The sequence below is a fragment of the Dryas octopetala genome, chromosome 8, assembly GCF_963921425.1.
Source record: "Dryas octopetala chromosome 8, drDryOcto1.1, whole genome shotgun sequence".
Lineage (NCBI taxonomy): Eukaryota > Viridiplantae > Streptophyta > Magnoliopsida > Rosales > Rosaceae > Dryas > Dryas octopetala.
In genome coordinates this window covers 15,994,320-16,066,408 of record NC_141373.1, presented here as the reverse complement: position 1 = coordinate 16,066,408, position 72,089 = coordinate 15,994,320, and the positions used below count along the sequence as shown (strand labels likewise).

General features: G+C 35.0%; 4 protein-coding genes, 1 long non-coding RNA gene and 1 other non-coding gene across 6 annotated transcripts in view; 4 read left to right on the top strand and 2 right to left on the bottom strand.

Moving 5' to 3' along the window:
* The window catches only part of LOC147277619 (uncharacterized), a 10,923-nt gene extending 9,149 nt beyond the window's left edge, over nucleotides 1-1,774 (top strand). Inside the window, exons 4-5 of the mRNA XM_086255673.1 lie at nucleotides 1-1,671; nucleotides 1,745-1,774. The exon at nucleotides 1-1,671 is cut by the window's left edge and continues 1,217 nt beyond it. Coding sequence (XP_086111799.1) covers nucleotides 1-1,671; nucleotides 1,745-1,774 — 1,701 coding nt within the window. The remainder of the gene's footprint in view (nucleotides 1,672-1,744) is intronic.
* Nucleotides 1,775-18,032: 16,258 nt separating this feature from the next.
* Nucleotides 18,033-23,659, top strand: LOC147277618 (WAT1-related protein At1g44800-like). Its single transcript, XM_086255672.1, has 6 exons — nucleotides 18,033-18,147; nucleotides 20,527-20,824; nucleotides 21,316-21,556; nucleotides 22,493-22,644; nucleotides 23,447-23,537; nucleotides 23,654-23,659. The coding sequence occupies exons 1-6, from the start codon at nucleotides 18,033-18,035 to the stop codon at nucleotides 23,657-23,659; spliced, it is 903 nt and encodes a 300-aa protein (XP_086111798.1).
* A 4,834-nt stretch (nucleotides 23,660-28,493) lies between these two features.
* On the top strand, nucleotides 28,494-28,565 carry TRNAH-GUG (transfer RNA histidin (anticodon GUG)). Its single transcript has one exon. It is a non-coding gene; the product is annotated as a tRNA-His (tRNA).
* Nucleotides 28,566-40,582: 12,017 nt separating this feature from the next.
* Nucleotides 40,583-47,955, top strand: LOC147277616 (cellulose synthase A catalytic subunit 2 [UDP-forming]-like). Its single transcript, XM_086252996.1, has 14 exons — nucleotides 40,583-41,205; nucleotides 41,963-42,158; nucleotides 42,256-42,491; nucleotides 42,577-42,679; nucleotides 42,778-42,955; nucleotides 43,733-43,999; nucleotides 44,124-44,469; nucleotides 44,712-44,849; nucleotides 44,966-45,091; nucleotides 45,197-45,409; nucleotides 45,523-45,787; nucleotides 45,989-46,185; nucleotides 46,289-46,639; nucleotides 46,806-47,955. The coding sequence occupies exons 1-14, from the start codon at nucleotides 41,125-41,127 to the stop codon at nucleotides 47,385-47,387; spliced, it is 3,279 nt and encodes a 1,092-aa protein (XP_086109122.1). The 5' UTR covers nucleotides 40,583-41,124; the 3' UTR covers nucleotides 47,388-47,955.
* A 1,566-nt stretch (nucleotides 47,956-49,521) lies between these two features.
* On the bottom strand, nucleotides 49,522-60,424 carry LOC147277615 (uncharacterized). The gene is made up of 13 exons (XM_086255671.1): nucleotides 60,311-60,424; nucleotides 57,702-60,036; nucleotides 57,329-57,622; nucleotides 56,838-57,248; nucleotides 55,159-56,604; nucleotides 54,230-54,538; nucleotides 53,676-53,819; nucleotides 52,353-53,297; nucleotides 51,915-52,031; nucleotides 51,463-51,786; nucleotides 50,926-51,231; nucleotides 49,991-50,425; nucleotides 49,522-49,860 (listed from the first exon to the last, which is right to left on the bottom strand). Exons 1-13 carry the CDS (start codon nucleotides 60,422-60,424, stop codon nucleotides 49,619-49,621), a joined length of 7,422 nt encoding a protein of 2,473 aa, XP_086111797.1. The 3' UTR covers nucleotides 49,522-49,618.
* A 947-nt stretch (nucleotides 60,425-61,371) lies between these two features.
* On the bottom strand, nucleotides 61,372-63,589 carry LOC147277614 (uncharacterized). The gene is made up of 2 exons (XR_015124004.1): nucleotides 62,978-63,589; nucleotides 61,372-61,558 (listed from the first exon to the last, which is right to left on the bottom strand). It is a non-coding gene; the product is annotated as an uncharacterized LOC147277614 (long non-coding RNA).
* Between the last annotated feature and the right edge of the window lie 8,500 nt (nucleotides 63,590-72,089).

Below are 72,089 nucleotides of genomic sequence, written 5' to 3'. Positions count from 1 at the left end.
CCTTCTAAGTTGACTTCTATACATGCTCCTTTTCCTAGCAGGTTGCAGAAGGCTAAGAAAGAGGACCCTCTGAAGGGTGTTATGGAGATATTCAGGAAGGTGGAGATCAATATTCCCCTTCTAGATGCGATTAAGCAAGTGCCCAGGTATGCAAAGTTCCTCAAGGACTTGTGCACGAACAAGAGGAGGTTCAAGGAGTTCGAGACAGTGAAGGTCTCGGAGGAGGTTTCAGCAGTGCTTCAAAGAAAGCTACCTCCCAAGCTCAAGGACCCAGGCAGTTTCACTATCCCTTGTATCATTGGGGATCGTAGGTTTGAGAAAGCTCTCCTTGATTTAGGTGCTTCTGTGAATTTAATGCCATTTTCTGTGTATGAGACTCTGAATTTAGGTGAGCTGAAGGCGACCTCTGTGAGTATCCAGTTAGCTGATAGATCAGTTAAGTACCCCAGAGGAATTTTGGAAGATGTACTTGTGAGAGTAGATGGATTGATATTGCCGGCTGATTTCCTAGTTTTGGAAATGGAGGCCGTACCTATGTATGAGGCACAATTACCCTTGATACTTGGTCGTCCCTTTATGGCCACTGCAGGTACAAAAATTGATGTGCAACAGGGTACACTAACTATGAATGTGCAGGGACAGACCATTGAGTTCAGAGTGTTTGAGGCACTCAAACTACCCAGTGATGAGCACGAGTGCTTTAGGGTGGATGTTATGGATTTGGTTTGTCAACAGGTGTTTAATGTGACTTGTAGCAGTGATCCGTTGGATAGAGCTTTGATTCATAGCCCTAAGGCTGTGCATGAGGATGAGCAGGTTGAGAACATTTTGGCTCACTTAGAGGCCGTACCCCGCTGTTCAGGTATGTATATTTCTGCTTTTGAGCCTTTACCTGTTTCTGATACAAAACTTGTACCCTCTGTGTTGCAGGCACCTAAGCTAGAGTTGAAGGATTTGCCTGAGCATTTGAAGTATGCTTATCTGGGTGAGGGAAGCACATTACCGGTGATCATTGCTTCCAACCTCAATGCAGAGGAAGAAGAGAAATTGTTGAGAGTGCTAAGAGAGCACAAAACAGCAATTGGGTGGAGTATTGCAGATATCAAGGGAATCAGTCCCTCAAGGTGTATGCACAGGATATTGTTGGAGGATGGAGCCAAGCCGACTAGAGAGGCTCAGCGTAGACTCAACCCAGTGATGAAGGAAGTTGTGCTGAAAGAGGTGCTGAAGTTGCTAGATGTGGGTATTATTTATCCCATATCAGATAGCAAATGGGTGAGTCCAGTACAGGTGGTTCCTAAGAAGTCTGGTGTTACAGTGGTCAGAAATGATGCAAATGAGCTGGTGCCAACTCGAGTACAGACAGGGTGGCGTGTCTGCATAGACTACAGGAAACTTAACTCAGGTACTCGGAAGGACCATTTCCCATTACCTTTTATTGATCAGATGTTGGAACGTCTTGCAGGTCATAGCCATTATTGCTTTCTAGATGGGTATTCAGGCTACAACCAGATAGCTATAGCTCCAGAGGACCAGGAGAAGACGACATTTACCTGTCCCTATGGCACTTTTGCCTACAGGCGCATGCCCTTTGGCTTGTGCAATGCTCCAGGTACTTTTCAGCGATGCATGATGAGCATTTTTTCGGATATGGTGGAGCATATAATAGAGGTATTTATGGATGACTTCAGTGTATTTGGTTCTTCTTATGATAAATGCCTACATAATCTTGCTTTGGTTTTAGAAAGATGCCAGGAATGCAATTTGGTTTTGAATTGGGAGAAGTGCCATTTTATGGTACAACAGGGTATTGTTCTTGGCCATGTCATATCCAGTAGAGGGATAGAGGTGGATAAGGCCAAGGTTGATCTGGTAAGTAATCTTCCACCACCTTTGACAGTTAAAGATGTGAGATCGTTTCTTGGTCATGCAGGTTTTTACAGGCGGTTCATTAAGGATTTTTCCCAGATAGCTCGGCCTTTGAGTAGCTTGTTGGCCAAGGAGGTGCCGTTTGAATTCAATGAGGAATGTCTAGCCGCATTTAATAGATTGAAGACTCTTCTCACATCAGCTCCAGTCATTATGCCTCCTGATTGGAGTTTGCCATTTGAGCTGATGTGCGATGCTTCTGATTATGCTGTGGGAGCTGTGTTAGGGCAGAGAGTGAACAAGATACCACATGTTATCTACTACGCCAGTCGGACTCTCAACGATGCCCAGCTGAATTATTCCACCACAGAGAAGGAGCTTTTGGCTGTCATTTTTGCTTTAGAAAAATTTAGGTCATATCTGATTGGAACTAAAGTGATTGTGTTTTCTGATCATGCAGCGCTTAGGTACCTTCTACAGAAGAAAGATGCGAAGCCCAGGCTGATTAGATGGATTTTGTTGCTCCAGGAGTTTGACCTAGAGATCAAAGATAAGAAGGGCTCAGAGAATGTGGTGGCGGATCACCTTAGTCGATTGGTGCACAGTTCTACTGCACAGGAGGACGTCCTCCCTCTGAATGAGCGATTCCCAGATGAGCAGTTGTTCTCATTGTCTGTTTATGTTCCTTGGTACTCTGATATTGTTAATTATATTGTTACAGGAGAACTTCCAGGTGACATACAGAGAGCTCAAAAGGAGAAGCTCATCAGCACGGCTAAGTATTATATATGGGATGATCCATATCTATTTAAGTGGTGCCCCGACCAGATCATCAGAAGGTGTGTGCCAGAATCTGAGTTTCAGTCTATACTAACTTTTTGCCATTCTGATGCATGTGGAGGACATGGTGGAGCAAAGAAGACGGCTCTAAAAGTGTTGCAGTGTGGTTTTTACTGGCCTAGTTTGTTCAAGGATGCTTATACATTCTGTACCACTTGTGATAGGTGCCAAAAGTTGGGTAACATTTCTTCACGAAATCAAATGCCTCTTAACCCCATTCTTATTGTTGAGATTTTTGATGTCTGGGGCATTGATTTCATGGGCCCATTTCCGTCTTCCAAGGGTTATTTGTATATCTTGCTTGCGGTTGATTATGTGTCGAAATGGGTGGAAGCAATTCCATCCAAGACTAATGATTCTAGAGTTGTCCTCAAATTTCTTAAGGATCATATTTTTGCAAGATTTGGCGCTCCCAGGGCTATTATTAGTGATGGAGGATCTCACTTCAACAACAGGTTATTTGCGGCCTTGCTGAGCAAATATGGTATCAAGCATAAAGTTTCTACACCTTATCACCCCCAGACAAGTGGACAGGCTGAGATCTGTAATAGGGAAATTAAGCAAATTTTGGAGAAGACTGTGAGCCCCTCCCTGAAAGATTGGTCAGATCGCCTCTTAGATGCTTTATGGGCTTATCGTACAGCGTATAAGACTCCCATTGGTATGTCCCCGTACAGGTTGGTTTTTGGTAAGCCATGTCATTTACCTGTCGAATTAGAGCATAAAGCATATTGGGCTATTAAACATTTCAATTTTAAGATGAATGAGGCAGGTGAACATAGGAAGCTACAATTGAGTGAGTTGGAAGAACTCAGGAATGAGGCTTATGAGAGTTCTAGGATTTACAAAGACAAGACTAAGGCCTACCATGACAAGGCCATTTTGAGGAAACATTTCGAAGTGGGTCAGAAAGTCTTGCTTTACAATTCTCGCCTCAGACTCTTTCCAGGTAAACTTCGTTCTCGATGGTATGGTCCATTTACTGTTACTAATGTTTACCCTTATGGTGCAGTGGAGGTCTGCAATCCAAAGACAAAGAATACATTCAAGGTGAATGGCCATCGACTTAAGCATTACTTGGAGGCTAATATGGAGCGTTCGGAGGAGAACATGCTCTTGGAGGATCCTGTTCCATTAGCATGATGTCCTGCCATGTCTGGCTGAAGACTCTAAACTTAGCGCTGATTGGGAGGCAACCCAACATTTGGAGAGAAGAAACATTGCCCTATGGCTGTTTGCATGGATATCAGGGAGTTCTTAACCTTGTGCTTTCCTTTAGTTGTGGTCTGTTTTTAGGTCATTAGAGTATTTGTCTTCCTAACTTGAATGATTCATTGCATGCTTAGTTCGAAACATTGAGGACAATGTTTCATTTAAGTTTGGGGGAAGAGTTTTAGGTTTAGGTTTTGAGATTTTCGTTCAAATTTTTGAAAAATACCAAAAATATTTTTGTTTTTATGGCCTTTAGGTTCCTGTCCGCCACTATGATGAATTGCAAATGCTTTGATCTTGCATACTTTGGTCGAATTGATGAAACTGGTTCATTTGATTGTTCTTTTGACATGTAACTCATTTTGAGCATATTTAAGCTATCTTTGTGTGGATTACAATGCTGGTATAGTTTAGACTGAAAATGATTGCATGCTTGTATGATCTAGGCTTCTAGTGAAACTTATATACCCCTTGTGAGATTCGAGCCTTAATGCTTCTGTTTTGAGGGTTATATACTAATACTCCATGCGTTCATTGAATATCTAGAGTTTGCATGATCTCATTATCTTTCACTTGATCAAATGCTTGAAATGTGCATCATTTTAAATCAAATGATAGAACTTCCATCTCAATTTAATTGAAGCATGTTGTAACTACATGGAACCTAGGAAATGATTTAGGCCTTCTTTGTCTCGTTTGTGCCATTCTAGCCATCCTTTTTGTGTTCATTTATACCCCTAGTTGCCTTGTTGAGCCTTGTCAGCCTTTTTTGTTTCTTAACCATGTTACCCGTGCCAACCCCTAGTTTGGGGGAAGTACCCTTCCATTGTGCGTATCTACCCAAACTTAAGGGATTGTAGAGAACTGGTTTATGATAATTGTTCATTTGTGCGCAAGGCTTGAGAACAATGTGAAAAAGAAAAGAAAAGGAATTGAATATGTTGCTGTGCCCAAAAGAAAATAGAATAGAAAGAAAAAAAAAGAAAAAGAAAAAAAAAAAAGAAAAGAAAAGAAAGTGAAAAGGGTAGGCATGTGTATCACAAGTGTGCAAATTCAAGAATGCAAGCCTTGTTGCCAAAGTGTATAAGAATGAAATGACAACGTAAAACCTGATTCTCTATGGTTCCCTTAAGTCTTTGTGTTTTCCATACCTTTCTTGTTAAAACCCTTCACCGTTAGCCCCATTACAACCCTTATGTAAAAGTCCTATATGATCTTAGGTGAAGTGTAGTCTTAATGTGGAGATTAGATGGGATGGAAGCATATTGTATTTTGATTTGATTTCGGGTATTTGGTATCTTTCATGAGATCATTATTCTTTCACTTGTGCTTTCGTTCTTACATATATGTGAGTAATTTGAATTTGTATGCATAAACTCGCTCACATATGCCTTTTGAGGGAATCACTATTTAACCAATATCTCAGTGCTTTATTTGAGAGTGACTATCTTTGTGAGAATTGAAGTGACACTAGTTGCTTGTGATTACTCAAGTTGCTTGAAAGTTCAGATTGAGAACTATGTTGATATTGTCTTACGCACATGATGCTTTAACTTGTTGATTGTGAGTTAATGTTGGCATTTGGTAATCTCTGGAACTAGTATGTAATCTATTTGACTGAGTTATGCATGATCAAGCATACCTGAGATTTTTGGTGGACGGTTAGGTTGTTTTTGGAGTCTTAGTGTAGTTTTGTTTTGTTTTGCTAGGGACTAGCAAATGTTAAGTTTGGGGGAATTTGTTAGGTCCTTAAATGTTTGCATTTTAGGCCCTCTATCTTCATGTATTTAGTACTTAGTCCCTATATTTTATGTTATTTATTTGTGTTTTTCTCTTTTGTAGGTGGAAAGCCCATAGGAATTAAATGGATGCAAATCAGCCCATTTTGAGCTTAAATGAATATTTGCTGTTTAAATGGAAGCCCAAGATCAAGAGAGGGTCCAAGAGCATGAAGAAATGAAAGCCCAACCCAAACCACATAGGAAGTGGCGTGTGTGCTAAGAGAAAAGGGCTGGCCGCACCTTGCAAGGCTTTCCTTCCTAATTGGGCTCTAAAAATCAGATTTGGGATTACCCTAGTTATTTCATTTTAATTCCTGATTTATTGGAGGCCTACTAGGGGAGGAAATCAGCTACATGGAAGAAAAGGGCCAGCTGCACCTTGCGCAAGAGAGAGGGAAGCCTTTGGGCCTTGCGCATACCACTTAAGCCCAAAACCCTAGCTGCCGCATATTCTCTTTGCTCCAAACCCTAGCAGCCGCACCTCCCTAGCTTGGAAAAACCCTAGCTGCTGCACACCCTTATATATACATCTCTTTCTATCATTTTGAGGGGTTCACACACTTGGAAAAAATCAGAAAATAGAGAGAGGGGCTGCTGGAGGCGTGAGCTCTCCTTGGGGTGTTTTCTCTTCTTCTTTTCTTTTCTTGTAATTGTTAGATGATAAACATGATTTCGTGGCTGTTCTTGTTCTCTAGCATGAACTAATCACGTTTTCTAGGGCCTAGGATTCAGCCCTAGGCCGAATATTCATTGGATTGGTGATGTAGTTGCTGTTTGTTAATTCCATGGATTTGATGATTTTGATTTCACTTTTATCATTGTTCTCTATGTGTTTTTAATCCTTGATTGATCACCTAGGGTTATTGCATCTAGAATTTAATCAATTTAGGGTGAGGACAACCAATCAGCCCCTAATACAAGTGATAAACAACTTAGGATTTAGTAATTGGCTGAATTCTAATTGTGTGAAATCAATACTAAAGCATCTAAGGTAGACGCCATGCCTTAGGGTTTTATTTGCATTCATAATCTCATTTGTGTGTTAATGGACCTTGCTGCATTCTTAGGTAGACGCCATGCCTAGGTTGCATTTAGGGTACCAAACTAGGGTAAATGCCATGCACTAGTCTGTACATTTGGGGAATTATGCATTTCATGCTATGCCATAGGTGAATATGCGAATGCATTCATCAATAGGAATTAAAGGTTTCAGAATTTGCACCATGACATTGAATAGGAGGTCTAGTGGTAAAGTCCTAGAGACCTAGTTTCATCATCTATCTATTTTCACAAGATAATTTGCTGTTTTCATACTCTTTGCTAGTCGCACATCTTAGTTTTTGTTTAGATTTAATTTGCTGTTTTCAAGTCATACAAACTCTCTCTCATTCGTGTGTGTGTGTGTGTTTCATTTCAAGTGAGCAGCTGCCCTAGGCGTGACAACTTGGGCAGCCACTCGTGTCTTGTTTTCTTGTTTCTTTTTAGCATTCGGATTATCATTTAAAGATCAACAATAGTCCTCGTGGGATCGACCTTGCTTGCCATCTATATTATATATAGATTCGTGCACTGCGAGTATTTAAATTTAAAACGAACATTAACTCGAGTTAAAAAGGCTACAAAACTAAACTAGTCACACTTATTATACACACCAAAACTCTACCATTTGACGCGAACACTCACTGCTGATTAGGCAAGAGGCCCAGTTACTAAGTGAAAGCTCAATCACAATACAATTACTATTTTTTCTTCTTTTTCAGATTTTTTTTTCATGCCCAAAAATAATAAAAATACAAAGTCATCTAACTCTTCCTAACATAATAAAGTTAAATATGATTAGTCTCTAGCTTCCTCCCCACAAATAGTATAAGTGTGCTTGTGAAAAGTTTCAAAGTATAACTAATCAAAGAGTAAAATTTCCGTTTTGAAGAAATTTTCTCGGAAATTTCAATTTCGACAAAATTAGATAAAAACGATGAAAATTGCTATCAAAATACGAAAACTTTAAATGAAACTTAATCATATGTTTATTTAACATATTAACTATTATATTGATAAAAAAACATAGAATAAACTAAATTATATAGTAGGTTTCATGTGATATAAAATGAATATAATGCGCGCTGGAGACAAATACTGTTAAATAAAATTAGTATAATGAATAAATGAAATTAGTATATGTTTTATACTTAATAATCTATAGACTAAATCCTAATATTAAACCCTATATACTCTATATATTTTAATACTCTTTATACTCTATAATTTATACACTAAACCCTATATACTCTATAATCTATACTCTAAATTGTTTAGGATTTGGTATAAGATATTAGTGTTTAGGCCCGTTAGGGTATTTTTAATTATTTTTTACATAAAAATATTTTAGGGTTTAAAAACAACTAAACGAAACACCAAAACGGCCAAACGAAACCCCAAACCTTTTTTTTCTTTCCAATTGCCCAAAGGCTCCAAACCCCAATCAACCCTAAACCTTCTTTTTTTTTTTTCTCCTTTTTCTTTTTTTTTTTCTTTTTTTTTTCTTTCCTTTTCTTTTCTTTTCTTTTTCTTTTTTTTCTTTTCTTTTTTTTTCTTTTCTTTTCTTTTCCCTTCTTTTTTTTTTTCTTTCCTTCCTTTTCAGTTTTCCCCCATGACCGTTCCCTCAATTAAGTAAGGTGCTTTGACCAATGGATATGGATTCATTCCTCAAGGCAATGGATAAAGCATGAGCCCAGCCTTACTGTTCTATCCTACAACGCAAGGAGAAAGAAGCCACCCACGGATTTCGCATTTTCACAGTTAGATTCAATTTCGTCTTCCCTCAGTTCTCACCTTCTCTTTCTCAGTCCCTCAGTCCCTCCTCCCTCCTTGATCTCTTCTCTTTCCTCCCTCTCCCTCCCCGATCTCTCCCTCTCCGATCTCTTCCCTTCCTCCGGTGACCCGCGGCTCTGCCTCTTCCTCCCCTCTCTCCCTCCGATCTCTCTCCCTCCTGTCTTTGCTTCCCTGGTCTTTTCCTCTGATATTTTCGCTGAAATTTCAGAAATTTCGGCGAAATTATGGAAATTTTGACTAAATTTTTGAAATCTTGACGAAAATGTCTTAGTATCGTGATAAAATCTCCCCCTCCCCAAAAATGAAATTTTCCTCCTTGTAACTAATGAATCATCCATTAACTAGAAATAAATAAAATTGACTAAAAGTTGGGATCATTATCAGTACAAGTGTTCTCAATATTAAATTCATGCATGAATATCAAATCTCAATCTAAGTTCAATGCAATCAAGCTAATGACAATAGTCATATAGAATAATAAAAAGTCAAGATATCACAAAAATATATCCTCATAAAAAATTTTTATTTTTTGGAAACACAAAAAAAAAAAATTGTGAAGTCTAACATATTGCCAAAACTAATTAAAGAGACATTCCTACTCCCCCCAACCTAAATTAAACATTGTCCTCAATCTGTCAATGCATAGCAAAACAATAAAGACAAGCTAAAATAGAGGGGAAAGAAAAAGGATAGAAAGCACCTGATTGTCAAAAGGGTCTCCAACTATTCTCTGCAACTTGTTAGTTTCCACAAAAAAAAAAAAAAAACAAACGAGAGAAAAAGGGAAAAAAAAAAAAAAAACAAACAAACAAACAAAATTAACATTAAAATCCTAGACTAAAGAAAGTTCAAGAAATCAACATGGATCTTTTATAGAGATGGTCTCATTCTCCAAAATATTATTCTTAGAGAATGGATCACCTAAGTAATCAGAATTCACAAAAAATGACTCTAAAGGATCAGAAACGTGATTCCGCTCAAATTGCTCCTGCACAAGACTGTCAATCAAGTTCACATCTTCACATTCATCATCTTCTTCAGATGGTTTCCTGGACACATTAAAAATATTAGGGTGCATTTGGTAACATTTTACAAATTTAAAAAATGACAAAAATGCGTTTGGTTGCCGTATTGAGAAAACAGTTTTTTAAAAACACAAAATAGAATTTCCAGTTTACAGTGTAAATTCAGAAAACGACTAAATGATGTATTCAGTGAATTTAGAAAACATAGAGAACACGGATATAAATAAAAAAAAATTTACAACTGAAAAAAAAAAAAAGAAAAAACATGTGATCTGCACCTCCTCCCCACCTAGCCAGACCCACCTCTGGCAGCAGTCCTACCCCCCGCCACTGCCCACCTCACCCATCTCTCTTCATCTCTCCTTTATTCCTCTATTTCTTTCTCTCTCTCTCTACCCATCTCTCAAAATATATACTTTGTAACCCCTCTATAGTTTCCAATTCTCGCTTCAATCAACGGATCAAGACTCCCCGTAACATCCATGGCAGGAAGCTCACGAGCCTTAACAATCCTTACGTAGAGAAAATACATCCGTTCAACTTGATCATAGGTACTTGCAGTCTTGTCTGCATTAATAATACGGTCACCAGCAACTCTTCCACCTCCAAGGTAGTCGCGCTGGCCGAGGTGGGTTGGGTTTTATGAAACTTCTTTCTTTTTTTATTACATATTTTTTGAAGTTGGTTAATAATAATTTATAATTCATATCTTTTGTGAATATAATTATTTGGTTGTAATAATTGGTTAATATCAAATGTGTTTTCATTATTTTTGTTTTATATAATTGTTTTTCAATTACGCTACCAGACGCCTTCTCATATTTTGAGAATGAAAAATTTAATTTGTCTTTTCATTTTACAATACAGTTTTTAGAAAATTGTTCTATAAAACGTTATCAGACGGACCCTTAGTTTCCAAAGTCATATTCCCAAAATTGAGTTGCATCACTCCACTTCTACAACTAATATGAGCATCACATGTTGCCAAGAAAGGGCAACCTAAAATAATAGGTATTTTCTTGTCAAAGTGCAAAATAGGTTGTGTATCCAGAACAATAAGATCAACAGACTAGGAAAATAAATTTGTCCACTTGAACTAACACATCCTCAATCATTCCTCTTGGTATTTTTACAAAAAGATCAACAAGTTGTAGCTTAACTGAAGTAGGCTTAAGCTCTCCAAGACTTAACTGCAAATATACTTAATAAGGCAATAAATTCACACTGGCACCCAAATCAAGTAAAGCACGCTCAATGAAATTATTTCCAATCACATATGAAATAGTAGGATTACTAGGATCGTTATATTTTGGAGGGACCTTATATTGCAACAAAGCACTCACATGTTCAGTAAAAAATGCAGTTTTTTTCACACTATGCTTTCTTTTAAAAGTACAAAAATCCTTCAAAAATTTAGCATAAGATGGAACTTGTTTAATAGCATCTAATTAACAAAGGAATATTTATTTTTACCAGCTTAAAAATATCTAAAAGTTCAGCATTTTGATTAACTTTTTTGGAAGAAACCAAAGCTTGAGGGAAAGGTGCAGGTAAAGAATATTTTTCAACATCACTCAAATTGGACTTGTCAAGTTCATCACTACTCTTCTTTTCAACTTCCTTAGTTGGAATTGATTTGTCAATAATTTTTCCACTTCGAAGAGTAGTCACATACTTGACATGTTCAATTGAGGTTTCACAAGAATTAACACTTTTTGGATTGGCATGGGAACAGTTTGAGAAGGAAACTTCCCTTTTTCAATAACAGCAAGAGAATTAGTTATCATAAAAATTTGACTCTTAATTTCTTTATTTTCTCAAATAATTGCTCAAAATAAGAATCATACCTTTGATTTTGCTTTTGTTGCTGCTAAATGAATGTCTGGAGAGTGTCCTCCAGATATTTGAGCTATTATCATTCATGAACATGATTTTTCGCCCTTACTTGGATCGATTTGTCATTGTGTTCATTGATGACATATTGGTGCATTCTCGTAGTGACAAGGATCATGTGGACGACTTGTAGACTGCTTTGCAGACTTTGTGAGAGAATCAGTTGTATGCAAGTTCAGTAAATGCCAGTTCTGGTTGGATAGAGTGGGATTTTTGGGGCATCTGATTTCAGCTGAGGGTATCTTTGTGATTGAGGCAGTAATGAACTGAGAGCAGCCTACTAGTGTGACTAAGGTTAGGAGTTTCCTTCCCTTAGGGAGGCGTCTATGGCTTTAGGTGTAGGTGACTGCCATCACCTGCACGCAGGGAGGCGTCCACGGCTTTATGACAACGACTGTCGTGGCTCTCTTGAATTCACAGGCCAGACTCTCTAAGCTTTCTTTTACTGTTTATATATTTAAATTGTTTTCTAATATGATATTTTATGATATATAATTATTAAAATTCTAACAATTGAAATACTCAAATCACAAATTTAATATAATTTATGATTATTGGTGTAATATAATATAATATAATATATTTATATTTAATATTCAAAACTTTATTTGATTTTAAATATTTTATGTTAGTTGAATCCAACAGTTACAACCTTTTAGTTCGGGATAATTTTTTATGGGCCTAACCCAACAATCATGACTCTTTAAAGATACATGTAGACTTCTATTAATAAAGAACCCAATAGACAGAAGAAGAGAACGTTCTTCTCCTTTTTCTTTACATGCTCTGTCATTTATCATCTTCTTCTACATCCTCTTTATCACACTCTTAATACTTTGGGCAATCGATAAACACTTGGCATTTCGTCTGCCATTTAACATGCATAGCGGATCAGACATCCTGTGAGTTTTTGAGTTGTATCTTGGAGTTGTAGGCGACAATCATCACCTGTACGTAAGGAGGCATCTACAAGGAGGCATCTACGTCTTTAGGACAACGACTGTCGTTCCTCACTTGAATTCACAGGCCAGACTCTCTAAGCTTTCATTTACTGTTTATATAATTAAATTGCCTTCTAATTAATTTGATATTTTATGATAAATAATTGTTAAAATTCTAACAATTGAAATGCTCAAATCACAAATTTAATATCATTTATTTATATAACATAATTTATGATTGTTGGTGTAATATAATATAATATATTTTATTTATATTTAAGATTCAAAACTTTATTTGATTTTAAATATTGTATGTGAGTTGATTCCAACAATTACAACCTTATACTAAGGGGTAACTGCTGATGGGTCCGACCCAACAATCATGACTCTTTGATGGTGGTCAAAGCTTCTTTAACTGAATTGCCATTGATGATAATATCTTTTTATTTTATTTAACTAGCTTATACACTCCCTTTCGCATGCCAATTCAGTAACCTTTGTACCATAATCATCACTTGTTCTTAATAGGATTGATGCATGTCCTGAGTTTCCTCTCTTCACCTCCTTGAGAATCTTGATTGATCAATAATGATTTTCTAGAACCTATATATGGTGAACATCATCATGACTATGTATGGATTTATATATATTCTCATGGCTTTTAGATATCTAGATATACAAATCTGATCTGCATATGTGGATTCACAAAATTATTCATATGTATATATATATTGTACAACAATAAGGATATCAACGCGAATTGAGTAAAAACAAAATTAAAAGATTATTATTTGTTTTATTTAAATTGTATAAATTCATTAATGGCCCATTTGGATGGAGGTATTTTATTAGGGGCCCAAATCCAAATCTTCATGTTTGGCTTCTATTTAAAGAAGAGATTTAGATTTGGGCCAAATGTAGGGTGGATTTGAGAGCCCAAATCTATGGATTTGAAATCAGTTCTACAACTAGGTATTTGAAATCTCACCACCACCTCCCTCTCCCTGCCGGCCACTACCGCCGCCGACCACCACCATTGGCTGATATCCTCCATCCTCCATGATAAATTTATTTTCTAAAAAATAAAGGCCTAGTGTGGTTGTTGAGGTTTGAACCCCCAACCTTACACACACAAGTAAAATCCTCAACATACTAAGCCAAACTTGTATTTGTATTAATTGTCTATTTTTTTTTTTTATATTTATCCTAAATAGATTCCTAAACTCTAAAAAAAAAAAAAGATTAATTCCTCACATTTAAATATTTTATCCAAACAACAAAATTTCAAATTTAAGATTTTTAAAAATACATGGATTTCAAATGCATAAATTTGAAATCCAAATCTAAATTCAAGAATCCAAAAGGCCAGGCTCTAAAAAAAAGTCTATCAAATATTTTCAAACTCAATTAAATTAAATCTATCAAACTCCGTCAAATTCTATATAAGTCAATTAAAAAATATGTATCTCTACAAGTCAATAAAAGTCTATAAACTCTATAAAAGTGTATCACTTAAAAAAATTATAGAAATATATATTGAATACACCCCCTAATAAGCCATTTCTATTAAGAGAAATTATAATAAGCCATTAAGATTGTGAATTTTGATGCTAAATTCAAGCTTTTCTTCTGTATATATTTAGCATTAAACAAGATTGATAATCAAGTAATTATGAAAATATTCTCAACTATGAAAATTTTGGAATCAGATTTTAAATGTGTTGGAATACTGTAAAGAATTAATACATGTATTCTAGAAAAACAGTGATAGACATCAGAGAATTAAAATCTATTCGGACCCAATATTAAAAAAAAAAAAAAGTATCGTTATTTGGATCCAATTTTTTTATTAATAACCCCAACACATTTTTTACACCCACTTTTATTTTAAAAAATTTTATAACTTATTAGTACACCCAACATATTTTCCTAAACTACCCTTACTAAAACCCAATAACTAAAACTAACATCATACCCAAGTAACCCAACAATTCTACTTACTATACCCAACAAACACACCTAACCCCAACATCATCACCACCACCTCCCAAACCGGCCCAACACCATCACCATCACCACCACCACCACCTCCCCAACCACAACACAATCACCATCAATAGCCGCTGCCCCTGCAGCCGACGCCCCTCTCATCACCACCGGAAATCTTGATAGACCTTCACAAATACATTTTTCTAAACCAATTTTCAACAGGAATGTACATTTTTAATTTGTGAGCAAGTGCTTGGCCCTTAGAGGTAGGCACAGCCTAAAAGGTAGGAGAGATAAAATCATGCAGGAATAGTACAAACATTCATTTCAATCTATTCCTTTTAACAACTACATAAAATTAACGCAAATTAGTTTGACCTCTTAGCCTCGATCATTTACTAAGACTAGGGAAAATAATCTCTATGCTCAGTTGTGTTTACCAACAAGAGAGGGAAATAAATAAACTAAAAAACAGGAGGAAAAGAATCAGTGTTCCAAAACCAAGAGAAGCAGAGAGGCCGATGATTATTAAGAAAACATCAGTACAGTAAGGAAAAGAAATTTACTATTGAAAGATGATCGACTCATCGATAACATCATAGACCAGTATGATTGTGAGAGATGTTGGAGAGATGATGGAATGGAGATGTTGGGTATACAAAAATATTGGGTATAGTGATGGTGTTGGGTATAATTTAAGTTAATTATTTTAAAAATTTTAAATAAAATATTTGTCCTTAACAATCAATTACATTAGGATAAAATTGAAAAATTAACAATTTATTAAATTGTTGGGGCCATCGATTAAAAAATTGGGTTAGAATAACAGCACCAAAAAAAAAAATTGATGTCTAGCTAAGTGATATCTATTAGACATCCGTTAAAAGCTGATGACTAAAATGTATATCAAAATTAGTATTTTAAAAAATCTGACGTCAAAAGTGAACAAATTTCATCAGTTTCTAATATTTTATGATGTCTAAAATGTTTTTGGAAATCGTTTTTTTAATAAACTGATGTTATAATACATTAACAACATCTACTAGTGTTTATTTAATGATGTAGGAAGTTTACTTAGATATCAGGTTAATTAAAAATTTTGATGTCGAAAGGTAAACACTAACATGATTTTGAAAATTTTAACTTAAAAAATCATAATGTACATCATCGGTTTTTTGAAAAACTGATTTTTGAAGCTGTTTTTCACATCCTTATATTTATAAATATGGATATTTAAACTTCTTTATACATCAGTTTTTCTTTTTTCTGATATCCAATGGCTTATAAATTTGATGATTTTTGTTGTTGGTTCAGCTTTAAGACATCGTTTTTTAAAGGATATTGCTTCAAATTCTCTTTGAAATTTCACTTTACTCAACAATACAAAGTCTGTAGCTATTTTAGACATCACATTTTCATAAGAAAATGTTATAAATGATTTAATGGCCTCTCCATTGCTTGGTATATTTTGTTCCTCTCCATCACATGTTTGTGGTCAGGTACACACAAGCTCCTTCTGTTGAGGTATACCTCAACTTATTCATGTTGAGGTATACCCTGTTGGGGCGTACACGAGTCTTTTTGTATCAATCCGAACCGTTCATTTTTTACATCTCCATAAATATATCATCCTTGCAAAAAATTAGCCAAATCGGAAATCATTTGCCTATCTAACTTTGATCAAATAAATGGACGAACCAAATATTTTCGATGAAACCGTCTATTTGTTTTATCAAAGTTAGATAGGCAAATGATTTTTGATTGGGCTAATTTTTTGCAAGGATGATCTATCAATGAAGATTATCCTTGCGAACGGTTCGAATCGACACAAAACGACTCGTGTGGGCTCCAACAAGGTCATACCTCAACATAAATAAGTTGAGGTATACCTCAACAGAAGGAGCCTGCAGGTACACATGAAATTAATTTCTCAAGAGTATTTAACTATCCTTGTTTAGGCATAAACTAAAATTATCATATTGAGTACATATTCATGGTCAGACCTACATAATCAAATATGACAACAATGAAGCATAAGATAAACAAATTAACCATTCATTAATTTGGTCATATTAACAAATAGCCAATTTTAGGAAATTCACATAAGACTATAACATTCATCCATAGTCAGGCAAAAACCGTTGGAAATTATATGTTATAATATTCATTTTATATTATAATATTTAATTTCTAATATTGAATGAAAACTGAAAAGTGTTGTTGATAATTCAACAGTCATTTTCCTTTTGCCAAGCAGTGCCACATATTGCAATAGTTAGTTATGTCTCTTCACAAGGATATGTCTGATGCAAAAGTTGCATTTTTCTTTGTCAACAGCCACTGTATGTATTGTTTAGTGTTTAGTCGCATTCTTTCACAAGCACCTCTTGGGTTCTATATAAACCCATGATGCTCTGAATTATTTTTTCAAGTAATTTTCTAGTTTCTAGCCACGTACTCTATTCTTCTCCTTCTATCATTTACTAAAGAGAGTACAAATATATAATTGGTTCGCTAGAGTTCAAAATTGTAGTACTTCAATTTAGAATTATTGATTGTTGTATCCTGGGAGGACGGACGCCAAAAGAATTGCAAGCACAAGTGCAGGGGTGAAATTCTGTCTTTAGGACATTGCAATTTGCAAGCCTCAATCACAATCAATTAGTATTTCTTTGTGTCTATTTTTTTCCTTTTACTTATTTAAAGTGTGTATACATTTTATCGTATTATTATTATTATCTATTATTGAAATTTCCTATTATCAAATCCATATTTCTGATTAATGTTCCAACAAAAACACTATAACCCATGATTCTCATTCTCAAAAGCCCAAAGAACCTGTTCATGATCATAAACAAATTCTCATGCCAAAATTCAATACCCAAATCCTAGTCTATGATCAAGAACATAAAATTCAAAGTATAGAATTATCAATTAAATAGAGAAAAAGAACTCAATCCATCAATCTGAAAATTAAATAAACTAGCCAAAAAATCCATAGAGTTATTTGGATTAGGGCTTCCTCTTAGCCTTAGCTAAGAGTTTAGAACCCCATGAATAAAGAATCCATGACTATTCTAAGATGGAAATTGCATAAAAGAAAATAAACTCTTGAAGAACAAAGAAAACCCTCTCCTCTATCCTTTCTTCCTTTTTCTCGTTGCCTGCTGCTCTTCCTTTAATTACCTACCAGGAAAATAAAGAAGCCCCGCTTCAGTCCTTTGGAAGAAAGAAAGAGAAACAGAAAGAGAGAGAAAGAGTAGAGAGAGAGGAAAGTTTTTCTCTCTTTCTCTCTCTTGGTGTGATTCCACATCCCCCTATCCCGGGGATAGGCAAGTTTTACTCATGGAAAAAACGTGGGCTGCTATTTGGTTAATGTATTAAGCAATAGAAAAGGAAAAAAGAAAGAAAGACAGCAAGTCATGAGAAGTGGCGTGGGACCCATTGCCTTTTCTAACACATCAATGTATTTTCCTTTCCTATTATATGCAAGGGTTTAAATTTCGATTTTATGGGGGGTTGAAATCGAAACGTATAATCATCGATTTTTCGTGATAATTTCGCCGAAATTATTGAAATCCTTGAAATTTCGGCGAAATTTTCGGCGGGTGAGATCGAGGGAGAAAGAGAGGGCGGCGGCAGGGGGCGGCATGGGGAAGATGAGGGATAAAGAAATAGAGGGAGGAAGAGAGGGCTGGAAGCAATTGGTTTTCGGTGGGTTTCAACGACAGGGGGGAGATGAGGGAGAAAGAGAGGAGGGTGAAGGTGAGGGTGGTGATGGAGATGCAGAGAGAGAAATATAGAGGAAGAGAGAGAGAGAGAGAGAGAGAGAGAGAGAGAGAGAGAGAGAGAGAGAGAAGTCACAGGCAACAACGAAGAAGGAGAAGAAGAAATGAGAAGAAAGGAAAGGATTGAAAGAAAAGGAGAGTCAGCTACGGGGAAAGAAAAGGAAGGAAAGAGAAAAAAAATAAAAGATTTTATTTATTGTGGTTTGGGGTATTTGGGCAATTGGAAAAAAAAAAAAAAGATTTGTGGTTTCGTTTAGTTGTTTTTAAACTCTAAACTAATAAACTCTAATACATTTTTGGCTCAAGTACATTTACATCGACCAACTATAGGGTTCATTTCAAGTTGGTCCACGAACTAACAAAAAACATACAGAATGGTAGACAAAATCGGGTTGACAAAAAAACCGAACCAAACCAGATTATTTATATATATTTATGTATTTTATTATATATTTTATATTATATAAAAGTTATATATATGGAATAAAAAAGATGTAAGGTGATTTTTGCACATGTTGGGGTTCAAACCCATGATCTTGTGAGGAAAGTCAAAGTATGAATTCACACTACACTACTTAACCACTAATGAAATTCAAGTACATCCAATATATTTATAGGCATACAGATACTTGAAATATGATAATTTATAAAATTAAATATATTTTATATATCATTTTTTTTTTAAGATATTATTTTAGGTCTCTATTTAAATATTATCATTGCAAAAATCTAAAAATTTTACTAGTTTATATTTTATATAATTTATAGTTTCTATGTTGTAAACATATTACTAAAAGTCCAAAACTATAATTTATAATTTATATACTAAAATTATTAGAGTATAAGGTTAATTTTTAAGGTATAAGGTTTCAGACTTTATGGTTTAGTGTATAAGGTTATGGTGTAGAATACCAATTATAATTTTATAAATTATTATATTCAAGTATCAGTATGCATATAAATATATTGCATGTACTTAAATATCATAAGTGGCCAAATGGTGTAGTGGGAATTCACACTTTCACTCTCCTCAAATGGTCATAGGTTTGAACCCAGCATGTTCCAAAAACACCTTATACCTTTTTTATTTAAAATATATAACTTTTATATAATAAATAAAAAAATAAAATATATATAAATAATCCGGTTTGATTCGGTTTTTTTGTCTACCATTCTGTATATTTTTTGTTAGTTCGTAGACCAACTTGAAATGAACCCTATAATTAATGGGAAAATTTGAAATATTTTATACTTCGTGGACTAACTTGAAATGGACTATATAGTTGGTGGATATAAATGTACTTAAGCCTACATTTTTATATAAAAATAATTAAAAATATCCTAATGGGCATAAACTCTAATATCCTATATTATATCTTAAACAATATAAAGTATAGATTATAAAATATATAGGGTTTGGTATATAGATTATAAAATATAAAGAATATACTAATTTCATTTATTCATTATACTAATTTTATTTAACAGTATTTGCCTTCAGCACGCATTATATTCATCTTATATCACATGAAACTTACTATATAATTTGGTTTCTTCAATATTTTTTATCAATGTAGTAGATAATATGTTAAATAAACATATGGTAAAGTTTCATTCAAAATTTCCGTACTTTGATAGTAAGTTTCATCATTTCCGTCTAATTTCTGTCGAAATTTAAAAATCTTCGAAATTTTCGTCGAAATTTCCATCGAAATTTTCTCGAAATCCAAAATTTTATTCCTTGATTATATGTAATAATTAAATGCTTATCAAGAATCCATCAAAATCTAAAGATCGAGGAAAGGTTTGAATTCTCATGGACTTTATTTTATGCTCAAAATTCATTAACATCCACTACTTAATGAAATCCTTTAAAATCCATGAAAAATTGAATACACCTAAATTTCTATGGAATCCTTAAAATTATGATTTGAATACACCTGAATTTCTATGGAATCCTTAAAATTATGAATTAAATACACCAGATTTCTATGAAATCCTTAAAATTATGAATTAAATACACATAGATTTCTATAGAATCCTTAAAATTCTGAATTAATTACACCTGGATTTCTATGAAATTTTTATAAATTCCGAATTGAATACACTTAGATTTCTATGGAGTCTTAAATGAGTTTAGTTTTTTGCTGGTCTTATAGTTATCTATGTCCATGATCCTATAGTTAACTAAGGTTTCTCTAAGTTGAACCCTTTAACTCTGATCATGATTCATTTGCTCTCTCTCTCTCTCTATCTCTCTCTCTAGACCTCTGACTCATTTTCATTCATCCGTTAGATTTTGTTTAGATCTAATGTGATAATGCTTAAATTTTTATTTTTTTAAAATCATTTACAGGTTCATTAATATGGACAAGGGACTGGGGAGCAGCAGTAGGCCAACAAAATGATATTATTATTCAAACTAGAGAAAATGGAGCACCAACTGCTAAAAACGAATTACCAGTCCCAGAGAAATGGGAAAAATGTAAAAAGATTTTCCCTTGGGTTATGGGTGTCTTGATCCCCGTAATCCTAGGGGGAAATGCCCTTCTCACAAAGAAGGCATTTGATGAGGGAATGGAATTCAGTGTGTATTTGTTTTACAAAAACGCACTAGTTGCCCTTGTGTTATTCGTAGTTGCAATACTTTCTAGGTTGGTATTTAGAAGATGTTTTTCTTTGTAGTTTAAATTGTTTAATGTTATATTGATTTATAATTAATACAATATTATTTTTTCATATAGGATCCCGAGGCCTGCCATAACACTCGATTTTTTCTTACATATTATAGCCTTAAGCATTCTGGAGTAAGTGAATATGTTCTAATGAAAAAAAGAAAAACAAAGAATTATATTTGAGATTTGCTTATATATAACCTTTTTGAATGATTTTCATTGTACAGACCAGTAATAGATCAAATTTGCTTATTTGTTGGTCTAAAGTACACATCAGCAAGTTTCTTAACTTGCATGATTGTCACCAGTCCAGCATTAACATTCTTTGTATCATGCATTTTTAGGTATGTTTGAAACCACCAAGCTCGTTTGAATATATATATCTATATATGTAGCATGCCAGCTATTTGATTTTGGTTCATGAAATGTACTTAAAGTCGATTTAATTTCTTTTATTTTTCTTGTGATAGATTAGAGCCCATCAAAATTACCAAGAGGAGTAGCCAAGCAAAAGTGCTCGGTATGTTAATCATGATCGGTGGAGCTCTTATTGTCACCTTTTATAAGGGTCCCCCCATCACTGTATTGCATCCCTCTAGTATTGGCTGCAGCCCTGCGTTGGGTGCTCGTAAGCTTAGAGAAAATTGGGTTCAGGGTCCCGTTCTTGTCTTGGTTGCCATGGTCTCATCAGTTTCTTACAATATTTTGATGGTAAGTTTTTTTCTTTTTTTTCCTCAAAATGGATCTTTTTCATTTATACAGTCAAAATTATTGCTTGAAAGTTTCGAAAAATTAAAAAGCCTAGAAATAAATGCCAACGGAAAAACCCTTACTTGGTAAGCTTTGTGTCAACTATAAAATTCTAGAAATAAAAACTCAAAAAACATAAAATAAGAGCCAACATTTACACGTACTTTGTGTCAAAATTATGACTAAACTGTCTTTTTTTGACAGATAATTATGACCAAACTCTTAACACCTGTACAAGTGAAATTCATAAAATGCATCCATTTATTTGGACTTACAAATGCATTTTGACACCTACTCTTTGATTTAATGCACCTGAAACATGATCTTAAAGTGTATTTATTTTGTTATCACCATTTGAGTAGTAAATACTGCATATCATATGTTATAGCTAGGTTAAATGGTTCATGCACTCTCATTTATATATATTTGACATCATATAACTCTGTGAGCTCATGTCATCCATGAACTTACAAAGAGCTTTAGGAAATGAGGAAGCAAATATGATAAGTTTAAATGGTTCATGCAATAATTATTTACATTAATTATAATAGGAAAAACCTTGCATTAGACTCAATTTCATAACTCTCTTCTTTTAATAATTATTTCCGTGTTGGTTTTGTTTTCCTTGTCTATTAGAAAACAACAACCAACAAGTACCCATCTCCTCTTTGGCTTACAACCTTCATTTGCTCGATTGGAGCATTGATTAACATGTTAGTGGCCTTGGGACTAGAGGGGAGATCAAGAGTTTCATGGATGCTAGGTCACAATATCAAACTTGTCTGTTATTTATACTCGGTGAGTCTTAGAAAACAAATATATAGTTTTGATTTGATTTTGTATGTGTGTGTAATTCTTTAGTGCAACCTGATTTCTAATTTTGGCTTTGCTCTCCAGGGGCTTTTGGTTTCTGGTTTCACGGCTTTTTTGCAAATCACATTGACTCAAATGAGAGACCCTGTGTTCCTAACATCCTTTAGCCCCATATCTATGATTTTTGTCATGGTGATGGGAGCTATATGGCTTAAGGAGATTATTCATGTGGGAAGGTAAAATCTGAAATTTTTTGTGGATACTACTTCCTACAATTTATGATGCAAAAGCTTATAGGACTTGAGCCCCGTTTGGGATTGTGGTGGAGGACCCAAAAGCTGCTGTGGATGACAATTCTCAATCATCTACAGCAGTTTTGGTGTTTGGTAAAAAAATAAAAAACTGCTTTTCCCCACAATTCTCAACTCCCCACAACAAAAACAGAAAGCAGGTTTCTAGGTGCTTTTGAAAGCTGCAGTGACTCACAGCAACAATAAATATTTTATTTTACCCATAATACCCTCATTGATTTCTATGATTTTTATTTGTTTATTTTAAATTAAAAAATATGTCCATTGTTAGTTATATTTTATATTGTGATAATTAATTATGATATTTTATTTATAGGATTAAAATTATAATATACCTAAAAAAATAATAGGCATACTTATTTAATAATGTTGTTCTTAGAAAAATTAATGCTAATAAAAATTTGTAGTCAAAATTACAAAAACAAGTAAAAAAACATATTATTTTTACCAAACAAATAAGTGAAATGCATTTTCAGCATCATGTCCATTTTAGTAATTATACACAGTCACAGCATTTTTATATTAACATTTACCAAACACTTCGATACTATTTTTTGCACTCACAACACTTTTGAAAACATAGTTTACCAAACACTCAACTGTTTTACTTTACAGCTGACTTTACTTCACAGCTATTTTACTTCACAGCTGTTTTTTCTCACAGCAATACCAAACTGGCCCTTGATCTTTTAAAAAATACTTCATAACATAATTGTTTATTATTTAGAATTTTGGGGGCCATATTTATCGTCCTAGGGCTTGCTATGCTTCTATGGGGCAAGAAACGTAAACCAAGACAACCTATTCAAGACGGTCAGGTAATACTCCTTATCATCTTTTGTTTTCCCCAAAATCACTTTTTAATCTTATTTTAATCGACTTTGTATTCTATTATGGTATTCATGTAAAACTATCACTATGTGCTTATATGCAGGTTTGATGCAGCCTTTGCTTTTTAAAATTAAATCAATGTAACATTAGAAAACTTGAGACGGTGTAAAATTTTTGGGTTTTATTATTTGTTAATAATGTCAGTAGTATGGTATAGTGCAAAAGATTGATAAATTTGTCAACATGAATTATGTGTATACAACCAAACAATTGCACGTTTAGTAAACAAGTAAATTTTTTTTTTTTTTTTAAGTTTATTGAATGAATTTTTGTATGTGAATTATGTGAATAATTTTATTTTTTACACTTTCTTTATCAACTTAATACATTATTTTAAATTTAACTTTTTTTTTCTTTTTTTTCCTTGAAAGGAGTATGTATCATTTTCTTTACTTCCATTTCATTATTTTATTTTGTAGTTTATTAGTTTTTGAATTTGCATAGTTTAATTATCATCAGAAAATTGAGAATATTAAATCATGAGAAAATTGAAAATTTTCTGCTCAAACAATAACAAAAACTGGCTCAACTCATTACAGGAGGTTAGTGATGCTTTTACAAAAACTCATGACAGCCATTGGATCTAGTTTTGCCTACTTCGCAATTGATCAGTGCGTACGTTTCATTGATTTCAAAACTACCATTATATACGTACAGACCCTCAAAAACAATATTGTCTTCTCACTCTTCTTGTCCCACGTGTGGTCCGATTCAGTTGCCCGTTTAGGCGACAATATAGAACCCATCATTTCATGGGAATTAATTAATAAAAAATGAAGGGATATTTTGATCTTTACCAACTTGATTTTGTTGCCCCATAGTTTTTAGACATAACTATAAAGATCAAGCTAGTGATGAATTGGGATATATGTATGTCATGCCCATGTTGAAGCTCAGCACATCAGTTTGTCATAAGGAGAATTAGGCTACACATTTTAGTTTGTGAACATATTAATTTTGGTCTGAGTTTGTGAACATGTTCGAGTATTGTTTTCCATTTAATGATTGGTTTGTGAATATTATGGGTGTTGGGGAAGATGATCTATGGGTGAAAGCCCACTTTTGCTCCTCAAAAGTTCCCTATGTGAGCAGCACATGCCTAAAATAAACGACTACCCACGCCAATTTGATGGAATGAACCACATTGGAAAACATTGGACGATAAGGGCTCGTTTGGTACGCCTCACTGTTAAGGACCTCACTATTTGTCCTAGACTCTCTCAGACAGGCTTAAGCTAAACTAATATTATCCTACTTTTGGTGGTGCATCAAGCCTTCACTATTTCCCACTTTTTTTTCCTTTTTCTTCCCCTTTCCCAGTTTCTCTCTTCTCTCATTTTCTTCTTCTTCCCCAAGCTCACTACCTCTCTCTCTCAGCATCATCTTCTCCAACCCACGCTGACCGATGAGACCACAACATCACCACCCTATCTGGTTTGGTTGAATGCTGCTCTGGTTTGGTTTCAAAATTTTGGGTTAGTCGGGTTTGGGTGGAGGGGAGGGAGGTGGGGCGAGGCGGGACTGGGCTGGGCTGGGCTGGGTGGAGGGGAAGAAGGTGGAGGGGAGGAAGGTGGGGCGGGTCAGTTCTGGGTGGAGGTGAGGGAGGTGGGGCGGGACTGGGTGAAGGAGAAAATGGGTGGGGGCAGGGAGAGGAGGGCCTGCGTTGGGGGATGCTGGTGCAAGGAAGAGAAGTTCTTACTTAGTGAGCTGCTTTAACATGGTGTTAAATTAGAATGGCTAAGGAGAAGTTTTTAGTGGGACCGGATTTCATAATCCCACATATATATATTAAACTTAATACTGTGTCCAACCAAACATGGGATTAGTGTCTTATTTAAGACAGTCCCCCTTAATCCTGTGTAACAAACACCCCTTAAGTGGATTAATATATAACAAAAAAAGGATCGTGAACCAATATATAACTACCTAATAAATAAGTGGACTAAAGGTGTAATTTCCTCTTAGAATTGATATTGAAAAGATCAAGTTTCTCTTCGAATCTAAATCATAGTAATGCATTACAAACTCGAGTGTTATGAATCTGTTTTCTCTCCATACCCAAAAGTGTTATAAATCTGTTTTCTCTTTTGGTTGCGCACCATTAGATTCATAAAAGCGAATTCCATAAAAGCCACGAAAAACAAGCAAGAAAGGAAAAGAAAAATAAGTTAAATATTTGATCCTTGTTTACACGTGCACCAATGTTATTTAGAGGAATCCATTATGTAATTAAAAGAAGATTTGATCTTATTGAGAAATTGATGTCTTACTCTATTCAAAACAAGAGAACAATAGCCTGACAAAAGGTTTGGTCCGATTCAGTTGCCTGTTTAGGCGACAATATAGAACCCATCATTTCATAGAAATTAATAGAAAAATGAAGGGATATTTTAATCGTTACCAACTAATTGATTTTGTTGCCCTATAATTTTAGACATAAGTATAAGATCAAGTGATCAGCACCAAACAAATCAGTAGATGATAGAACTCTTATTAATACATATAATTAGGACATTTGGTTAAAAATATGGATGTTTTCAGTAGAAACTCAAAATGAGAAAGAAAGATAAGTCAGGGTACGTCCAGCTGGCCCAAAACTTAAGTAGAAACCCAAAAACTTTATCGAGCGCTCGGTGATTTTCGATGCAACCTGCATCTGTGACCTCTTCCTTGCATTTGCAACCTAAAACATGTAGCTATAACCTAAAATATGTCATGTACAGCTTAAAAAGCTGAATCTGCAATCTAAAAAGATGCAGCTGCAACTTAAAATCTGCAGATGCAGATGCATCCTCATCTACATCCACTGAGCTCTCAGCAAGAGTACTCCAAGCGCTCGGCAAGTAGCTTATTTTCGGCATCCAAGCCTGCGCACCCGAATAGATTGGACTTTAACTTAATTTTTTTACTTAGCTGGTTTCCACTTAAAACACTTTCAAAAATTGGACTTGGAATTATTATAAAAATATCTCCCAACCATATATGATCAGACAAATTAATTGATAGTTTTGTTATGGTTGGTTTTCTATGTGGTTTTGTTTGCCGCAGGACTTGGTTTGGTTTGATGGTGCTTCTTTGCTTTGCTGGGGTTGGTTTTGCATGCCTTGCTTGGGCTAGCTCCTCTTTAATGGGCTCTTGCATCGTGCTCTTTGGTTGTTTTGTTGGGCTTTTTGCATGGGACTTCGTTAGACTGCCTTTTCTGAATTGGGCTATTCCCTTGCTATTCGTTTGTTCTTTTGTTTCTAATAAATTTTATGGGTATCACAAAAAATAAATAAATAAAATAAATATCTGACCAAAAAAGACAAATAAATAAATAAATTTAGTGGAAATGATCAAATTGATTCTTGTAGTGAGTCTATCTTTCAATTGGATCCGTATAATTTTGATTTTTTAATTAAGTCCACGTAGTTAGTTTATGTTAAGTCAAAAGGTTAACTTTTCAAGGGACAAATTGAGGAATATGTCAATTTGTCACATTTAGGTAAAGCTCTCATGCCAATATTATCTGCAAGACTGCTACCCCAAATGTATTTCATTGACGAATTGTCTTCTGTAAAGAAAGTTAACTATATAGACCTAATTAAAAAGAATTTTTTTTGTTTTTTGGCCAAGTAATTGAAAAGATTTAAATTAAACTATAAGAATCCATCCCTTAAAAAAACTATAAGAATCCAATTAAAAAAAAGACATAAAATACATGGGTCAATTTGATCATTTTTACTAAATTTTATTTAAAGAAATATATTATTAATCAATTAGTTTAGTGGTGTTTCTCTTATGAATGTTGAAAAATGTCTTAAGTTCAATAGGAATGGCAATAGAAACCGTGAGATACCTGAAACGTACAAGGTGGATATGGGGGGGAAATTTGGATACGAGAACGGATTTGGAGATTTTTTGCAAAAACTTGATTGGGTACGGGGTAAGGTTTGTAATGCAATCCCTATCCCCGAACTTGCCCCGATTTAAAAAATATATATATATATATATACAAAAATGCTTTAAAACTAACTAGTTAACAAGTTAATACAAAACTAACCACCTTGATTATTGTTTTATTTTTATAATATTATTAATATGAAAATATATATTTTTGATTTATGAACAAGTTTTGGACTATCTTTTTGGTCAAATATAAATTATTTATTTTTAGATATATGTTATGCCTTTAAAGTAAAATTATTTGTTACAAATTTATTTAACTAATGGAGCGACTAAGGGGATTAGAGATGAGGATGGGGATCCTATTCCCCGCAGATACAGGTACGAAGAATTCCCGAATTGAAAAATATGGGGATTGGAGCGGATATGAGGGGCAAAAACAAATTTGATTATGGGTATGGATGTGGCATACCTATCATCGCCCGTACCCATTGTCAGTCTTAAAGTTCGATTCCCCCTCCCTCAAATAAAAAAATAATATATATATATTATTATTACAGACTTTGATTAAAATTCAGAGGTAATATAAAGCTTGGAAGACATCTTCATGTTGTGCCTTATTATAGCTCACTAATGATTCCTCTCCTCTCACATGTACTCATGTAGTGTGGGTAGACAAATGTGGAAATAACCATACGTACAAGTAAAAACATCTCTATATATACGTAGGCATCATTAATTCACACGGCATGGCTTACCTTAAAATTCCACAATTTTTTTTTTTTTTTTTTTGAAAAGCACAATTCCTCAATATTAGGAGATGTAATCTAACAATAATATTGAATTAAAGGTAAAGTCCCTTCATTTTAAAACTGTAGGGTCCACAAGCTAATTACATTACTCAATATGATTAATGTTCTTATAAGTTATAACTCATTGGCCAAAAAAAAAAACCAAAATGTTCTTATAAAAAAATTATGAGCATCATAACAACAACAGTGGCTGTAGTTTAGTGGTAAGAATTCCACGTTGTGGCCGTGGAGACCTGGGCTCGAATCCCAGCAGCCACACATTGTCTTCTACATTTTACTAGCATTCTCCAGTTTCTGTCCATCTTTTTTGGTCAAATTACATTTAAATTAATAAAATATTTTAATATTATATAATGATCAATGTGAATTTTCTTTTCCTATAAATATGAACATCTATTTAACCTAAACCATTATTATACTCTCTATAATGCCAACCCATGATAACATATGTTAGAAATTAGGCCTCTACCAAATCATGGGGACAGTGAACATGTACATATATTATAATTTTTTATTTCGTAGGTAAGCCATTGCCTATTATAAAAGAGTGTATTAGGTTACCTAAGCAAAAGAAAATGACTACAATATATGTATGTATTTATACTTGTACAAATAGGTGGTTATGGATTTGGCCAAAGTAGCAAGTTTTGCATTAGGTATTTCCCTTTTTGGCACTAATATTTACTGTCCACTTATTTTACAAGATTAGAACCTGTTCACATAGGTGAATTTCACATTTATTTATATTCATTCGAATAAAAAACATGTTTGCTGAAGAATAATTAGCTACAATTAATGCATTTTTTGTATTTTCGTAAGTAAGAAAAATCCAACTTTTTTTTTTTTTGTATTTATATGGAAATAAGAACATGTGATCTTTTATCGATCAACAAAAGAACAACAATTGGTGAGTTATCATATCATTTTCTGATTTTGATGTTTATGGCAATGGAGCCCTTATCTTCTTGATATAACTAAAGTGATATAACAATTTTTGTATATATATTAAAAAAAAAACGTGTAAAAACATTTTGAGAAAGCAAAAAGTCATTAAATGAATACTACACTGTCAGTTATACTACGTGTCGATATGTCAGTTATATTTTAATAATTTAAAAAAAAAAAAAGATAAATATGAGAAATTGACTGATTAAATAAAAATAAATAAAAAGAGGGATGCGCTGTAGCAGTGGGTTAAGGTGAACTACTGTGTTGGTTTTCTCTGTGGGCTTGGTAATAGGCTAATAGCTAAGAATACCTAAAGTTTTTTTATTTTTTCCAAACCATTTGGGTTCTCTGTTCTCATACCAAAAAAAAAACCATTTTTGTTATAAAGTTGAAAGTTGAAAATACCCGCCCTCTTATTTTCCCACGAAAATCTCGCGGGCTTTTCCAAGTCCTCCTTGATATAATATTCCACCGACAAAATAGCATTTCACGAGTTCACAACAATACCACAGGCCCACAAGCCTCTCGAACCCCAAGAAAAGTCAATTTTTACTCTGAAAACAATATTATTTTTATTTTTGGGGTCCACTGCTCGTCTGACAGCTACTGAGAGCTACAGAAAATCAATTCCACTGTCACTTTGTACCTTTGTGGGTCCCACTAGAAACGTGGCACTTCTTTTGACCATCGATCAACTATTTCATTTGTACAATTGTACTAGATGATAAATTAAAAAATAAATAAATGCTTTGCACGCATTTTTTTTTTAATATTTTCCTTTTTCTGGGTTGAATATGCTTTGCCATCCAGTCTCCATCAGACAAATAATGGGAATCGAGCCAGCTGTCTCAATAACCAGTGAGAAAGCTTTCTCCAGTGGTGGGACTGGGCCCCACTGATACCGATCGTTAATGTGGGGCCCAATGTATACGTGTGGATGTGTTGGCTATTTTACACGTGGCTTGCAAGGAATTTATGATCGCAAAAGTGTCATCGATGATGTGAATCACCATCATATCAAACCTTGTTTATCGATTGCAGTAAATTAGTCATCAATCATAAGAAGCCATGATTATTGTGGATTAGTTTATGTCCTTAACCCCCCCACCCCCCACAAGTGTATTGGAAGCCAAATAATCCATAAAGTCTTCTATGGGCAAACGGCAAACCTATGAATGAGTCGAATTTTAATTCGAATTCAATCTGAATTTGATATAGTTAATGGGGATATGAATTTGTTAGGGGTGAGTTTTATTCCCGAAATACCGCAAAATTTTGATCGTATACCGTTTTCAATTTCGACAATATGGTATTTTTTTGGCCATTTGCGGTATCGGCACAAATATAGTTTTGTTCTCGTACAAATAGTATCAGAAATGGTATGGATATTTCAATATTGTCGGCATTCCGATGCCGCATATATATCATTAGTCTCCCTATTGTCTCCACTCCATCTCCTCCATTTGTCTGTCTCTAGAAACAAACTCTCTCTCTTGGTCGCCTCCACTAGCTTCTTCATTGTTCACCAATTGTTGTGTAACCAAACTCATCACCACAATCGCCTCTCTCTGTCTCTCACACCGTCACCACCATCGCCTCCCTCTATCATTCTCTCCCTTTGTCTCTCACCTCCGTCACCACCATCGCCCTCTGTCAGTCTCTCTCAATTTGGATAGTGTTGGAATGCCCATTACCATTCCGACACCGTCTCATTCTGACCGATACCGTATTGAGCAGTTTTCGACTATTGTCAGCATGGTATCAGAATTCAATTCTTCTTCCTCGACCCCTAACGGTCGGAGTGCGGTATGGGGAATACGGTACGGTTACTATACCGTTCCCGGCCCTAGAATTTGTGATTTGAATCGAATATTCCACTTACGATTCAAATATAATAATCTATTAATTTAACAAGAGTGCTTATAGTCTCGATCACTCTCTTATCTTATGTTCCCAATACTTCCCACCCACCTTATTTTTTCACTCCTTATTAAATTTGAAAAAAATGTAAAAACACTCTTCACATTCATTATTATTTTTATAATACCCTTTTATATACCAACTCAAATACCCACTTAATATATATTATAATATTATATAAGTGGACCCAAAATTTTTGGGGGTCCCTCTCGAGATGAGGCCCTAAGCGAGCGCTCAGCTCGCGGCTCTAGTCGGAGACATGGAGAACCAAGCATTTGCATGAAACTATGAAAGGGAATAGAAATTATTTTTTGGTTATCAACTTATCATTTACTGCATTTTCAAACACTGAAATGGAAAGTTATTCATTCTCTTCTCGATCCACAACATCAAAACGACATTCTATAAAAAAAGTTCATTCTACGCGACTGTGAAGTAATGAATTGTGTCCAAGCCATAAAATATTTGTGTGGTTAATTATAATTACTTCATTGCTGTTAAGTACAATCTGGTAAGCTGATGAGTGTCGAAGCTAGTACATGATCATGATGCAGTAAAGTACCAGTTGGTCTTTGGCACGTGTTTGATCGACTAATTAGCTAAATGATAGTTACCGACACAAAAAAATGAAAACAACGAATTGAGCATCCAATGCAAGCGAAGAAAATTAAATGTTAATTATATATGTTCCTAACTCCCATAATCGATTACATTTTGCAAGGCTAAGTATTCTTGGTATTAACGGTCAATATTGGGTGCAATAATATAATCAATAATGCTAGTTGTCTCACATTTTTTTTTTCACATTTGTATCCCATCTGATGTGTCATTACTTTACTGGAAGAGTATTTCCTTTTTCTTTTTTAGGTTTTCTTTTTTAATTTTTAGTGTCCAATGTATGAATGCCATGTAAGATGGTATGAAATTGTGGTATAAAAATATGATAAATGTAGCATTACTGTAATATAATACTATGCACCATTAATCCAGCTTTACCTAGGGTTACTTTTCAAATTCTAAGTCAAATTGTAATTTAATTAATAACCGACCCGGTTTAATTGGACCACATTAATATTTAGAAATTCTTTGTTTGACTTTGTATTTTCTTGACAGACTTGGTGAATTTAGACTCTTAGAAATCTTTATGTTTAAATTTTGTGATTGATGCTCTTACTGCTCTTAATTAGTTTTTAAATGTTGCTAGTTATAAAAAATATAAATCAACATGGTATATATCATTCTATTGGTGTCTAGGTATGCATGCTTTGTCTTCAACTTTACATGTGTTAATGTTATGGCAAGATCAAGTATTCGAGTAGGTTACCTAAAACGAAATGACTTAGAAATGCAGCATGGTAAAACACCAATCGATGATTCACAGTGTATATCTGGCATTAGATAGTCATTGGCCATTAAAACCCAAGCAACTTTGTCCATGCTCCAATAGGATTGTTTCTCTTGGAGTGGAAACCATCCCAGTCAGTCTCTGTTTTGTGCTCATGCCCTCTGAAAGGAGTGGGACAAATTGGACAAGTAGGGTTTGAGTTGCTCAAAAGAAAGCTAAAAAGCCTAAAAGCCACTCTAGTACTAATATATACAGTCCCATTCCACATCAACTGTTGCAATTTCTTGGCAACAATTATTGATTTCTTTTGCCTTTTTCACTTTTCCTTTACCCTTTTCTTTTATACTAAGTATTCACTGTGCATGTTGCTTCCTTGCCTTCCAAAATATATAATTAATAGTCATGAAAAAGAGCAGCTTTCTGTTTTTCAAATAATGGTCATCCTTTTGATTATTATTTATGATTAAAACTCATATAAAGTAGGACTGATCTTAAGCAGGTGCAGGTTGACGTATTAAGTTACAATTTTGAAGTGAAATTAATTGTACTTGAACGAGTGAAGTTGTCATTTTTTTATCGAAATTTTTAAACGAATGTTTTATTTTATCATTACTAAACACATAAATCAAAATTTAATGATTCACTCGAGAAGTTCTAAAATTTAAGTATCATAATGATAAATTTTGGTCAAAATTCATAAAATATTAGTGTATTTAACCCTTGATGTAATTATAATTACGTACAAATTGTTACATTCATAGTGAGAGACATTTTTCTTTCTTGAAATGATGTCTTTTTCACCAAATCAAAGGCTGTAGTAGGTAGCATATATTAATAGTCTCATGAATCATGATCATGACGTGTGACAAAATGGCATACATTTATTTAGTCTGTGCAGAAGACAAGCAGTGTTCGATACATGCACCTTACAAATATGAGAATGTCAAAATTGCCCCTGAATGTCAAAAGTCTGGTGGTGGAATTTGATCACAACACATGTACCATGCTTCTTCTTTTTTTGGCCAAGACCACATTTACCATGCTTGCTTAAATCCAAACAAACGGCATAAAGACATGGAGGTCTTCTTCTACATTAAGGTCCATATGAAATTAAAAACTATATATTACTTGATTAATAAAATTTAAAAACAAAGCAGACCAGATGGCCAAACCATGCATGAGTGTCATGAGTTCATGCATATGAGCTCAATATTTGAACTCTTACAAAACCAATTTTGTCTTCCATCAGAGAAAACCAAAAAAAACTGTCCTGTTCGAAAAAGAAGCAGTCAAAATATATATTGACTATTTAAAGAATAAGTATATGCTTAATTATAAATATTATCTTATTAGACAGTCTGATATTTTATATTATTTGATATATTACAATAACTATTAAATTATTTTTTTATTAACAACTATTTCATAAATTTTGAAGGTGATCAACTACATCAGATAATGATTAACCACTGAACTGTTATTCTAGAAAATAAAATTTTGTTTGAATGCATAATTCAAATTGACAATAGGATCATTTATTATATATAACATGTCAGACTTTATAACAAGAAAAAATTATCCAATATACATCGGTTCTACTTAAAATATGTACTCTTTAGCTAAATGCAAAGCATTTGGTCAAGTGATTCCACTATATATATATAATTGATATATATAACTCAAACTAATTGCCACTTGCCAGTGTCGGCAACCCAAATGAATAATGAACCCACAAATTAACTTTTAATTAATTAGTTATTAACCTTGGTCATGCACATATGTATATATTTTAATAATATGTGTAACCTCAGCTGGATCAATAATTGAGGGCATATGAGATCGAGCTGAGACATATATGCATAGTTCAGCCTTTCACTTTCACCTAGGCTGCTAAGATTTTAGAAAGTTTCTGATTCTGAATGCTATAAAGTATTAAAGTCCATTTATCTGTCTTTGGTTGGTAAAGTCCATGTATCTGTTTCTGCTGAAGAAGATCAATCAAAATACATAATGTTGTGTTGAGTCTCCATATATATATTCTCTCTCTCTCTCTCTCTCTCTCTCTCTCTCTCTCTACAGATACTTTTGGCCACAATTAATATACAAAATAAATTATAAAAGCACTGCCTAGCTACCTGCAGCAGAAGCATCCAGATGGACCAGATGAGTAGATGACCCACTTGCACAATTTTTTTTTTTAGAATTTAAAGAAAAACTGTGCACATGTACGTGACACATTCATGTACATGCACTTGTAATATCTGTCAATTCCATGTTGGCGGGATTGTCAAACATCTCTCTCTCTCTAACACATGCTTGGAAGTATTACTCTCTCTCTCTCTCTCTCTCTCTCTCTCTCTCTCTCTCTCTCATTTGCCATGTGCTATGGTTGAAAGGATTCTGTCTATATATATATATATATTCTTGGTCTAAAGAACTATATATATGGTGACACTATATCACAGTTCACAACCACTCTTTTTGGACCAAATTAGCAGGGTTTGTTTGAATAGCATTGTCCAATAATTTGTCAACTTAATTAATATGATTTTCTGAAGCATTAGTTCCTCAATCTTTTTCACATAATAAGTGTACAGAATCATGCATAATTAATTAATAGAAACTAATCCACACTCTAAAATATCCAAATGATTAATATTGTTTCAACAATTAATGTGCAAGGTAAAACATAATTGATATAGTATATGTTTTCCATTAGTTCCATTGGAACATCATCAATATTACAACCCAATCGGCAACATTGTTAGTTGCTGAAGATTAATAATGCATTTATATTTGGAATATATAAGACCTTCTACTGACTTTTCAGAATGTACTCATCATGTGTTTATGACTAAAATAATATTATTTTAGAGTTGAGTGTTAAATATTTTGGGTTTAGGGCTTTTTCTTTTTATATATCGAGAGTACTTTAGGGTCTAATATTCAATACGGGTGGCAATTTGTCTTACTGGCTCGTGTTTGTGTTAAATATTAATCAATTATAAATTTTTTTAAAAAATAAACCTACTCATTTAATTAATTGTGTTGAATAAATCAATCTTAACCAAACTCATTTATAATCGGATCATTGACCCATATATACATTTAGGAACTAAACACTTAAACATAATTTCTTTTATTTTTTAAACCAAATCTATCACTTATATAACAAAATATATTTAATCATGATACTAACAAAATCATTAAAACATATAATTATACAATGACCCATTTAAATATATATATATATATTAAACAATGAGAAAAAATGAGTTCTCATATAATATTAGTTAAAAGTGTTTATTTTATGATCACAATCGTGTTACACATGTTTCACACTTAATTATTTGATCCGTTTATAATTTGTTTTTAATGGGTTATATTCGTGTCAAGCAATGGTCAACTTAAATATGCTAACTTCGTGTCGGATTCGAGCCGTATCATCATTAAAATTGCTACATTTAGTATTTAAAATTTATAATGAAAATATTACATAAAAGTTTAAAATAACATCGTTTTTTGAATTTAAACACAAGACCAACACCAAAGAAAAAAATCAGTAAAACCGATACTCAATCGAAACCAAGAAAAACTGAGACTCAACCGAAACCAAGAAAAAACCACTGACCAGTTCGGTTCGGTCGATTTTTTGGTTCAAATTAAATCCCACTCCTAGTTAATTCTCTCTTCATTTTTTATGCAAAAGAAATATTTTCAAGAGTTGCGAGCAAATGCACGGATATGGAATTAAGGAAATATTTACAAAATGTGAATTAAGGAAATTAAAATAAGTTGATGAAGAGAAATTATAAACGATGGTTAATATTAAGTTTATGTTGATTTTAGGGTAATCAAATAACAATTTAAAAAAAATTTTAAATATCAATATTTTATGTTATTTCGGTTTGTGTACCAACCGAACGACAAGTCATTCATTTTAGGCCAAAAGCCTCATCTAGCATCTGAACGCTAGTTCAGAGCATTCAAACACTTATCTAATATTTTCTTATCAAACTGTAATTGCATGAGAATCACACAACTGTGATTCTCATCCGATCACAACTTAATTCCCATGTAATTTTTTTTGGGGAACCTCGACGGTATGAGGGAGTGTTTATTGAAAAAATGAGAGAGATACAGTGAAGTGGACTAAGCCAAAACCCCGCAAACAAAAGGAAGAAACTAATACAAAATCAAACCAACAATGGGAAAGAAACAACACAAAGCCACAAGGAGGGATAGAGGTCCACCAAACGTGATTAGCACCATAATTAGCTAAAGCATCAGCCACACGATTAACTTCATGGTAAAAATGTGAGAACTAAAAACATGCAAAACTAAAGTGGAATCCGCTTCTAAACAAATCTGATGCCAATCATGAACCCAAGCAACCCGAATTGCCTCAATAATAATATTTGTGAATTGTAAACCCGAATTCAGTCGCTTGTAAAATAATTTCATTCATGACTATATTTGTGGCCCAAAACGAATTATGCCTCACTTACTTGGTATCTAAATTAAAAAAAAAAAAACCAAAAAACCAAACAAACAAACTCTTACATACTATTTTGGTGAAATTTTTTTGAGATTTGATATTTAATTCAAATTTTCATTTAATAATATTATGTATTAATTAGGGTATATTTGGCAATCCTTTTGTAAAAACTTAAAAGTGCTCCATGCATAATAAAACTAGTTCTGAAATGCAAATAACATTCCCCAATAAATACTCCTCCCTTGCTTTACATATAATTTGAGATTCTACGTGCAAAATATTTTACAAAGTAACATACTATCATTTATAATATCCTATCACATATATGATGATATGCTATATATCTTATATGCTATCAATCTAGACTACCATTTAGATAAAAATTTAATTCGATCGATGATATATAAGCATTCATATCCTGGTATAGCAGAACAAGTTTCATTTTTTGGAAAGATAAAAATTATATATAACCCTTCATTTATTCCAAGTAACATAAGGAAATACATAACAAAATTTTTGTTTCATTATATCTTGCATACCACAAGCATTTCTAAAGAAAGGGAGATCATAGTTGGGTAAACGACTTCATGCATGAGTAGTACAGCTTTTTTTTTTTTTTTTTTTTTTTTTTTGTTGAGAATTCCATACTACAGCTAAATTAATCCACTTAGACAGTTATACTACCTTATTGACCCTTTAAAACGATAGTGAGATGTCACAATTTTAAAATAAAGATTGATGTAATGGTAAATGGTAATAATCAGTGGGTACATATATATAATAATGAATTTGATTATTAATCCCCTAAGAAGTACAGAAAATGAAAAACCATAATTGAAAAACCATCATGATCATGTTGATGGTAGAGAGCGGTATTGAACAATTTGAACTGACTTCAAGTAATTTGTAAAAAAGAATCTTAGAATTGTGTTTTGACTTACCTTATTGTAGCCTCTCTAGCATTTTCACATAAATTTAATTAATACCGTTAAATTCAAGTTCTGCAGAGTTAGAAGGCTGACATGCATGCTGCTATGCACTTATGCAGATTGCAGTAGTATGCAATTATACACTCGATCGTTTTCTTTCTTGTTAGGTGAGGAATTTATTGGGATTTTAAGCGCGCAATTGTATGCTCCTATATATATTTATTATATGTATATATATATATACACACACATAAATTCTCTCTACAAGACAATAGATGGACGTGAGTCTTTTTATGATTGCATACGATTTTTTATTCAATTTTGATAGAGTTCACCATTTTAGAGTATAGAGTTTTATAATTTAGGATATAGAATTATCATTTTAGGTTATATTTTATGCAGAACTCGAAAGTTAAAACCTAAAATCTAACCGAGGAATAGAAACTCAAAATCACGAGAGTTAAAACGAGGAACATGTCTCAATTGATGATTTATATCCTAAAGTAGTAATCCTTGCCAAAAAAGAAGATTAAAATGTGAAAATAACAGCAATAAAATATATGTGTACATTCTTTAATTAAAGAACGGACGTCCTGCAGAGAGAAAACCCTTTATATATACTAGTCCCTTGACACGCTCTCCGCGCGAATTGACTTTCTAACCATAAAATTCCAAATTTTTTGTTTGATATTAATTCAAAATATAATTTAAATGTTTTAACTTAAATTATTTATTTAATAGTTTTTTCTAAATCTCTAATAGATAGATAGATGGATAATCGAGCTTTTTATGCCATAATCTCTAACTTATCTATTTGTAATAATATAAATATTTTTTAGTTAATTTTTTTTCCTTGAGCTTGTGTTATAAAGTGGTTTGATTGAGAGAGGGAGAAAGAGAGTAGTGGGTTAGTGATTTAATTTAAACTTTGTTAAATTATTGTTTTATTGTTTTGCCCTTACTTTATTAAAATATTTTTAATTCGGTAGCATTTTTTTTTGTAGGAGGGTATGTTTGGAGTTTATAAAATTTCACTTAAGAAGGGGGTTTGCTTTATATAGATAGATAGATATGTATGTACTGAAGATTCCATTAAGGGATTCCTTAAAAAAATTATTTAAGGGATCAATTGGGGCTCACTCCAAATTGTATTTAAATAATTGGAATTGTCTATCTTGTAGGTCTTCATTGAATGATCATTCTTACAAAAAATTAGCTAAATCGAAAGTTATTTACCCGTTTGATTAAATGGTCATTATTTCAAGTATTTATCGAAAATATTTTATTCGTTTATTTATTTAATCAAAATTAGATTAATTTAATAATATTCGATTTGCTTAACATGTTGGGATGATCTTTGAATAGATACTTAAAAAGTAAATACCTCGGATAATTAAAATACAATGGGCCCCATGAGGGATCCCTTAAGTAAAATTATTTGAGGGATCCCTTAATGAAAGAGGTATATATCTATATATATATATTTATATGTTACACAAATTTTATCTGGAGCACCTCCCTTCTTTAACTAAAGACTAAACATGGGGTTTTTTTTTTAATGATCTTTTACCAGTTTTTATTCAATTTTTTACGAGATTCACCATTTTCAAGTATAGGGTTCTATACTTTAGGACATCCGAGGTATACTAATATTGTGATTTACTAATCCAAGGTATACTAATATTAGTGTCACGATCTTTTATCATATTTTATTATATTTAAGTTGAAGTATGCCTTAACAGAAAAGCCCTGTATATATATCCACATACATACGTGAATATGTGAAGTGTATGAGACAGTCTTGTGATAACCATCCAGAATGAGGCATAGGGAAAGGGAAGTTTTTTTACTTTTTTTCCTTAAATATTATATTTTTTAATTTAAGGTAGGTAACCTATAACTCTATAAGACAGCAAGCAACAATAGTTTCCCACCACTGATTTGTTTGGCTTTCTAGTTTTAACTTTCTAGACAGCATATTCAATTTATCGCGAGATTTTGCTGGACTTTCGACTTCTCGGTCCACCAGCTCTGCACGAGTCACACGTGACACTTAGCGTACTGTGTTGGCTCTTCTGCTGTTGGGTGTTGAGTGTTGGCCCCTCCCCTTTTGCTCAACTTCACTTTCTCTCTCTAAAACCCTCTCTCTCTCTCTCTCTCTCTCTCTCTCTCTCTCTCATTTGACAACACACCACACACCCGAAACCGTGACAGGGAGTGAGAGAAAGAGACATCAAATCGAACAACAAACAGTAACAGCAGCACCACTGAGTCCCCCCCCGAGTTACCGAGTCACCGAGTCACCGACAGTTACATACCCACATACGAAAACCCGACACTTTTTACTTCCATTTGTCTATACTGATTTTACCGAAATACCCCTCCCCCACCACCACAGTCCTAGTGGCACCACCGACTCTCCTCCGGTGGGGCACCACCTTCGCCCCACCACCACCACTACCATGGTCCACGGCTTCCATTATCATCATCAAAATTCTGGGTCCCACTCAGAAACAAAAACCCATAAATAAATTTTTAGGAATTAGTTTTTGGGGAATTAGAATTACATGTAGATCCAATTATATATTCATATTCATGTATTCCAACCTCTCATCTCCTCTTGTCTCTGTCCCAATCTCGTCCCTTCTGTGTTTTAATGGTTGATTCTCTCTCTCTCTCTCTAAAACTAAAGTCTCTTTCTCTCTCTTTCTTTCTCTCTATAATATAATCCGTGTCACAGATCGACAGCACCAAGCTTTGCATTGCAGACAGCCAATTTGTTAGAAGACTGGGTCTCTCTCTCAGGAAAAGAATCATTCATTACACACAAACAAAACACTTCCATTCTTATTTGTTATTTTAATTTTTTTCTTTTTTTATTCACTCATTGTTTATTTATTCTCTCTCTCTCTCTCTCTCTCTCTCTCTCTCTCTCTCTCTCTCTCTCTACCCCTCTGTAAAGCTCTGTTTTTTATTCATTGTGTAATGTGGGGTTGGTGTTCCTTGTAATGGGTGCCTGAGAGAGTGGACTAAAGCAACAACCACAAAGAGAGGAGAAGCTGGAGGGGTAAAGCTGTGTTCTTTGGTTGGTTTTGAGTGATGAGAGAGGTAGAGAAACTGGTTTCGTGAGTTGGGTCTTTTTGAGTTTCAAGGCTTTGTTTGAGTGTGCTCAGTGCTATGGATACCAAAGGAAGACTCGTTGCAGGCTCTCACAACAGGAACGAGTTTGTTGTTATCAATGCCGATGAGGTTTCAAGAGTAAGTCTTTTTTCTTAGTCTGTTTCCTTACCCTTGTGCTTTTCGCATTTCCTCTCAACTCCATTGTTGTTACTGGAAAGGGAAATGTTAACAGCCTTCAAAATCTGTCGCTTTTGTTTTCTCTTTGTCCCATAAATTAATTTTTTGACCCCATTTCTGCATTTTGAAGATACCCATTTTCCCATTTTGAGACTCTCTCTCTTCTCTTACATTTTTCGTTAGATCCTGACATCAAAACATTAGATTTTTCCTTCTATTTCTGGCCCTTTTTCCTTCTTCTACTCGGTTTATGCTATTTTCATCCTCTTCATACTTATTTTTAGCAAATTTTTTTTTTTCTTTTCCATCCCCTCTGATTTTCAAGAATTTGAAGCTCAATTAGAGAGTTTTGGTGGAGGGGTTTTCAGTATATATGAATTGAGTTATTTTTTTTGGTTTTTTATTTTTCAGCTTCATAGTCATGCTTGCAATCTCTTTCCCTGCACTGCATTTGTTGTAGTAGTGCTGAAACGGCTCCCATAAATTAGTTCTTTTGCCCTGTTGTTCGTTCTTGATTTCAGAGCTGGTCAGTGAACCGGTGCATTAAGTTTTCAACTTTTCTTCTGTAACTGTCTGATCATTTTTCGATAAATCTCTAGCAAATTAACTAGTTTCCTTTCTAAGTAGTCTATGGGTTGTTTAGAATTTCTTTCCTTCCCATTTTTAGCCTTCATGAGTTGATGGTGATTGGTATTTCTATGGCAACTTTGAGTTGCAGGTAACATCTGTTAAAGAACTGAGTGGGCAGATTTGCCAGATCTGTGGGGATGAAATAGAGATCACAGTGGATGGGGAGCCATTTGTTGCTTGCAATGAATGTGCATTCCCTGTCTGCAGATCTTGCTATGAATATGAAAGAAGAGAGGGCAATCAAGCCTGCCCACAGTGCAAAACCAGATACAAGCGCATCAAAGGTGAGTCTCTCCCCCCATGTCAATGTCCATTGTGCTTGTTTGTTTGTTTGTTTTTTTTTTTTTAAACAAAAAATAATGAAAATGCAACTTTTTCTAGGGAGTCCAAGAGTTGATGGCGATGAGGAAGAGGATGATATTGATGATTTGGAGAATGAGTTTGATATTGCAAGCAACGATAGGAGAGATCCTCACCATATTGCTGAGGCAGTGCTGGCTGCTCGCCTTAATATCGGACGGGGTTCCCAAGTCCACGGTTCAGGAATAAGTACTCCGGCAGACTTCGATTCTGCATCCGTTGCTTCCGAGATCCCTCTCCTGACCTATGGCCAAGAGGTGAAATAATTTATCTGGTTGATGCTCTCTCTTTCTGTGATTTTAAGTATTGAACTGTGTCTGATATTTGTTGTTTTTGGTAAAGGATGTTGGGATTGCCTCTGATAAGCATGCTCTTATTATTCCCCCATTTATGAGTCGTGGAAAACGAGTTCATCCAATGCCATCTTCTGATTCCTCTATGTCCTGTAAGCTAATTAAATTTGTTACAATTTTTGTGTTTGTTCAGACTACTTTATTCTTTGTGTGATTGTTGGTCTTGAACTGTTTTCTCTTGATCATGAAGTTCCACCCAGGCCAATGGATCCTAAGAAGGACTTAGCTGTATATGGATATGGAACTGTTGCATGGAAGGAGCGAATGGAGGACTGGAAGAAGAAGCAAAATGAAAAACTTCAGGTGGTGAAGCACCAAGGAGGAAATGATGGTGGAAACAATGAGCCGGATGATCCTGATTTACCCAAGTAGGTGCATTGTCAATAACCTTTAGAATGTGTTAATATTCATTGGTTTGTCGTGCTATTTTACTCTTAAGTTAAATACAAACTAAATATAAAACTAGAGTTTAGTTTTGATAAGCTATAAGTTAGATTTTACCATGTGAAATTTTATCTTTTAGCTTATTTGCTTATTTTTTTTATATCTTCTTTAAATCAATTGGGAGAGAAGAAGAATATGCTGTTACTTGATTCGTACTGGGAGTTGGTTACTTCAAATAGAGTCTGGCCAAGTTATTTGGTGATGGAGCATACCGCATACTTATATAAATTATTACTGATGATTGAATATTTCATTTATTAATCATTTGTTAGGTGTTTGAAAGAAGTTTAATATGAAATCAACTGTCCGCCAAATCTCCTATCAAATAAATTTGATTATATTTAATTTCAGAGTAGTAAACTAAAAGTTAAGAAAATCAGCGTTTGTCAGGAACAGCTTAATTAGTTTTTCAAACTTTGAAGTTCTTGTTAAAAGAGAAGATGCTTACAAGCGGTTGAATCTAATGATAGTTCATATGCAAAAAGAAAAACATTTATCCATAATATTTAAAATTTTCCTTTAGTAATGCATTAAATTGGCTGTCTGCAAACTGACTACAGAAGACTCCATGCATGTTAATGGAATCTAAATGGTGCTATATTATTATCCGTTTCACCATAAGTGTAAACTTAGTTCTGTCAGTACTTAGAGTGATGTAGATTTGTTTGAACTAAAAAGAGTTAATTTTTTCATTTTTACAGGATGGATGAAGGCAGGCAGCCGCTTTCGAGGAAGTTGCCTATTCCTTCAAGCAAGATAAATCCATATAGAATGATAATCCTACTCCGTCTTGCGATTCTTGGCCTCTTTTTTCATTATAGAATTCTCCATCCAGTCAACGATGCATATGGATTGTGGTTAACATCTGTAATATGTGAAATTTGGTTTGCCATGTCATGGATATTGGATCAGTTTCCTAAATGGCATCCGATTGAGAGAGAAACATACCTTGATCGATTATCACTGAGGTAGCCATCTCTCTCTCTCTCTCTCTCTCTCTATCCCCTCCCTCCCCCTCTCCCTCCTGCGTGCTCTTTTTAAGTAGTTGTTTGAAATATCTGTTCTAAGCTATTCTACCAAAATTTTGTTCAGGTATGAGAAGGAAGGGAAGCCATCTGAGTTAGCAGATATAGATATATTTGTTAGTACTGTTGATCCTATGAAGGAACCCCCACTTATCACGGCAAACACGGTTCTGTCCATCCTTGCTGTAGATTATCCAGTTGACAAAGTTGCATGCTATGTCTCAGATGATGGTGCTGCCATGCTCACTTTTGAAGCCCTCTCAGAGACATCTGAGTTTGCAAGGAAGTGGGTCCCATTTTGCAAGAAGTTCAATATTGAACCCCGGGCCCCAGAGTGGTATTTTGCTCAAAAAGTTGACTATTTGAGAGACAAAGTAGATCCAACATTCGTCAGGGAACGTCGAGCCATGAAGGTTTCCAACTTTCTTCATTTGTTTGTGTTACTTCTGTCTAGTTTCTGGTCTGCCACAGAATAGGTGACACTAACTGTGAATATGATAGATAATAATTGTATTTAATCTTTTGAGTAAAAAAGAGGATGATTTTCATAATAATCCTTAGCTTAAATTATATGTGATAAGCTTCCATGATACAAGAACTTTTGGTTGCTTCTGGATGATGTTTCTGATCTGGTGTTGTCGTTTTGTTGGTATAGAGGGATTATGAAGAGTTCAAAGTTCGGATAAATGGGTTGGTTGCCACAGCGCAGAAGGTTCCTGAGGAGGGTTGGACAATGCAGGATGGGACTCCATGGCCTGGGAACAATGTCAGGGATCATCCTGGGATGATTCAGGTGAGGTGTTCATTTAATGCATTCATGTTTGTTGCCAATCCATGTAAACGTATAGTAGGCCCTTATACAGATTATATACACTGTTCAGAATTAGTAATCTTTACCATCTTTCACAGGTTTTCCTTGGGCAAAATGGTGTTCGTGATGTTGAAGGAAATGAATTACCAAGTCTGGTTTATGTGTCTCGTGAGAAGAGACCAGGTTTTGATCATCACAAAAAGGCTGGGGCTATGAATAGTCTGGTATAGCTCTCTCCCATCTATGTGTGTGCATGCGTCTGAACTTGGCACTTTATTTTATTTCTTAATTAATCTAATTATGATTGGTGTGTTGGCTAATAAATCAAGGTACGGGTGTCGGCAATTATCTCAAATGCTCCTTACATGCTGAATGTTGACTGTGATCACTATATAAACAACAGCAAAGCACTTCGCGAAGCAATGTGCTTCATGATGGACCCCACTTCAGGAAAGAAGATCTGTTATGTACAATTTCCTCAAAGATTTGATGGGATTGATCGTCATGATAGATACTCAAATCGCAATGTCGTATTCTTTGATGTAAGGAATTTTTTTCTTAAATATAAAAATTCTAATAGAAGACCTGTGGGCTAAATTGCAAAAACATAAATCTTTGTAAGGAAAGCTAATTCCTTTTCATAATTTGCATACAGATCAATATGAAAGGTTTAGATGGGATCCAAGGACCAATTTATGTCGGAACAGGGTGTGTCTTCCGAAGGCAGGCACTCTATGGATATGATGCTCCCGTCAAGAAGAAACGCCCAGGGAAGACTTGTAATTGTTGGCCAAAATGGTGCTGCTTGTTTTGTGGATCTAGAAAGAAGAATAAAAAATCAAAATCAAATGATAAAAAGAAGAACAGGGAGGCTTCAAAGCAGATACATGCACTCGAAAATATTCAGGAGGGAATTGAAGGTAAGAAGTGGTTTCCAATCTACAATTGTTGTTTGCCCGTTAGAGTATGATCTTGAATTTCCTTGCTTAGGATACTTAGTCGCAAACCTCAAATTTGTGAATGTGGATTATTAATTAGATTTTTGTATGCAGTATACCGTGTTATGTGGTAGATTTTGTCATACCCAGATTATTTATGTTGCTGCTGGGACTTTTTTGCAGGAATAGATAATGAAAAATCATCCCTGATGCCCCAAATAAAATTTGAGAAAAAGTTTGGACAGTCGCCAGTTTTCATAGCTTCAACACTAATGGAAGACGGTGGAGTTCCCAAGGGAACAAGTTCTGCATCGCTCTTGAAAGAAGCCATCCATGTCATTAGTTGTGGCTATGAAGATAAAACAGAATGGGGGAAGGAGGTATGCTGCGTCATTTTATGAAATTTGACTAATGAAAGACTCTCAAGCTCTGTGTTGAGCAAGGTTTGAAGTTGACATTTTTCTGACGTTGACATTGTTCCAGGTTGGATGGATATATGGCTCTGTTACAGAGGATATCCTAACAGGCTTCAAGATGCATTGCCATGGCTGGCGATCAGTGTATTGCATGCCCAAAAGGCCTGCATTTAAGGGTTCTGCTCCAATAAACTTGTCAGATCGGCTACACCAAGTGCTTCGGTGGGCCTTGGGATCTGTTGAAATTTTATTGAGTAGGCACTGTCCAATATGGTATGGATATGGGTGTGGTTTGAAATGGTTGGAGCGCTTTTCTTATATAAACTCGGTTGTATATCCATTGACATCCCTCCCCTTGATTGCGTACTGTGCCTTGCCGGCTGTTTGTCTCCTTACTGGGAAGTTCATTGTCCCTGAGGTAATTTCCCTCTTTACATTAATCTGAAATATAATACATATCAAAAAATTTGTTACCCTGGCCTTTATGCGTATATATGTTTTTGAAAAGTCTAACTTGAAAATGCTTTGCTTGCTGAATATCTGTTGCAATGCTTTCAGCTAATATTTGCTTTTCTGATATGCAGATTAGCAACTATGCCAGCATCGTTTTCATGGCCCTCTTTTTATCCATAGCTGCAACTAGCATACTTGAGATGCAGTGGGGACATGTTGGCATACATGACTGGTGGAGAAATGAGCAGTTCTGGGTGATTGGTGGTGCCTCATCACACCTTTTCGCGCTCGTCCAGGGTTTGCTCAAGGTTTTGGGTGGAGTTAGCACAAACTTCACTGTGACATCCAAAGCAGCAGATGATGGGGAGTTTTCTGAGCTATACATCTTTAAGTGGACAGCACTTTTGATCCCTCCCATGACCTTATTGATCATAAACATAATTGGAGTCGTAGTTGGGGTTTCTGATGCCATCAACAATGGTTACGATTCTTGGGGTCCTCTCTTTGGTAAGTTGTTTTTTGCCATTTGGGTCATTGTCCATCTTTACCCATTCCTAAAGGGTTTGGTGGGAAGGAATGACAGACTTCCCACAATCATTGTGGTCTGGTCAATTCTTCTAGCATCAATATTCTCGCTGTTATGGGTCCGAATCAACCCATTTGTGTCAAGAGGTGGCATTGTATTAGAAGTTTGTGGGTTGGATTGTGACTAAGATACACTATACAGAAGGTTTAGGTGGTGTGAGTTATATATAGAAAGCCTGTTTGGACAAAAAGAAAAAAAAAACGTTTCAAGTGAGCTACGTTGTTCAGTTGAAGAGGAAGGCATCCCTTGAAATCGTTCTATTCATAAGGTTGAGTCATCTGTGGTGAAAGACGAGATATGAAGGGCTATCCTGGTTGGTTGCATGTAGATACAAAGGGACTGGGATTTGAACACAAATTTGTTTTGCAAAGTTTTCATTAATTCTTTGATACATGGATTTTTGTGGGTTGGAAGGGATTGTATTCATGTCTGTCTGTAATCTCAAGAGAAGATAAAGTTAGCTTGATTCATAATTTATATTCCCTTCTCAATAAGGGGTTCATATGTAGGTGATGTATTTGAGCTTGTCATCAAACCGTGCCCTTTTGTGCAGTATTTGAGAAAATAGCTGCAATGTAGGTGATGTATTTCTGAGATGTCCAAAAGTGTTTGCCAAACAAGGCAATTCTTGTATGTGTGTGCCTATTTAGAACGATTGAACTTTCAATAAATGTTTGATTTTATTTCTTAGCAAATATGGTTGTCTATTCCATTCTGGTGGCTTGTTTAGAGTAAATGAAAATGACCATTATATGACCTCCATGGTAATTGGGTCGAATAATTGGTTTGACTTAAGCTTTGATTGTTATTAAACTAAAAACCAAAAACCAAGTGCTAATTCATAATAAGCATACTGCAATGTATGTGAGTCAGCTTACACGTCTTTATAATGAATTGCATGATGCTGCAGTTGAGCTTGGGAATTAGAAGAGATATGGATTTTTAACATATCAATTGGACTGTTCAACATATGGTGGATTTAAATATAAGCTGAGTTAATTAGGTTAAATCCAACTTTTTAATTTCTACACCTAACATCAATTTTAAAATTATAAAAAATTTATTACTACATCTAACAAGTTGTCTAAAAATACCCTTACTAAAACCCAATAACACCCTACCTATTCCTACTCTTTATGCCCAACAACACACGTAACACCATCACCACCCACCACCCATTGCCAGGCATCAAATAATTTATTTTTGGGCTGCAATTGTTTGAGTCCTAGTTATTTAATATGGAACTTAAATTTTTTCGGATTTTGTTCCGCACTGATTAACGGAACAAGTAGAAGGATATTCGATGGCGCCAAACCGAATGGGTAGAAAAATGTTCGGCGGCGAACAACCGAACAGGTATAAGGATTTTAGCGGCACACAATCGAACGGTTTTTTTTTTAAATTTCGTAGAGGTGTTCAGTAGTCTGTGGCCGAACATATAACACTATGTTCAGTGCATTATTGTCGAACAACTCATAACCTGTTTGGCTCTGGTGTGCCAAACATGTCGCGATTTTAGTTTTTGAAAATAAGCATTTAGTCTTTTAAAACCCGAAGGAATGATGAAAATACTTCATTTAAAGATGCCCGAACCACAATTTGACCATTCATTCATTAATATTAAACTTGTTTGATATGGAGAGTATTTGTAGTGTTTTGTTAGAGAGTTGAGCGGAGAGGTGAATGGATAGTTGATATTGGGTATATTGTATTTTTTTTTTTTGAATTAAATGTTTAAGTCCTTAAAGGTCAATTTACATTAGGGTAGAATTTGAAATTATATTTTATTAAAGAACAACACCTAAGAATGTTTCCTAGCAAGAACAAAGTTTTTCGTATGCCACTGATTTTCCATTATTTTGGTGCTTGTCTTCACTTTGTCTTAAGGAATCCGATGTATGGAATCACTTTCCTAGCTTAAAGCAAAGTCTAAAAACCAAAAAAAAATTAGGTGGGGAAATAGACTTAAAGAATAAAAGCTAGTTCATTCACATGCAGACCTCCTGTCCCACGAGTTTATTTTGTTTAGTAATTTGATTTCCACCAAACTAGACGAGATAAATTACATTACATGTCAACACAGAAAAAATCAAGTTTAAACATTAATTTACTAACATATTGCAGTTGCAGACAAACTTTGACAAAAGAAATTCTCATACTAAAAAGTCTAAAATATTGTAAGTGCACTACAGCACCATGCATACATTGGACAGTATAAGATTAGCTGTACCATCAACAAGTTCATTTACAACCAATATTATAAACGACCAAAACACTTTCATGAAGATCTGCATGAGGTATGCTTCAGCCACAAAAGGGTTTACTACATCTTGTCAATAAGAGCAAACCCAACTAGGTCTACTTGTTTTGAAGATCCTCCAATGCACGTCTATTTTGCAAAGTTTTCACTGCTGTGATGTTAACTTGGTCGCTCTTCGTGCTTCCGAAATTTTCCTTCATATCAAAAGCATTGATAAGACTCTTTGGAGGTCCAGAGATCAAACTATTTCTGTTCTTCTTCCATCTTGACGTAGCAGAGACACTGATACCTTTGTCCAAATTTGCCTCCCAACTGGTTTTTCTAGGGGATTCCAAATTTACTGAGAAAAAAATGAGCAAAGGTCAAAGAATTTGTCCATAATTGCACGTAAATCGCGTTCAAATAAATGATTAGAGGGTACGGGTAAGAATAACAAAATGACTTTCAAGTTCAAGTGCAAAAATGTGAACCTTTTCTCAAAACTGAATTTGCAGATGTGGGGCATTGATCCACCCTTGCATTCACTTCTAAAACAATATCACTATCAACTGAAAACTTCATATACTCAGCATCAGGGTTCACATTATTTCCTGCTAGCTTTGCATGATTCGAATCACTTTCAGCTGCCGGCACATCAGAAGCACTTGAATTGCTGCCACTCATCTCAGCATCAGCTATCAATTTACCTGTTCGTGTGCAGACACCAGAACACTCAACATCACCAGACTCATCAATATCCTCATCTGCATTTCCTTGCCCGTGATTGCAGTGTTGCACTGCAAAAACTGGTCCATTTCCCAGAGCATTTTCTCTTCCTTCCTTCACATCTTCACTATCTTCATTCATCACACTGGCTTTAATCAGCCCAGCATCTAATTTCTCAAATCCATCTGTTTTGCCATCTCCTAAAAGCAATTTCATCTCAAAATTGGTCAATACAACAGATTCAACATTTAAACTCCAAGGCTTTATTATTCCCAAAAATACACATATTAAGAATTTACACTTTTGGAACCATGGTTAAATAAAAAAGTTTACTAACAACTAACAGAGGAGGTGGCTAAGGCCGATGTGCCCCAACCCCTCCTCCCGGGTTCGAAGCCCACTACAACCAAAAAAAAAAAAAGGTTTAACATGGTATCAAGAGATCTCAGTTTGAATTCCTATAACTATAACTTCCAAACATATATTGATTTCCACACGTTGGCCACCTGAATAACATTCCAATTTATGTTGAATTCCAGTAATCGACACTCCAATGGTGAAGAAGAGCCACAAAGAAAGGATAATATTTTTTTAAGTATAAAATAATTGTTGGCCTCCTATCTGATAGCTTAAACTCTGGGAATCTTTAGTTAATAAAAAAACATTAACAATAGGAAAGATAAAAAAATTAAATGCTTACCACAACTAGAAAAATTAGAAACAGGAGAACCAACATGGCAATGAATACCCATCTCCTGATTGGAATTTAACTCTATAATTTCCTCCATTTTATGCTCATGATCACTAAGTTGCCCAGCAGCAAGTTGTGGAGTAACATCACTTTCATTCGCTATCTTCACATCCTCAGTATCTCCACTCACCGAATTGGCTTTTGACATCTCTGGATCTGATTTCCTGACAACATCTCTTTTGTCATCTCTAAAAAGTTTACTCTCAAAACTGTTGAATACAGGCGATGCAACGCTTAACTCTGAGGCTTTATTTTCTGTATAATCACAGAGATACAAGAATCAATAGTGAAGAAAAGTTATCTCTAATAAATGATGATTGATTATTTTCTAATAACGAGAAGATATATATACATATAATATGTACACTCCTTGGATTCAGACCAAGGTACTATTCCTTCACTCCAGTGCCACCCCACCTTGCTTAGGGAAGGAAGATTAAAAATATGAATTTGAAACCAATTATTAACTTGGTATGGCTTACTAACCTAAGCACTCACTGTGACAAGAAGCAGTAACTGGAGAATCAGCAGAGCAATCAACACGCATTTCAGGTTTTATCATAGAGTTAGGATGCAAGTTTCCAAAAGCTGTAAGCTCCTTGAAGTCACCAGAACAGCTGGCCATGTCATTAAGATTATGCATATCATGTACTTCCTCAGTCCCTTTGGAAGTTTTCGTATGGTTTTCTTCATCACAATCATCGATGCCAGCATTTAGACCTTCATCAACCTTCCTGCCTGAGACACTTTCCGGCACTCCAAATTCTTGAACTTCTTGCATAGGAAAATCCCTCTTTTCAGGATCACCACCTATAAATTAAAAAGAAAATATATATTATATATGTTTTTCAACAAACATAAATTTTATATAGTCAAGGTATTGTGTGCATTATCATTACAGCAAATGACAAAAAGTAAAAATATACATAACTCATTACCAAAACCATCTGTGCTAGAATTGAGACCCTCATCAACCTTCATGGGTGAGACTCTTTCTCCCTTTCCATATTTGTCACCTTTTTGGATAGTCAGATCTCTCCTTTCAGGATCATTGCCTATGAACAGAAAAAGAAAAATTCTTTCAATAAACCTCATGAATTTTAGATATTCAAGATGTCACGTGCATTAACAGTACACCAAATGATAAAGAAAATTATTATACGATATAGATCATTCACTGCCATATAATGTACGATTGTAAATATTACATAATGATAAAAGGTATCAGAATAGCTGCAAGTAATATAATATACATTGGTAAATAAACCAGAAAACAGAAAACCAGAAGCACAGAGCAAACCAGAAAACCAGAAGACATCATTCATTGGTAAATAAGGTTCAACAGATAACTAGAAGCACAGAGCAAAGAAACTCACAAGACAGTGGACCATTAAGGTCACTTGGCCCCAAATCAGGTCTGCTACAAGATATATCAGAAACTAATTTGATATCTGAAGAGTTTCTTTCTTCCCAAAGACTGCCACCATCCAAACCAAGCAGTTTTTTTCCTACCAACTTGGTGCCATCATCAACATTCTCAATACCAATTACTGCTTCCATGCTTCCAATAACTGAAGCACCAGGAGCACATTTATCCAGCGTTGAAAAGATTTCATGGCACTTGCCAAGACCACCAAAATTTACTTCATCAAGTTGCAGTAGAGTTTCTGAAACTTCATTTGATCTCCCATATGCAACCTCAGTGCAAGCACCCAGAGCAGCAACACTTTTTCGAAACTCACCCATGCCTTCAAGAAAAGAATCTCCATTCTCTGCCTGCTGCATCACCATTCTGTCATCGGTCATTGCATGAGCTTCTTCATCTTCCGCAACTCCAGTATTTGGGCACTTATCTTCAACACCAGAAATGTTCATATTTTCTGCTGTTGTGTCTCCTAAACCAGTGTATCCAAAGTCACCGATCCTTGCAGCTTCAGTCAACATAGCTTTTTGGGTGGAAACATTAGAATTCTTGACCCCAAAATATTCATCCCTATCTTTCTCACAATCTTTATACTCCTGGATGATAGCAGACACATCATTTTGTTCATTATATCCATTAGCTTCCAAGATAGGCTCTTTCATAAATTCAGCACCGTGCTCATGCTCACCAAATTGCTTTTCAGAGAACTGTTGATCACATAGTTCAAATGTTTTTATGTTGTCCCCATCATCCATTGCATTATCACTACACTTATTTTTCAAATTTCCTTCCACAGGTCCAGCTAAATTTTCAGGAACATCTTGTTCTGCATCCCCTAAAATCATATTCATCTCCTGCTGGGTGAAAATTTCAGATCCAACATTTAAGGCCCTATTATCTGCAATTCCAAGATCAACATGATTATTCATATGTAATCATGCCAAAATATTCCATCAATTCATTAAAAATATTAATATATTCTAATAGTTACATGTTAACATCAAGGCATTAACAACTTGCCACAAACAAGAACTGGTAGAAAACCAGTGTAATCAATGTTCATTTTAGATTACAATGAAGAAAGAAAGGCATTCTTTCCAAATCTTCAGGTTGTCAGAAGTCATCACTTCTGACAATCTTTTCATCATATACATGTGAACTAAGTGCTTCCTCATTGTGTTCAGTATCAATCTTACATCTATTGCCACACAATGGCTAGTCTGACAATATAACAATGCCATGTGTCAAATTAGCAACCCTTAGTCCCTTACTGTACCTTTCTGGACATCAAATAGCTCTTCAGCATATTCTCTGGAAGTTGCATTTTCTATGCCTTCCTTCACATCCTCACTATCTTCATTCATCAGACTGGCTTTAATCAGCCCTGCATCCAGTTTCTCAAATCCAGCTCTTTTACCATCTCCAAAAGAATTTTCATAAAAAAAAAAAAAAAAAAAAATTGGTGAATATAATAGATTCAACATTTAACTCCAAGGATTTATTATTCACAAAAATACAGTAAATAATGGTTTCCCACATCCTAATGATTTATACTATTGGAACTATGGTTAAATAAAAAATTTTAACATAATCAGGAGATCTAGGTTCAAATTCCTACAACTATAACCTCCAAACTTATATTGACTTCCACATGTTAAACAGTTCAATAACATTCCAATTCTTGTTGAATTCCAAGTATTCAACACTCCAATGGTGAAGAAGAGCTGTACAAAATAATTGTTGGTCTCCTATCTAATAGCTTTAACTCTAGGAATCGTAGTTAATAAAAATAATATTAAAGTTTGGGAGGATTGAAAGTTAAATGCTTACCACAACTAGAAAAATTAGTAACAGGAGAACCAACAGGGGAATGAATAATCATTTCATTAGTGGATTTTAACTCCACAACTTCTTCCATTTTATGGTCATGATCACTACATTTCCCCGCAGCAACTTGTGCAATAACATCACTTTCATCTGCTTTCTTCACCTCCTTACTATCTTCACTCATTAAATTAGCTTTTGGCATCACTGGATCTGATTTCCTAACTCCATCTCTTTTGTCATCTCTGAAAAGCCCTTTCATCTCAAAACTGATGAATACAGGCGAGGCCACATCTAACTCCAAGGCTTTATTTTCTGTTTGATCTCAAAGATACAAAAACGATTAGTGAAGAAAACGTTTTTTAATAAAAGGTGTAAGCTCTAATGAATGAAGTTTTAAAAAACAAAAAGATACATAGATACACTCCTTGGATTCAAAACTTGGTACTGTCTTCACCGAAACCATCTATTCCAGCATTTATACCTTCATCAACCTTCACACCGGGGACTCTTTCGGCCACTCCAATCTCATTGCCTTCTTGTGAAGGCAGATCTCTCATTTCAGGATAACCACCTATAAATGAACAAGAAAAGATATATATATATCAATAAAAATGATGAACTTTATATAGTCAAGGTGTTGTGTGCATTATCAATACAGCAAATGAAATTGCTATATAATATACCTAAATCAATACCGAATCCATCTTTGCCAGCATTTAGACCCTCATCAACCTTCATGCCTGAGACTCTTTCTGCCGTTCCAAATTGCTCACCTTCTTGCATAGGCAGATCCCTCCTTTTGAGCCCTACTGAACCAAATGGTAGCAAAGACTCTCTATTTTCTGGCTGCTGCATCTCCATACAACCACCAAACGTTGCATGAGCTTCTTTATCTTCTGCAACCCCGGTATTTCCGCACATATCTTCAACACCAGAGAAGATCATATCTTCTGCTGCTATGTCTCCTAAACCAGCAAATTCAGAGTCACCGATCCTAGCAGCTCTAGTCAACATTGCTTTATGGGTGGAAACATAAGAATTCTTGACCCCAAAACATCCATCCCTATCTTTCTCACAATCTAAATACTCTTGGATGAGAGTGGATGCATGATCAACCTTCATGCCCGAAACTGTTTCTACCTTTCCAATGTGGACACCTTCTTGCATAGGCAGATCCCTCCATTTGGGCCCTACCAAACCAAATGGTAGCAAAGACTCTATATTTTCTGGCTGCTGCATCTCCATACAATCACTAATCATTGCATAAGCTTCTTTATCTTCTGCAACTCCAGTATTCGTGCAGTTATCTTCAACACCAGAGATGATCATATTTTCCGCTGCTTTGTCTCCTAAAACAGTAAAATCAGAGTCACCTATCGTAGCAGCTTCAGTTCGCATTGCTTCATGGGTGGAAACATTAGAATTTTTGACCCAAAAATATGCATCTTTCTCACAATCTATATACCCTTGGAATATAGCGGATGCGTCATCTTGTTCATTAAAACTCTGATTATCTTCCACAATACGCTCTTCTGCAAGTTCAGCATTATGCTCATGCACACTAAGTTGCTTTTCAGAGACCTGTTGATCACATTGTTCAAATATTTTTGTATTAACTGCAACATCCATTGCATTCTCACTGTGCTTATTTTTCAAATTGCCTTCCACAGGTCCATCTAATTTTCCAGCTACATCTTGTTCTGCATCAACAATGGCACCACCTGAATACATTTGAGGTTTGGCAAAAGAGTTAACAGCAGATAGTTTTTCTGTGAAGTCATCCCTAATACTTTTAGTGTCAACTTTTCCATCTCTGCTTGCCAATCCAGCTTCACTTTGGGAAACTCTATTACCTTCAGAGGCATGGTCCAAGCAATCACCAATATTATCTAAATTAATTTCTGTCATAGCGACAACATTGTCCTCTATCTCAGCTTTCAAACACACATTTTTAGAATTTATATTGGTATCCAGTGTTCCAACAATATCATCCATATTAGCATTGCCGACCATATCAGTATGTCTGTTCATCTCTATAGCAAATTTCTCATGTATGTCAGGATCACCATACTTCACTTGATCCAGTTGGAGAGCAGATTGTATTACTTCATTTGGTGCTCTCTCTTGAACTTCACTATCTAAAGAAACCACCATATTTGAAGCACCTGGAGATTTTTTTTGAGACCATGACTCTATTTTCTCTGCAACGGCATCCATAGAACTTTCTATTGAACAAGTTTTCACACTTGCCGCCACCGCATTCTCATCCAGAACATCAACGTCATCAAAGGATAAATTCTGGTTTTTACTTCCATCCTCATATCCTTCATACAGATTTCTGCTAGCTGGAGATTTGGATTGATCTTTAAGTTGATCCCCTTCAACAGATTAAACAGTCATTATTATTTTTTAATAACTTACTGGATGCAATCCATACGTCTTACTTAAAGATTCCAGAGAAGTAGGAAATGAAAAAGAATATCTGTCTCATCTATCCTTTCTTTTCTTTTTTTCCGGGTACATTGGTGGGCCAAAGCCCAATATCTGTCTCTTCTACTTGACATCACATAAACAAGAAAAAGAAAAAACAAACAATGGGAACATCACATACCTTGCTTTACAAATGAAGATTTGGATGGAGTTACAGCAGTATCACTGGGAACAATTCTACACTGATGGATTTCTCCAACTGTTTCAGCAGTTTTTATAGAACCCACATCAACCTGAACCATTAGAGCACTTATTTCTTGTATTACTTCAAAGGACTTCTCAGTGTTTCTGTCTGAATCCTTATTATCATTAAGTTCGGTTAAATGACCCTCAAGAACTGGCTCCACTGGAGCTGTTTGATTAATCCCACTAGCATCGAATTGAACTAAGTTCTGATCTTCCGGAACACTAGTTTTGCTACCGTCTGCCAATTGATCATCCACCACATCAGTTCTTTGGTTTGTGGTTTTAACGGGCAATGAAGCTTCTGTTTCCAATCCTTCATTCAAACTCAACAGGTTGGAAGATTCACCTACAAATTATAAGAATATATTAAGCACCAAAATTTAATTAGTGCATCTATATGACACCAAAACTGAATAACCCCCTAACCTTCACAATCTGCTTGATAGGTAGGCAAGTGATCATCACCTAGACTGCTAAATCTGGAAGAGTACGCATTGCTGAGCTTATCTGGAGATTCTTCTGGGTTTTGTTTACCTATAACTGGTTGATTAATCCCGCTAGCACCCAATTGAACTAAGTTCTGATCTTCTAGAACACTACCTTTGCTACCGTCTGCCAATTGATCATCCAACATATCAGTTCTTTGGTTTGTGGTTTTAACAGGCAATGAAGCTTCTGTTTCCAATCCTTCATTGATGTCCCACAGGTTAAAAGATTCACCTACAATTTATAAGAACATATTAAGCAACAAAATTAATTAGTACATATATTTGACATCAAAACTAAATAACTCCCTTACCTTCATAATCAGGTTGATAGGTAGGTGAGTGATCATCACCTAGACAGGTAAATCTGGAAGAAGCCACATTGCTGAGCTTATCTGGAGATTCTTCCCGGTTTTGTTCAACCACATGATCATGACCAGTATCACCTCTGTTCAAAGACTGAGAAGAATGGTCATCCATATGACCCACAGAAGTGTTATCCAGGATTCCATCATCCACCATAACACTTTTCATCAAGTTAATCACAGGTTCAGTAACATTCTGTGCCTTTTGGACTGTAGATATACCTTGAAACTTCATAGATTCTGTGAGCTGATTTTCCTTCAGATGCACTGAAACATCCATGGCTTTCTCCATGTTAGAATAAACAGCAGATACCGCAAAGTGAACAGGCTGACCCTTTGCAGCAGGTTCCGTCTTCTTGCTTGACCCCTTCCTCTTCTTGCTCGACTTCTCTACAACTTCTCTGCTGCAGCACGAGTCAATACCATTATCATTTCCTGCAGCTTCCAGTACAACCAATCCAACATCTATATTTGGTTCTTCCTCAAGGGGTGAATTGATTTTAGTAAACAGAACCTCATCTGCTATAATCGGCATCCTAGATTCACGTTTTTTATTCATTCCAGCAGCTATACCAATGAGTCCAGTAGGTGCAACCAAGTCACTTTTGGAGGCAGTACGTGAGGATTGCCTTGGAGGTTTTTTATTTAAAGGCCCATGTTCATTTTCCAATGTTGACTCTTGTATTTGCTTCCTAATACCACCCTTTTTAACACCATTGGCAATTCCACCCATGTCATCATTAGCCTCTGTAAGTATCTTTTTACAAGAATTCCGACTGGAACGCCTTAGACATTTAGTCACATTAGAACCCTTTTCAGCAACTGATTCTGTTGATTGCTTCACTGTTCCAGCAGCTTCAGAAGTTGTCAACATACTATCATCAGGACCAGCAGAGGTAAACAATGTAGTCTTGCGCCTGGACCTCCTTAATGGACCATTGGGTAGGAGAACTTCATTTTCTTCTAGTATTTCCACACTTAGCTCAAGTTTGGAAGCTCTTTCCAAATCTGTATTCCTTGGTCGTTTTCTAGTATCAACTTTTGCCTGTTCCTTGCTCTTCTGAAGCACAGGATATTTTTGCCTAGAAGTATTGATAGTCAGACCCTTTGATGGTTCTTCAAATTGAGGAACCTCTTCACATTCTTCTTGGCCCACATAACTTGTAGTGCAAGCTTTTCCCACAATCTTGGTTTCAGACTTTTTGCTCCGGCGAACAACTTTAGTTTCAGCCAATTGCCCACATTCAGAGTCCCTGTCCCTGGCTAAATTTCGTTTTGACTTCCTTAGAGTCTTCCCGGGTTCAACACCTTCACCGGCAAGGTTTTGACCATCCACACTCCTCTTCAGGGGTGCAGCAGACTTTTGCCTCAAGGACTTTCTATCTAGACCCTTGAATGTTTCTTCAAGTTGAAGAACCTCTTCACACTCTTCCCGAACCTTGTTAATACCAATTTCACGTTCAACTCCAGAACTCTTCTTTTCAATCCGAGTCCGAGAACATGTGATCCTACCACAAAGATCAATTTTCCCCAATTTCTCAGTCAAAACACTAGAGTCTTCAGCCTTTGTCACATTTCCTTTACACAGCTTCTGGATTTTTTCAGGTTTAGCACCTTTTCCTGCAGTGATACGATCTTCACAAATCTCATTGGGAAAAAGAACCCCATCACTACCTTTATTGTCCTTGGTTTTCTTCAAACCCCTTGGTAATACATTCTTCCTCAAAACCAGGGAATCTCCACCATCTTCACTTTCCACCACCCTGCTTCTCAGCTGTCTTCGAATCAACCCTCCACTCAATTTGGCGCATTCTGCATTACCACCAACTCTCTCACTCAACTCAAACTCCGGAGGCGGCTTATCATGAACATCAATATATTTCGCACCACCTCTCACTTTCTTCTTCTCAGGAAGAGGCAAAAAAACTGCTTCTGCATCTCCTTCAGCCATTTTTTGTGCTCTAGACCTCGTAAATCTAACTGGGTTGTCCATAATTTTCGTGGAGAGTTCAACTTCCCAGGCATTTTCAATAACCTGAACCTGCTTTTTCTTCGAAACCCGGTTGACAATAGACTTCCTCTTTGCGACCTGTTTCTTCTTTGCAACGTAATCACAATCCGAGTCTGAGTCTTTGTCCGTACCCACGAAGTAAAACGTTTCATTTTCAGGACTGAACCTCACTTTCTTCACCTTCTGACTCTCAACCTTAGAATCAATTTCACTTTCAATTTCTTCTAAATTCTTATAAACTGGCTCAACTTCGCTCATGGACTTTTCATCTTCCTGTTCATTATCAAAAAACAAAAACAAAAATTCTAACCCAATTAATTCAAAAGATTCAAAACCACCCCTCCATTCGACTGTAAATGCAATAAAGTAAAATTTCCCGCCAAATTTAAAAGAGCACACACATCCAACACAACATTTTCCCTAATTGAGTTGAGCGATTCATTTTCTTGAAATAATAACTCCAACCCAGTATTTACTCTTCACCAATTTTATCATCATCACCGAAATAGAAACAAAAATTTGAAATTTAATCAAAACTTGCAGTTACCTTGAGAAACGAAGTAAGCCGATCGGCCATTTCAGCATTCGCTAAATTTGCAGGAATTCCGTGCTTTTTACACAGCGATTGAAGTTGCTTCCTCTTCATCCCAAAGAAATCCATCTCTGTAAGACAAATTAAAAAATAAAAATAAAAAATAAAAAATCGAAAACCAAAAGAACAAAAAATATGAGAAAGAAAAAAAAATAAAAAATTATGATTCATTGAAGTTGCTATTACCTATACACTACACACCAATGCGAAAATGGCGAGTGAGAGCCCAGAAGACTCAGAACCTCTTTATAAAGAAAAAGAAAAAATCAACGTCCCAAGAAAATGCGTATCTTGTTTGTGCAATTGTGTAGTTGTGTTGTGCAAGCCATGAAATTAATTGGCTTTGATTTCGAAAATCGGTTTGCACTCCTTTTGCTTTTTTTGGGTGATTTTTTTCAATTCAAATTGGGACGGGATTTCCCGCTTTCCAACAACGGGTTTTAAATGGCTTGCGATCGCAAGAGTAGAAATAGGATCTGTACTCGCGGAATGAGCAGTGAGGGATAGGGATGGCAACGGGGCGGGTCGGGGCCGGGGGTGCCTCCCCCATCCCCCGCCCCCGAAACTATTTGAATCCCCGAACCCGCCCCAAATCCCCGATTATGTAAACGGGGATTCCCCGTCCCCGACCCCGCCGGGGAATGGCTTCCCCGAACCCGCCCCGAATCCCCGCCTCAATGTCCACTTTTTTTTCTCCCCTGATTCAATTCAAACCTGCTAGCAGTAATATAATATTTACAGATTCAATTCAAACCTGCTAGCAGTAATATAATATTTACAGATTCAATTCAAACCCATATTTACATTTTCCTCATATTTACATAGTTAAGCAGTATGATACAAACCTGCTAGCAGTAAATCAGTAATTATTAATACAAACCTGATGAATATATTAATACAAACCTGCTAGTATCAAATTATCAATAGATTCAATTCAAACTTGCTTAACATAATACATATCAAACTTGCAGAGTTGCAGACCTGTTATTAATGTTTCAATGCATCAAACTCACAAATTAATGTTCTAATAGTCCATAAATGGATAAAACTAAATACATGATACATCCATCAATTGATAAGAAAACACATCTATGGCATCAAGCTTCAAACATGGTTTAGATATCTCCTTTATGGCATCAGTACATCACTCATATATGGTTGGAGTATGCTTGATTCTCCAAGATCATAAAATGTGTTGCAAACCTGCACCAAGAGAGATATGATTGTAAATTTGTAATCACTTGCTGGCTCAGTTGTAATCACATAGATATATAGGGTTCTTAATCTGCTTTTCAGTTGTACAAGAATAATTAATTTGCTTGCTTTATCCTATTGTGATAGGATCCATGTTGCTATCAACCAAAAGAAGAAAATACTAATCTGATAATGGTCAACTATATTAAGATAAAGAAAGTGACACTAAAGAAGTAAAGAGAGCAGTGTAGGAAGTAATATAGTCCTATTTTTAGGTTGGGAATTTGGGATGTGGATTATGACAACCATATTGCTATTCAAGCAAAGTATACCATTAATTACACTTTCAACTAGTTATGTGGCCTACGGCAATGCAGCAACTTAAGTGCTATAGATTACCTAAATTGCTACTAAGGCAAATGTTACATGACATATGACCAACATATTCAGGGTGACTGCTAACTGTATCCCCTACAGAAACACCCTAGCAGTTACATAAAAATGTGGATAATAAATGGTGAGTGACTTATTGTCACAGATTTTTTTTGTTAGGAACTGAAACTAAACTCATTATGTATGAGATGTACAATATCACAGTGTACCAAATTTAGGGAGGGAAGAGTTAACAAATCTTTCATCTCTCTTTAGGATAAAAAACAGGCACCAACCAAAATACTAATTAGCCAAGGACAGAAATTTAATTGGGAATAAGCCTCCACAAGCATAATTCACAACAAAAGCTGCAGTACAGATTAAAAGCCATCAAACTAAAATAACCAACTAAATCTCAACCCCATCAAAAGCTGCAGTACAGATGGTTGCGCACGGCAACCTTTCAATTCTAAAATCTGTTAAATCGAAGGGAATTAAAAGCAACACTCATTCTTGACCAATTCAGAAAGCATCAACAAACAAAAACAAAAGTTTAACAATTTTGGAAAAAATATATATATATATATAATTGTAGCAGGAAAACCAAAATGCCTGGTTAAATTACTGTGAAAAGGTCTATGAAAATCAGAAAGAAATTTATAGCTTTCATTAGTAATTATGTTCTTGCTCAAACCCAACTGAGCCATAAAATGAATTTGATACCAGGAAACAAAATCCACATAAATTGTAACACTGGAAACTCTTTCAACTTGTCCTTCTCTCAGGTATTTGGCAAGCCAACACAGAAAGAAGCAAGAAAAGTAAGCAGCAACATAATAAAAAATAATAATAATAAAAACAAGAACAACCCAGAACAAGTAAAAGCCATCAAACTAAAATAACCAACTAAATCTCAACCCCATCAAAAGCTGCAGTACAGATGGTTGCGCACGGCAACCTTTCAATTCTAAAATCTGTTAAATCGAAGGGAATTAAAAGCAACACTCGTTCTTGACCAATTCAGAAAGCATCAACAAACAAAAACCAAATACATACCAGAGTCCAGACAGAGGGGAGTAAGCGAGACAGAGATGGTGGTGACTGGTGAGAGGGCGAGACAGAGATGGTGGCGAGAGGGCGAGACAGAGAGGCGACTGGCGAGACTCGAGAGTGCGAGACAGAGGGGCGAGATGGTGGCGAAAGGGCGGCACGACTGCGCGAGAGAGACCGAGTGACTGAGAGATCGAGAGAGACCGAGTGACTGCGCGAGAGTCAGAGTCTCAGAGATGGTGGCGAGAGGGCGAGACAGAGAGGCGACTGGCGAGAGGGCGAGACAGAGACCGAGTGAGTCGAGTGACTGAGAATCTGAGATAGTTAGAGAATAGAGACTGAGTCTGAGAGATCGAGATTAGACTTTAGGGTTTGGACCAGTGCAACTGTTTGGTGTATTGGGGTTTCAGGTTTGGCTTTGGGGTTTTGAATTTGGGGTTTTAAAACATATATATAAATATATAATTTAACAAACATACATTAATATATGGTATATACCCTAGACATATATATTTGTTAATTTACTTAACATATATATGTTTTTTCATTTATATAAAGCTTAAGGTTTAGGTTATTAATTTTATTATCTAAATTGTGTATAAATATATAAATTGGAAGAATAAGTTTAGGGTATAGGGTTCTTAATTTTATTATCTAAATTGTGTATAAATATATAAATTGGAAGAATAAGTTTAGGGTATAGGGTATAGGGTATAGGGTTATTAATTTTATTATCTAAATTGTGTATAAATATATAAATTGGAATAATAAGTTTAGGGTATAGGGTTAGGGTATATATAGGGTTTAGGGTTTTATTATCTAAATTGTGTATAAATATATAAATTGGGTTTAGGGTTTAGGGTTTGGGGTTACGGTATAGGGTATAGGGTTTAGGGTTTAGGGTATAGGATATAGGGTATAGGGTTTAGGGTTAGGGTATAGGGTTTAGGGTATAGGGTATAGGGTATAGGGTTTAGGGTTTAGGGTTTAGGGTTTAGGGTTTGGGGTTAGGGTATAGGGTATAGGGTTTAGGGTATAGGGTATAGGGTATAGGGTTAGGGTATATATAGGGTTTAGGGTTTTATTATCTAAATTGTGTATAAATATATAAATTGGGTTTAGGGTTTAGGGTTTGGGGTTAGGGTATAGGGTATAGGGTTTAGGGTATAGGGTATAGGGTATAGGGTTAGGGACTTAGGGTATATATAGGGTTTAGGGTTTTATTATCTAAATTGTGTATTATAAATTGGGTTTAGGGTTTAGGGTTTGGGGTTAGGGTATAGGGTATAGGGTTTAGGGTATAGGGTTTAGGGTTTGGGGTTAGGGTATAGGGTATAGGGTTTGGGGTTAGGGTATAGGGTATAGGGTTTGGGGTTAGGGTTTGAGGTTAGGGTATAGGGTATAGGGTTTAGGGTTTAGGGTTTAGGGTTTAGGGTTTAGGGTTTAGGGTTTTATTATCTAAAGTGTGTATAAATATATAAATTGGGATAGTGTACTCATAAGAAGTTGGTGGTCTGATGGTAAGGAGCTGAAGGAAGGAGTTTGAGGTGCCAAGTTCGATTCCCAGCATAGCACTTATCACGTTTAAATTTTGGTTATATATATATTTAGTGTAAACGGGGCGGGTTCGGGGTTGGGGGACCTAAAACCATCCCCGCCCCGCCCCCGACTCGGGGCCCCGCCTAAATCCCCGAACCCGAACCCGGCCCCATTTATTCCCCCCATTAGGGTTTTAATCGGATCGGGTCCCCGCGGGGATTCAGCCCCGCGGGGATTTTTGCCATCCCTAGTGAGGGAGACGATAGTAGGGGTAGAATAGTAATTTGAAAGAGTTGACTTTGTGAAAGCCAGTACGTTTCACAGGTGTCAGAGAATGAAAGCGAGTACATTTGTTAATAATGGCAGTGAGTCTGGAAAGTTTATTAGGAATAAAAAGGCTGGTCTATGTGGGGAAGATGTGGTTGGATAAGATGTTTTAATGTGATTGAAAAACCAGCGGAGAGGGGATGAATTTGGAATGACCATGGTGGAGCCATTTGAATTAGGGTGGGCAGGTTGAAAGGTGAATTCATGTTTTATTTTTCGAGTTCGAGTTTAGAAGGGTTGTAAATAAGTGAACTCATCACAATCCAACCACAATTCGGGTTGGGTTTAGGTTGCCAAATTTCTTTGGGTTGGACTCAGCCCGCAAAATCAAGGAACGAGTTGGTTTCAACTTGTGAAAAAAAAAAAAAATCTTGATAAAAGTATAACACAATTACCTCAATTAATCAATCATCATAGTTCAAAATTTCAAATATCGACTAAATTCAAATAAAACAAAGCAATACATTCAAGGTTTCAACATGAAAATAAAATAATAATAATAATATCTCAATTATATTGCCACAAAACACAATAGTTTAGGTTTTATTTCACACAAAAATATATAGGGAAAATTAGAGTTTAGTCCTTCAAACATTTCTTATTTAGAAAAAAAAAACCTTATGACTTTTTTTCCTAAATAAAGTCCTTATTTTTTTTTCTAAATAAAGCTCTTTGACCATTGCTTTGTCAAAGAAATATATAATTATTTTTTTATTTTTTGAGATTATTGGGTACGGATTCACCTCATACCTTCTTAGGGTATAGAATGAGGTTTGCAGAGGCTGCATATTAGGTTTTAATTCTAAGATTTTGGGCTCCGCTCAAAATCTTAGAATTAAAACCTAACATAAAGCCGACAAATCAGAGTTTGAGAAGAAGTAAAAATGCATTGCCGAATACTCGAAAATTACCACCAAAGGCTCAACACTTGGTATGTGTGAAAAAATTGAAACTAATGGACCAATATTATGTAGTATGAAATGATTACAGTATTATTGGACTTTAATTAGAATTTTAAAAGTCATAAGGCTTTATTCAGTAAATTGTTAAATTAAAAGACCTAAATGGAAGTTTCCCAAATATATAAGATAGAATACATATTTTGACGGCTTTTTTATCCAAATACCACCTGAACTATAGGGGGTGTGCTCCCGTACCACCTAAACTTTTTTTCTTGCCAATTTACCACCTGAAGTATCAATATGTGCCAATGTGACACCTATAGTCAATTTTTCTATTAAATCAACTTTTTTCTCAAACTTCCTAATTTATCCTAAAATATAATTAAGAAGAGAGAGAGAGAAGGAGAGGAAGGGAGGCCAGCATCATCGGGGATGGGTCGGCGTCGGGGGTTAGAGTGGGTTGGTTGGGTTTATTTATTTATTTTTTAAGTGTATTTTGATTTTAGTTTTGTTTTTCAGATATTTTATAATATGCATTGACAATATTACCCTTCAAGCTAACAGAAAAATTGACAAAAATAGATAGCAGGTGCCACACTGGCACATATTGATACTCCAAATGGCAAATTAGCAAGAAAAAAAGTTTGGGTAGTATGGGAGAACACCTCCTATAGTCCAAGTGGTATTTGGGTAAAAAAGCCTATTTTGACATCCTTTTAAATCTGTAGTTCATCTTCAATAATAATGTATAGATTAACAATATATAAACTAAATATTATTGTTTTGGCCTAAAATAATAATAACAATGTATAAAAATAAATAAAAAAATAAAATAAAAAGGCTGCTAATTATACTCCATTGCTTGTTGCTCTATTTGAAGATATTGCGTAGTGGGGATCTGGAGCTTGGGTTTAGAGAAGAAGCGGCCGATTGGATTAGAAAGGTGAATTCATCTGTTTGTTTTTATGGTTTCATCTCATAAAACAGTTAAAACTTATGCTTGTTATTTATTTTGGTTTTTCTGAGATTAGTCTTTATATTTTAAATTTGCTTTTGATTTTAGGCGCATTGGTTTCTTCTTTTGTATTCTCTTTATTTTGATTTTTCTGCTTATGCCTGCTTTGAGAAGATTACCATATTCATGCAGGTTGTGAGGTTAAAAATCTTAACAGACATTGCATTGTTCAAAGTTCCATATATCTATCAAACATTTTGGTTGTCTCTCTCCAATGAATTTTGATGGTGCTTGCCTGTTGTTTGTTTTCAATATATCTGTTCTAGGATTTGCAGATATATACACCCATAATTGCTGTTATAATTGAAATTGAGAATGATTTTGCCTTTATTGAAAATAAAATCAATACTGTCTCTCTTGCTTTCTAGGCTTATCTTTGTTGATTAATACAGACTGTGAATTCATATACCGAAACATATATAAAACTATGTCCTACATAAATTCAAGGTATATATGTTTCTAAATTCGGATCCGAGAATGGTTTGCGACAGTTTTGTGAGCATGCACCTTGTTTCTACAACTAATTTTGATCCTCTGTTTTGTGCTTACTCATATGTTTAACATTTTGCACTAGCTTTATATGTAGTAAATATTTGTGCTATTACTTTTAAACCTAGTTAAGGTCCTTCGAGAGTAATCTATGAACATATGTGAATATGTGATGCATACCCCTTACTGTACCTTTTGAGTGCTCATTATGTTCCAGTTGACGACTTTGATTAAGGGCATGGCCTTGCTTCTTGTTGATTTCAATACTCTTATCTGGTTTAGATCCTTTTGTCGGGCAAGTCTATCGTTGCTGACTTTCTTACTACCTAATGTTACCTTTTGTCACACTCTTGGCATATGACTTGTATTTTTTTCAGACCTCTGTCATATTTCTTTTGGTTGGTTATGTTTATTTAAACATTTTCTTATGAATGTTCCTCAAGCTTAAAACTTATCAAACTCATGACATTGGTGAGTTGATTTAATTATTTATAAAAATTTATTTTGCAAAAAATGTTTTATTTAAACATTTATTCTCCACTGACATTAAAACTGTCACACCCCAACCTTAAATAAAACCTAATAACTCAGAGTGAAGTATGACTTACGTACTAATCGCAGATTAATAAAATTATTTTTACAATTAAGACGTGAAAAGAAAGGAAAATATAATATAATATAATAATTTAAGAGACTAATTAAAATAAGTATGAAAATAAACTTTATTTAGCAAATTACTGTTCCAAGAATACCACACCAAATGTTCATTTTCTTAGATATTACAATTTATTGAAAATAAAACAAAACATGACCTCCAGCAAATTCTCTAAATTCCACTTGAGTATTCCACCTCATCGGTCATATTCTTGTCACCTGCACAATCTATTAGGGTGTGAGCTTTTAAGGCTTAGTAGGGTATAGCGATCTCTCATGGCCAGTTATCATATTTAATCAATGTTTCAGTAAAATAAAATAAAAACGTATAATGATTATAGTTATATGCAATAAAAATGTGTGTACTCACTCTTTAACTATTCTCGTTGACACACACCCAAAACAAACATGCCTACATGTCCTATATCATGCATCCTACCACTGTGGCCCCTAATGTCCCATGTATGAGCCAACACTCGTTCGTCCCTTAACCCCAAATATTTTGAATATTATTATTTTCACTTTTCCTTCAATCATTTTTCCACAAATCATGAGACTATCAATGATATCTCATTTCCCCTTGATGTCTCCAATAATCACTAGATCACCAATGACATCCCCTTTCCCCTTGGTGTCTCAATTAATCGTTTATTCACACTATTTACTACCGCATTTTCTTCATGCACTTATGATTATGCATGCAAAGATTATCAATGCATGTGTAAATAGATTAAATTGTACATGAATGATAATTCAATCTTATGCAATTTAAGTATATCACATATTTAAGAAATTTCACAGTGCACACTCACGGTATCAATAATAAAAGTTTATCCACTAATATAATGAACTTGATACATTTAATAAAGAAATATCATCACAAGAAAATAAATCACACAATATGACACAAAGATTAATTGTAATATAGTCCAATCATTGGAGAGTAGAGACTTTACCTTAATTTCTTGAGCATAGATTTCTTGAGCATAGATTCTCTCTCGGTCTGTTCCTACGTGCTCGGGTCTAAAAATTTAAAAAATATAGTTTAGATATAAATTAATTAAATTTAAATTTATCTCACTCTTTTTTTTAAGAAGTGTGTAACTCACACTCTAATTTAGAGGTGTTGGATTGACGTGAAACTAGTACCATTAGACACATATCGAAAAATGGAGTTGGGAGGGTCAAAATTGGGTGATGGAGGTGGGCAGAAACAACCGCCACGCGCCGGCGGTGCGTGTGGGGGTCGCTGGACTATTCATCATCTTCTTCAAAACAACTCTTGTTTTCCAGTTTTTATCTCAACTTTTGCTTGACCTTGAACTTATCAAACCTTAACAAAAATATTCAAACTTATACTTGTTTTAAAGGTCTGCATCACCTCTTTACAATCATATAAAGATCATGCAAAATGAATGGTTAAACTCTAGTTATAAGGCCCGAAAGGAGGCCATACTACGAATTTTCTAGAAAAATTTCCAAATTTCCAAATTTCCAAATTTTTCATTTTTCTTTGTTTTTCATTTTCTTTTGTTTTCAACCCTCAAAACCTGTTCCTATGGCTATGATAAGGTTATATGTGACTTAATTTTAGTTTTACAACATTAAACAAAGATGCATAAATAAAAATTTAAAACAAAAGTTTTAAAAGAAAATTGATAAGAGCACTCATGGCTCCTTGAGCTCATATTCCTTTCTACCTATGGAGTTAAATAGAGGATAAAAGTTGTGATTCCTACAGTAAAAGAAAACCACCAGTGACTAAAGAAGGTCAGTTTGTATAAAATCTAAAAAAACATACTTCTAAAGATGATGAAATTAAATTTCTAACCTTCCAAAGCTTTCTCTTTTTCTGTCCCTTTCTCCACTACTCTCTCTCTCTCTCTCTCTCTCTCTCTCTCTCTCTCTCGCTCTCTCTCTCTTTCTCTCTCTGTCTCTGTCTCTGTCTCTCTGTCTCTCTGTGTTTGGTTTTGCTACTTAAGAGTGTTCTTAAGCACACATACACCACCTTATTTATAGCCAATATCTTGGTTAGAGTAACCTACCTCTTTCAATTATGAAGAAATTAAGTTAATCATTACCTAGATAGTGACTCATTCCTCTAAAGATATCCTCACTATTAATCAAAGGCTTATGTGTTCTTAATCAAGAAGATTGATGGACGTTGGTGTTATCTCTTCTTCCATCATTTATTTTATTTATTTATTTATTTTTAAGTTGGGCTTTTAACTTTTGTAGAACACAACTTTACAATTGGGCTAAAAGAGTGTAGCCCAAAATTAGAAATTTAGCCCATTATAAAGCCCATAAAAAAATAATTTTATTTATCTATTTATTTTTTGAGGAAATTGAAAAACTATGATCCAACCTGTTTTACTCAAATGAAAAAGGTTTAAACCTATTTTGAAAATGTTTGAGATTATAATACTCGGAGTTAGGTGTTATAGCATTGGACTTTCTCAAAGTAGGTGCCATTGTGGCGTACCAGATTTTGGGGGGGGGGGGGGGGGGGAGTAAAACCCATTTTTTGTGACCCAAAACCCATTTTGGGTCACAAATAGTATTGTAACCCAATTCTCATTGCAATGGTGCTGTGATCCATTTTGGGTCACAGTGTTTTATACATATTTAAAATATGGCTAATATTGATTAAGTGATGTTTAATTTATAATTTAAAATTTAAATTATAATAAAAATTATCTATTGTTTTTATTTTAATGAGATCTTTAAAATAAGATCAATATTGAATATATTTAAAATAAAAAAATTTCATAAATTAGACAACATAAGCCTTACAACATCGGGACTTCAACAACCATAAACAATAAGAACAACACGACGATTTAAAGAAAAAACAACAACAACAACTGCATTCGACATGACAGAAAATGAAGCAAACTTTTTATTCGGAGTCCGATGATGAAGAATTGACACCCGTAATTATACCAATCTGAGATCTTCTGTTTGGTTTTACACTCATCACATGGTAGAACCGGAGGGTTCTTTTCGCAGGTGCATGGCACGGGTGGTTTAGGCTTTGGCAGGTGGTTCAATCATTGGTGGCAAAGATTTGGGTAATTGGCTAAATCCTTGAGCTCCAATCCCATGCAAAATTCACATAAAAAGACCAAAATATCATCCGAACACTTGCAGAACCTCCAGTCTGGTTCTTTTGCACGCTCCATCATTAAACAATAATCGCGCAATGGTGCAGCACAGTTAGGGAGGCACTTACACAAACTTTGATCGCACTGTTGTTTGGAGCTCTCACCGACGCCTTGCTTAGAGCTCTCACCGACATTTTGCTTGGAGGAGGAAGCCATTTCTAATCGATAGTTATGTGGATGTGTTGGCTTTATAGTTAAATCTTCGTATTTATAGGGGAAAAAACATGGTAACTTGCCCATTGGATTCCTTGATGGATTCACAGATACTTGAATCTCACATGTGAAGCAACAGTGTTGTGCATGGGATGGAGTGTGAAGTCAGTGTATAGTCTTGTCATTGATTCAGTGAATTATTTTGCAAGCATGTGATGGTTGTGTCATATCCATCACTAGGGCTTTATCTTCAACTACCCCCTAAGCATTTCCTCTAAGAGCCATGACAAAGAAAAAAAAAATTTGTGCAAATTTGGTAAACAAAGGTTGTAGTTTGTGATGAAAAATTATGAGTGTTGTATGATATATATAGACCCATTTGAGAATATAGCTGTTGGAGGGTTTGGAGAATTTTTATTAATTTTTTTGAAATTTTTTGGTTATTATTTCAATTTTAAATGATATATTAATTATTTAAAAAAAAAAAAAAAGGCTTGGGCGATTTGGATCAACTGTCCATTAATCTAGGCCCTTTAATTTCAAACCAGCCACTTTTTTTTTTTTTTAGAACAAAAAATGGCAGCCTCAGATCACCAACGGTCAGTTAATCTGGACCGTTGGTGATCACCCATCACTGTCGCACGCGTCACACCAAAGCAAGTGGCTAACAACTATTGCAGGCCGAGCCCACCAAATTTTCGGCTACAGCATACTCTCTCTCCTCACATGGGTGGGCCATTGTTGCAATTGGGTCACAACCATTTTGGCTAACACTGAGACCCAGATTTGGGTTACATTTTGGGTTACTCCCTCTTTTGGGTCACATTTTCCGACCCATAGTGCTTGGGTGTGAGCCATTGGCCTATTTTGGG

What these genes read in the sequence shown, in the direction of transcription:
- LOC147277618 (XM_086255672.1), top strand. Translation starts at nt 18,033, where the DNA reads ATGGGGAAGATGAGGGATAAAGAAATAGAGGGAGGAAGAGAGGGCTGG. An exon ending in GTAGTTGCAATACTTTCTAG is followed by an intron (nt 20,825 to 21,315) that starts GTTGGTATTTAG and finishes TTCTTGTGATAG; the next exon opens with ATTAGAGCCCATCAAAATTA. An exon ending in GAGATTATTCATGTGGGAAG is followed by an intron (nt 22,645 to 23,446) that starts GTAAAATCTGAA and finishes TTTATTATTTAG; the next exon opens with AATTTTGGGGGCCATATTTA.
- LOC147277615 (XM_086255671.1), bottom strand. Translation starts at nt 60,424, where the DNA reads ATGGATTTCTTTGGGATGAAGAGGAAGCAACTTCAATCGCTGTGTAAA. An exon ending in AGAAGATATGATCTTCTCTG is followed by an intron (nt 54,539 to 55,158) that starts GTGTTGAAGATA and finishes GAGATCAAACAG; the next exon opens with AAAATAAAGCCTTGGAGTTA. An exon ending in TTCTAATTTTTCTAGTTGTG is followed by an intron (nt 50,426 to 50,925) that starts GTAAGCATTTAA and finishes AATTGCTTTTAG; the next exon opens with GAGATGGCAAAACAGATGGA.
- LOC147277616 (XM_086252996.1), top strand. Translation starts at nt 41,125, where the DNA reads ATGGATACCAAAGGAAGACTCGTTGCAGGCTCTCACAACAGGAACGAG. An exon ending in TCCTGACCTATGGCCAAGAG is followed by an intron (nt 42,492 to 42,576) that starts GTGAAATAATTT and finishes TTTTTGGTAAAG; the next exon opens with GATGTTGGGATTGCCTCTGA. An exon ending in ATCATCCTGGGATGATTCAG is followed by an intron (nt 44,850 to 44,965) that starts GTGAGGTGTTCA and finishes CATCTTTCACAG; the next exon opens with GTTTTCCTTGGGCAAAATGG.